Source organism: Chrysemys picta, chromosome 17 (genome assembly GCF_011386835.1).
Source record: "Chrysemys picta bellii isolate R12L10 chromosome 17, ASM1138683v2, whole genome shotgun sequence".
NCBI lineage: Eukaryota > Metazoa > Chordata > Testudines > Emydidae > Chrysemys > Chrysemys picta.
In genome coordinates this window covers 6702020-6771727 of record NC_088807.1, presented here as the reverse complement: position 1 = coordinate 6771727, position 69708 = coordinate 6702020, and the positions used below count along the sequence as shown (strand labels likewise).

Sequence of the window (69708 nt, the reverse complement as noted above, 5' to 3'; positions counted from 1 at the left end):
GGACACAAAGGAAGCAGAAGGTCTGGTACGACCGCTCAGCACATGCCGGCTCCTATGCTACCAGGGACCTGGTGATGCTTCTCATCCTCGTGAGGAAGAACAAGCTGCCTGGGACGGCCCCTTCAAGGTCATCAGACAGGTAAACGAGGTGAACTATATAGTGGAACTGTCCAACCGGGCACACAGCCACCGGGTGTACCGTGTCAACATGATGAAGCCATACTGGGACTGGGAGAAGTTGGTGCTGGCTGTGTGTGGGCAAGGGGAGGAGAAGGGAGAGGATCCCCTGGTGGGACTCCTCCCTGGGGCTGGGGCTGACCCCTCGCTAGAATCAATTCCCCACTCAGACCTGCTAACCCCTGCCCAGGAGGTTGAGATCAGGGAGGTGCTGCATTCATACCGGGGGCAGCAGCTGTTCTCCAGACGGCCTGGGCTCACTAACCTGGCTGTTCACCGGGTGGAGACGGAAGCCAGCCCTCCCATCAGGTGTTCCCCATTCAGGGTCACTGGAAAAACATCCCAGGACCAGGAGAGAGAGGTCAGAGACATGCTGGCTTTAGGAGTGATCCAGCAATCCACCAGTCCCTTGGCCTCTCCCGTGGTGCTGGTCCCCAAGAGGGACGGGTCTATCCAGTTCTGTGTGGACTATCGGAAGCTCATTGGCATCACCATGTCCGATGCCTATGCCATGCCTAGGACTGATGAGATCCTAGACAGGTTTGGGGGCGCCCAGTACCTCACTACCATGGATCTCACCAAAGGCTACTGGCAGGTGCCTTTGGACCCAGAGGCCAGGGCGATGTCTGTCTTCACCCCCTCATAGGGCTCTTTGAGTTCTTGGTTTGGCCTCAAGGGGGCACCTGCTACCTTCTAGCGCCTGGTGAACCAGTTACTAAGGGGGATGGAGGACTTTGGTCTAATGTATATTGGCGATAGCTGTGTCTTTAGCCTCCGGAGCAGCACTATGCGGCCATGGAGAAGGAATGCCTGGCCATGGTGTGGGCCCTTAAAAAGCTGCAGCCGTATCTATTTGGGCAGCGCTTCACGGTGTACACTGACCATTCGTCCCTGACGTGGCTGCACCAAATGAAAGGGGCTAATGCTAAGCTCCTGAGATGCGGCCTGCTCCTCCAGGGTTATGACATGGAGGTGGTCCATGTGAGGGGGAGTGCCAGTGTTATAGCCGATGCTTTATCACGGGGTGGGGGCCCTGAACTTCCCCAAGTCACTGGCTAAGTGACCCCGCTCCGTTCAGACTTGAAGGGGGGAGAAATGTGATGAAGTGGGGGATTTTCTTGGGTTTTTCTATGGTTTGCATGCAGAGAGGGTGGGACGCAGTGTCCCTGGGTGTTACTGATTTAACGAGGTGATGGGAGAGGGAGTTTGTTGTTACAGAGGACCAGCAATGGAACTTGGGACCCCAGCCAATGGCCGGGGGAATGGATACCCCAGCGACTGGTGACCTGGTAAGCGGGAGGCCCAGCTTGGGAGTCACAGCTGGTTCTGGCCAGTGGGAGGACAATGGGCTGTAAAGAGAGGACCCCAGTGACCTTGCCAGCCGGTGCCAGCCAGTGGGGAACAAAGGATGGCTGAGAGGAGAGGAGGCCCAGGCGACCCTGTTTAGCTGGACAGAAGACAAAGGAGAGAGGCGGGGTTTGGGAGCAGGTGATATGGATGCCCAGCTGGAAAGTGCAGGGTCTCTGGACTGGAGAGAGAAGTGCAGCCAGAGCCCACCTGGATGCAGGGGAGACTTAGATGTGCTGTGCTGAGGGAGGCCAGGCCTGAGGCCCTGAGAGTTTCCTGTGCTGTGTTCAGCGCTCAATAAACGCTCCTGTGTTACGCTGGCTGAGAGTCGTTCCGGGTTGCATTATTCCCTCTGGGAGTGGAGGCCCTGGGGGTCCAGAGCGAGGGGACTCCCTGAGGGGGCCCATGGCAAGAGACAGACGTGCTAAGGCTCAGAGAGGTGCGGTTCCATGAGGCAGAGGGGCGTAACCCCGAGAGAGAGTGTCCTCCTGAGAAGGGCTGTCACACTGAAGGGGGCTACCCCCAGGGCCTGTATGGGGCCAAGAGTGGGCACGACCCGTGAGTCTGTGACAGGTCACAAATCACATTAGTACTGAATGCAGGGATAGTGAAATGCTGTTATCAATGTTGTGATTATTGTGGGAATGCAGGGAAGTAGGACTGCGCTTAACTTGTTCCAAAGGGGGCGGGGGGTCACACTTGGCAGGGAGGACCTCAGTGCGCCAGCGGTTCACACACACACACACACACACACAAACACACACACGGAGGGGGGGGTCTCTCTAGACTGGCTTAACCTGTTTTTCCTACTGTTCAAAGAATGGAGCTGAATAGGCTTCATTTGTTGTTTTAATTGCTCAACCAGAGCTGCAACCAGTTGTGGTAGGACTGTTTTTACTATGTCGGCTAAGAACTAAAATCACTGAGAACTAAAATCATTTGAAATGGGGCAGTGTTTCTCCCCAGCCTGCAAAAGAGCCGAAAATCCCTGAAACTGATGTGCAGAGGTCACAGCAGAGAGGCAGAAGTTGATTGACAGTCAGCCGGTGAATGAGTGGCCAGCAGGGCGGCGATGGAGAGGCGTGTTGAGTGGCCAGCAGGGCGGCGGTAGAGAGGCGTGATGAGCGGGTGGCAGTGGTGGGCCGCGACAAAGGAGCATGATGAGAGCAGGTGGCTGGTGAGCGACCAGCGGAGCGAGTAAGATGCCTCTTTTTCCCTCACCCAGGGTGAGAGGTGAACTCTGCAGATACACCTCTGAACTCTGCACTGACCAAGGACAACAAACTGAGTGGGGTGCAGAGAAGGGCCGGGCACGTGAAAGGGACTTTGGGGTTGCTGGAGTTAAGGACCTGAGGGGAAAAGGGCACTGCCCACTGTAGTTGGGGGTGGGTCTTTTACTCCTGGTTTATGTTTATGAACCCAAATTAACTCCAAGTTACTTCCCTCCTTTTATTACTCTGTGCTTGCGAGTGAGGAAGTATTGCCTCTCAGAGGCGCCAGGGGTGGTGTGTAATTTTCCCAGGTTACTGGGTGGGGGCTCAAGCCAGTTCTGTGTTGGATCGATGGAAAGGAACCCCTAGATATTGAACCTGGCCCTGGTTGCTGCTGGCTCCACCTAGCAGAAAGTTACAGTCCAAAGGAGAGCGGGAAAATCCAGACATGTATCAACTACCAAACCCAAAATAGGCACATTGCAGTTGACCTGTACACCATGGCATGAGTACAAGAGGCCTTGGACTCTTTATTAGGGAGCCAGTGGTTCTCAGTGTTGGATCTTTGAAGTGGAGGATAAGGGGAAGACAGACTGTCCGTTAGGTTTCTCTCAGATTGAATGCATGTCCCAAGGGATTTCTGGACTGCCTGCCACGTTTCAACGTCTTCTGGAGGAAGTTGTTGGAGACAAGAACTTACTGCAAGTCTTAGTTTGTTTGGATCACCTGGTATGTTTGGAAGACCCTTGGAGAAAAGTCTTCTAAAAGTGGCCTACAGACTGGAAATAAGGTGTAAATGTTTAACAATGAGAGTAATTAACCACTGGAACAATTTACCAGGAGTTGGGGGTAGATTCTCCATCACTGACAATTTTTCAAACAAGGTTGGATGTTTTTCTAAGGCCATGTCTACACTACCACTTATGACAGCAAAACTTATGTCGCTTGGGGTGTCATAAGTTGGTTGCTTTCCCAAGTTAATGGTTTACTCAAACCCGAGTGACATGAGTTACGCTGGCATAAGTGGTAGTGTGCCCAGCCCACAACCTGGCCTCCATCAGTGGAACCCGTGGGAGCTCCACTTCTTTGGCCCTAAACTAAGGTGACCAGAGAGCAAATGTGAAAAATCGGGACAGGGGGTGGGGGGTAATAGAAGCCTATATAAGAAAAAGACCCCAAAATCGGGACTGTCCCTATAAAATCGGGACATCTGGTCACCCTACCCTAAACCCCACACTAACCCGCTGCTGGAACACTCATGCCACCAATGAGTCCAGCCTGGGGCGATGAGTCTGCCCCACATGTTCCCAGACCTTCTTGAAGAAAGACAGGACTCTGATGACACACCGAGGTTGCCAGACAGTGGGGACATACAGGTGAGAGGTGTCCCTGGTGCCCCAGACCCTCCAGTACTAGACCAGGAGATGCAGGAGTCTATGGCAGTGTCTGAGGGCCCCTCAAGGGAACCCTCACCATCCCTAACCCAAGAAGACATCCCCCCCTGCAATGCCCACTCTCAATAGGCATGGTTAACATATGTAGCTCATGAGCTTGCGACAGCCATAGCCGGCTTCCTGAGACTCCATGGGGAGAACTCGTGAACCTGGGAGTGCAATTTTCTGGGACACATTCTTGGCTGGGAGGAGGATGTAAGCAGGATCTGAATGGGCTCTGCCCTGCCACCTACTGATGAACCAGAGGAACAGACCTCAGGGGTAGACTGGATTTTCATGGAGTCTCAGGAAGCCAGCTTCCAGGGGAGGGTGTAGCTTTAGTGGAACTAGGGTGACCAGATAAACAAGTGTGAAAAATCGGGACAGAGGGTGGGGGGTAATAGGCACCTATGTAAGAGAAAGCCCCAAATATCTGGACTGTCCCTATAAAATCGGGACATCTGGTCACCCTAAGTGGAACCCCCATCATTGGAGGTTTTTAAGAACAGGCTGGACAAACACCTGTTGGATATAATCTAGGTTTACTTGATCCTGTCTCAGCACAAGGGGCTGGATTTCCTGATCTCTTGAGATCCCTTCTAGGCCACCATTTCTCTAGTTGTTAATCTACACCAACACATTGGCGCGCTGTCCCCACCCCCTCATACTTGCATTTGGTTTAGCATCATAAACTCCCCACCCAGCAAATGAGGCTCGTTAGGGTGACCCCCCTCAATTAGGGCACATTCAGCACAGTTTGGCTGCCCTTTAGTCACATAAATTAGATCCCCATTAGATCACATTTCATTAGGGTGACCAGATAGCAAGTATGAAAAATCGGGACAGGTGGTGGGGGGTAATAGGCCTCTATATAAGAAAAAGCCACAAATATCGGGACTGTCCCTATAAAATCGGGACATCTGGTCACCCTACATTCCATTACTTCTGCTCTCAAGACTAAAGTGAATTTGAAATCAAAAGAGCCAGAGTTGATCACTCTGGCAAATCCGGTCTGTCTGCGGATCAGTGGGCTGCATTTGGTAGTAATTAAGCTAAGTAATTAATGATTAATTAGAGACACAAAAGAGCAGGACATCAGGATGATCTGGAGCCAGTACACCTGGTCAGCGGGGCACCCTCCCAGTTTCCCCAAGGCAGCTGCCTCCAAAAAGGGATGCTTGGGAAAGGCTAGACAGGTGACAACTTTGGGAGGGCCAGGAGCTCAGCTCTCATTGCCCAACACCACCCACGCTGGCAGAATGGTGCAAGGGCTTGTAGGGCTAATGGTCATTGTATTCTTATTTTTCATCACGGCAAGTTAGCAACAAGAAGAAGGTCAGGGAAGGTGTGGGCCCCTTACTGAATGGGGGAGGCAACCTAGTGACAGATGAAGTGGAAAAAGCTGAAGTACTCCATGCTTTTTTTTGCCTTGGTCTTCACAGACAAGGTCAGCTCCCAGACTGCTGCACTGGGGAGGAGGTGAGCAGCCCTCAGTGGTGAAAGAACAAGGTAAGGACTATTTAGAAAAGCTGGACATGCACAAGTCCATGGGGCCGGATGCGCTGCATCCGAGGGGGCTGAGGGAGTTGGCTGATGTGATTGCAGGGCCATTGGCCATTTGAAAATTCATGGCGATCGGGGGAGGTCACGCACGATTGGAAAAAGGCAAATATAGAGCCCATCTTTAAAAAAGGGGGAAAAGAGAATCTGGGGAACTATAGACTAGTCAGCCTCACTTCAGTCCCTGGCAAAATCATGGAGCAGGTCCTCAAGGAATCCATTTTGAAGAACCTGGAGGAGAGGAAGGTGATCAGGAACAGTCAGCATGGATTCACCAAGGGCAAGTCATGCCTGACCAACCTGATTGCCTTCTATGATGAGATAACTGGCACTGTGGATATGGGGAAAGTAGTGGTGATATATCTTGACTTTAGCAAAGCTTTTGATATGGTCTCCCACAGTATTCTTGCCGGCAAGTTAAAGAAGCATGGATTGGATAAATGGACCATAAAGTGGATAGAAAGCTGGTTAGAGTATCAGGTTCAACAGGTAGTGATCAATGGCTCGATGTCTAATTGGCAGCCGGTATCAAGCAGAGTGCCCTAGGGGTTGGTCCTGGGGCTGGTTTTGTTCAACATGTTCATTAAGGATCTGGATGATGGGATGGATTGCACCCTCAGCAAGTTCACAGATGACACTAAGCTGGGAGGAGAGGTAGAGACGATGGAGGGTAGGGATAGGGTCCAGAGTGACCTAGACAAATTGGAGAATTGGGCCAAAAGAAATCTGATGAGGTTCAACAGGGACAAGTGCAGAGTCCTGCACTTAGGACGGAAGAATCCCAGACACCGCTATAGGCTGGGGATCAACTGGCTAAGCGGCAGTTCTGCAGAAAAGGACCTGGGGATTACGGTGGAGGAGAAGCTGGATATGAGTCAACAGTCGCTATTGGGCTGCATTAGTAGGAGCATTGTCAGCAGATCGAGGGAAGTGATTATTCCCCTCTATTTGGCACTGGTGAGGCCACATCTGCAGTATTGCATCCAGTTTTGGGCCCCCCACTACAGAAAGGATGTGGACAGATCAGAGAGAGTCCAACGCAGGGCAACAAAAATGATTAGGGGGCTGGAGCCCATGACTTACGAGGAGAGACTGAGGGAACTGGGCTTGTTTTAGTCTGCAGAAGAGAAGAATGAGGGGGGATTTGATAGCAGCCTTCAACTATCTGAAGGAGGGTTCCAAAGAGGATGGAGCTCGGCTGTTCTCAGTGGTGGCAGATGACAGAACAAGGAGCAATGGTCTCAAGTTGCAGTGGGGGAGGTCTAGGTTGGATATTAGGAAACACTATTTCACTAGAAGCACTGGAATGAGTTACTTAGGGAGGTGGTGGAATCTCCATCCTTAGAGGTATTTAAGGCCTGGCTTGACAAAGCCCTGGCTGGGATGATTTAGTTGGGGTTGGTCCTGCTTTGAGCAGGGGGTTGGACTAAATGACCTCCTGAGGTCTCTTCCAACCCTAATCTTCTATGATTCTAAGTTTCTGCTGCTGCAGAGGCTGGCACATAAAAGCTTCAGAGAAATGCACAAAGACTTACTGAGATTGTCAGCTCAGGGACACAGGGACTCTCTCTTTGTTCTGGTCTGTACAGCACCTAGTGCAGCGGGGCCTGTGCCATGACTGGGTTTCTCGATTTTGGCGCTGTGGTAATACAGGTAATACAACATAATAATTGCCCTCTTTCAAAGTGGTTGCCATCGCCTATTGTTCTCAATAGGTCTGAGGCCACAGGCTGCACTTTTAACATGGCCTTCTCAAAATGGCTGTCATAAGAACATAAGACTGGCCATACTGGGTCAGAACAATGGTCCATCTAGCCCAGTATCCTGTCTTCCAACAGTGACTGGTGCCAGATGCGTCAGAGGGAATGAACAGAACAGGGCAATTACGAGTCATCCATCCTCTGTCGTCCAGTCCCAGGTTCTGTAAGTCAGAGGTTTAGGGACACCCAGAGCATGGGGCTGCATCCCTGACCATGTTGGCTAATAGGTCCATCAATGGCTATCTTCCAAGAACTTATCTCATGCTTTTTTGAACCCAGTTATACTTTTGATCATTGCAACATCCCCTGGCAATGAGTTCCACAGGTTGACTGTGGGTTGTGTGAAGAAGTAGTTCCTTATGTTTGTTTTAAACCTTCTGCCTATTAATTTCATCAGGGGACCCCTGGTTCTTGTGTTTGTGATGGGGTAAATCACATTTTCCTGTTGCTCTTCTCTGTATTTCCAATTCTAATCTCTCTCTTTTGAAATAGGGTGACCAGATGACAAAGATTAAATATAGGGATGCTGGGGGGGTGGGGAGGCGGAGAAAAAAAAAAGCTGGAGTGCCCCCCCCCCCCCCCGCCGCCGCCAGGTGGCAGTGGCACAGCCCCGTCTCCACCCACTCTCAGCTCCGACCCCCGATACACCCCCAGCTCCCCCATCCCCTCGCTCCCGGGCCCAGCCTGCGCTCCGAGCTGTGCAGCCGAGCCACGCTCCAGGCCCCTCCTACAGCTCTTGGGCTCCATCGCCTCGACCCCGCAGCAGAGGCAGCCGCCTGGGACACTCGCCCCCTGCAGCCCTGGGCAGCCCCTCTCCGGCCGCGGGGAGCTCGGGGACCCACCCGGGCAGGGGGCGAACCAGGCAGCCGGGCCCGGCCCCTCCTGGCAGGAGCGTGTCCCTCCCACGTGTGTCTCCGCCCTACACCTGGGTCCTGCCTGCTCTGCGCTGCCCCCAGACCCACTGCGCTGCCCCGGGGGCTGCAGGGCTGGAGCAGCCTGCGCACTGCGCTCCTGGCCCCGGCCATGGCCCGTGTGCAAACCTGGAAGGGAGGTGGAATGCCACGTGGTTGGGGAAGAGGCGGGGCCAGGGCGGGGATTTGGGGAGGGATCCAATGGGGCAGTGAGGGGGTGGGGCTGGGGGCAGGGACAGGGACAGGGCGGGGATTTGGGGAGGGATCCCATGGGGGAAGGAGGGCTCCGGGCTCTGCCTGTGAGCCGGAGCGGAGGGCAAAATTGCTTGTTTGTCCAGTGTCCTGACCAAACATCAGTCGGGACGTGGGACAAATAAGCAAATATCGGGACAGTCACGATAAAATGCAGTATTCAAGGTGTGGGTGTACCATGGATTAATAGTATAAGCAGAGTCAGGATGAGCTCTACCCTGACATCTAGTGGTGAATTGTGGCGAGTTGTGGAAAAGAACTCCAGGGGCTGATCTTGTTTGCATAGGCACACCCACCCTGCCTAGCATGAGCCCACTGCAGCCCAAATGGTCACTTTGGCTGCTGTGGGATCCCCAGTTTCTCTGTTATTGGGGCAGGAAGAATAAAGTGTTGTTACCCTGATTATGTGAATCAACAGTGGAACTGTTTTCTGACAGAGGGACTCGCCATCAACTAAGTAGCACTCGCTAGACAAGGGACATGGGTTCCAAAACCCAGTGAATTAAGATAGGTGGGGAACAGGTATTTGTATCTGATAGCATAGGCCCCTTTTGAGGGCCTGAAACATGAACTACACATTCTCCTCTCTCCATTGTGGGATATCTGAGCTCATTTTGATTCCATTAGGAGTCTAGTTACAGGCTGCTGTGCTGAATTCACTTTGGGCCACTGGTGTACCAGTACTGAGGCTCCCCTACTACAAGCTGAAATCACTAAAGAGCTAAAATTACTGAGTGCTGTGGGGGCCTGAAGATATGTTCCTAAGCAGCTGGTGGAGCGGAGCAGTTTGCAGAATGGCTGGAGTGGCTCACAGGACAGCTGGTGGAGCGGAGCAGCTGGCGGAGTGGCTTGTGGTGAAGGCTGCAGCAGAACCCCATGGAGAGGCGGGGCAGTTGGCCTCAGACCATGTAAGGTGTCCCTTAACAGCCCCGTGTCCCCTCCCACCCCCCCAGCTGGGAGGTAAAACTCTGCAAAAACTCTGCAGATAAACTTTTGAACTCTGGGGCTGCACTGACCAGGGACAGAGACTTTTGGGGTGTTGGACTTCTGGGACTTTGGGTGATTTTTTTGGGTTGCTGGACTTAAGACCCTGAGGCAAAAAGGACACTGCCAAACTTACTTGGGGGTGGGTCTTTTGCTCACGGTTTGTGTTATGAATCCTGTTTGTGGTGTTTCCCCAACATAATGCCGCATTGTTTCCCTCCTTTATTAAAAGGATTTTGCTACACTCAGACTCAGTGCTTGTGAAAGGGGAAGTATTGCCTCTTAGAGGCGCCCGGGGGGTGGTATGTAATTGTCCCAGGTCACTGGGTGGGGGGCTCGAGCCGGTTTTGTATTGTGTTATTGAAACAGAACCCCTAGATACTGAACCCGGCCCTTGTTGCTGCCAACTTAGATGGGCAGAGTGGCATTATGTTGGTCCAATAAAAGATATGACCTCACCCACCTTGTCTTTCTATAGTGGTATTATGATATTTGCTGTCTTATCTATCCCTTTCCAAATGGTTCCTAACACTGTTCGCTTTTTTGACTGATCTACGATGATTCCAAGGTCTCTTTCTTGAGTAGTAACAGCTAATTGTGTATTGTAACTGTGTATTATAGTTGGGATTGTGTTTTCCAGTGAGCATTACTTTGCACTTATCAACATTGAATTTCATCTGCCATTTTGTTGCCTAGTCACCCAGTTTAGTGAGGTCCCTTTGTGGCTCTTCGCAGTCTGCCTGGGACTTAGCTATCTTGAGTAGTTTTGTATCATCTGCAGATCCCTAGGGGACCCCGCTATTTACCTCTCTCCACTGTGAGAACTGACCATTTATTCCTACCCTTTGTTTCCTGTCTTTTAATCAGTTACTGATCCATGAGAGGACCTTCCCTCTGACTGCTTACTTGCTTAAAAGCTTTTGGTGAGTGACCATGGCAAAGGCTTTCTGAAAGTCCAAGTACACTATGTCCACATGCTTGTTGACACCCTCAACACCATCCCCCATTGCTCTTAGTGGGACTGAGGCCAAAGGATGCCCACAACAAAGATGGCTGCTGGCTCCATTCATTGCTCCTCCCTCTCTCTTGACAGCATAGGAGGCCCCTGTCTGTCCTGGGGGCAGCTTGGCTTCGCTGCCAGTGGTAACTATGGAAGGAGGAGCCATTGCTGGGTTTCTTAGTTGAAGGTCATGTGTGAATTTTTTAATAATTTAAAGAAAACAAGGAAATTCCTAGACAAAAAACATTAACATGGAGAGAGTGTGAATCAGTAACTTGGGATATAATACCTTGTGCGGATGTTGGAATTATCTCAGAAACCAAGTGCCCCAAACCCAGGGAACTCCGCTACAGTTATAAATGGAAAAGAAATCCAAAGATGGACATACACAGTTAAGGCCTCCAAACCCTCTTAACTCTGCCCTAGAATGGCATCAGGAGGGAAAAAATAGAACGTGTCTTTAAACCTCAGTGTCTAATCTGATATGGGACAAGAGGCAGCAGACATGGATGGACGGTTATTGCAAACTGGTGTGGTTTCTGCTGCGAGTGGGATTTTTCCAATCTGACGTCTACAGGAGCAGTGAATGGGGCCCAGACAGGGTGAGAGGAGGGGGAAAGCTCTGTTTACAGGTCCATGTGACTCACTGGTCATCAATCCTTGGGAAATTAATGCAGCATTTAATCACCCCCAACCACCTTTGAAAGCAAACACCTTTATTTAGTAGAATGAATTTATAACTAGAGCTGGGCAAAATTTCTCAGACAGATCATTTTCACCGACAAATGCAGCCAGGGGTCAACGAAACTGTTTGTAAATTCGGGTTGAATGTGGTGACTAGTTTCAGCCGAAAGAGAAATGAAAATAAAAAGTCAAAACGTGGCGTTAATTTTGAAACAGGATGTTTTGAAACGCTGTTTCATTTAGCCATTTAGCCAGATTTCGTTTTTCAAAAATGCCCTTTTTAAAAAAGGTATAAAGACCACAACCTGGAAAAAACTGAACAAACATTTCAGTTTCCGGTTGACTCGAGGCATTTTCCCCAGATCTTTCACTTGGCTCGTTGCCTAGTTGATGCTTCGCTCAGCTCCCTTTCTAACAGATGCTGAGATTCGGCAGAGAGCTCACCCACCCCGGACTCTTGGAAGTTATCCAGAAAAGAGAAGAGACTGTGTGTGAAGAAGGAAGCCAGAGCGTCTGCCATGGCAGGGGCATACCCGGGGCCGAGCGAGAGACTCCCTCTCTGGAGCTGTGCTTAGAGGGAAAACTTACGGGACTAGCGCAGAGGATGTGCAAAGAGCAACCCAGGCTAGAGAGGGACAGCGGAGCCCTGTCCTTGCCCTAAGAGAGTCTGACTGCGTGGGAAGGATTTGGATTTAATAAATAAAACTAAGTATGGTTTAAACCTCCTTTGTCTTCACCTGCATTGCAGAGCAGAAAAGCAACCAGCAGGTAACACGGCCTGACCATCCAGCGGAAAGGGCTGGATAATGTCTCAGGGCAGGATGTCCCCACGGGCGATGGGAGCAGGTGCTGCCTTGTGGGCTGAGCGATGGGGACGAGCAGGGACCAAATTGCAGTCGAGAGCCTCCTCAAACCCAGGGCCGGCTCCAGCTTTCCTGCTGCCCCAAGCGGCAAAAAAGAAAAAAAAAAAAGAAAGAAGACGAGCGGTGGCACTGCTCTTCGGCGGCAGCTCAAAGAGGAAGAGAGGGAATGAGGGACCCGCCGCCAAATTGCCGCCGAAGACCCGGACGTGCCGCCCCGATACCGGACGGAGTGCCGCCCCTTTGAATTGGCCGCCCCAAGCACCTGCTTCCTACGCTGGTGCCTGGAGCCGGCCCTACTCAAACCAGCATCCCCATCCGAGGTCTGGGGAGTCGGTGCGGTCCCCTGGAGAGCCCCCAGACCAGACTTACCCCGGTGTCGCTCCGCTGGGATGTGCGTGGCCCAGGTGCCCTGGGATCACCGTTTGATGGGTGTCAATGGCTGTCAGGTCAGGGGGATCCCCTCGTCTGAACCCGGAGCTGCGCTGGGCCACATGAAGCCTCCTTTCCCATTGACGGGAGATGCCATTGCAGAGGTTCTGCAGGGAGCCTGGGCTCTGCAGAGGGGAGCTGCTCTCGGCCCATCGCCCCACCTGCTGCTGGGACTGTGGGCTGCCCCTGGAAAAGTGCCCAGAGGGGCCTGATGGGCACCTGCAGTGTCACACAGCCAAACCAGCCCACGCGCTCTGCGGTGGCAGGGCCTTCCTGGCACAGGGTCCAGGCGGTGGCGCTGGGCTCCCAGTAGTACACGGTGTTCAGCCAACGGGCTGAATCCTCGCCGCCCACCACGTAGACCCTTCCCCGCCAGCAGACTGCCCCAGCAGACTCGATGGCTCGGGGAAGTGCCGGGATGGCCACCTCCTGCCTCACTTTGCCATCCTCACCCAGGAAGAAGCACGCCCGGGAGGCCTGGACGTTTCCCAGGCAGGAAGCCCCCTCTCCCTCCTCCCCGAGGGCTTCGTCTCTGCAGCCCCCCATGACACAGATCCCGCCAGCTGTGGCGGCAGCGCCCGCGTGGCAGAGCCCCACGCCCAGCGGCACCTGAGCCCAGCTGTCCGAGCTGACGTGGTAGATGAGCAGCCCCCGGTGGGTGGCCAGGGCCCCCGCCACGTGCTTCTTCCCACCTATCAGGTAGAGCTTGTTGTGGAGCGCGGCCGAGGCGAAGTAGCTGAGAGGAAAGGGCAGGCGGGAGGCGGGAGCCCATTGCTTCTGCTCCAGGTCAAAGGTCTCTGCCGAATCCAGCTTGCCAGCCGCCTCCATGCAGCCCCCCACGGCGTAGAGCCGCCGGCTGCAGACCAGGAAGCCGTGGGGGTCCAGGGGCCAGGACATGGAGGGGAGCTGTGCCCACTGCCCAGAGCAGGCGTCGTATTCGTGCAGGCTGGTTGAAAAGCAGCCGTCCGGGCCGCAGCCCCCGGCCACATACAGCTTGTGGCCCAGGGCGGCGAAACCGGGGAACCGCACCGGAACCGAGCCCAACGGCGCCCCCCACCTCTCCGTGTGGGGGTCAAAACAGTTCAGGGGAGAATCCAAATCCTCGCCCGCGGCATGGCCCCTCCGCGCCCGCCGCCCCACGCACACAATCACCTCCTCGTACATGCCCCGCCGGAGGCCCCCGCTCTCCCGCAGCCTCCCCTCCCCAGCCAGCTCCTTCAACCCCAGCCGAGCAGCCCCGGAGAGCTCTGCGACGTCTGCCTGCACCTCGGCCAGCTCCTCGGGGGTCAGCAGGGCCAGGCGGACGTGCCCCAGCAGCTCCGGGAGCAGCGGCAGGCGCTCGGCGGGGTCAGTCCTCACCCAGCGCCCCACAGCCCAGTAGACGGTCAGTTCGGAAGCCACCGCGAGGTCGTCTGAGGCGATGATGCCGATCAAGGTGCCGGGGTCCAGGCGCAGGAAGGCGTCGTCCTCGCAGAGGGACCTGAAGTGCAGGCTGACGTAGCGCCCGGCCGCGCGGAGCAGAGCCAGGTGCCGGTGGGCGTGAGCCAGCGCATACAGCCTGAGGCAGGTCTCCAGGGAAATGTTCTCTACGAGGAACCTGGCAGGGAGAGCCAAGGGGACACAGGCGCTGACTCCGTGGGCGGTCAAGGGCTGGAGCACCCATGGGGAAAAAAACGAGTGGGTGCTCAGCGCTCACTAGCCACCTGGCTGCCGATCAGATGTTTGGCAGAGGGTGGGAGGTCCTGGGAGGAGGGGGCGGAGCAGGGGCAGGAAGGAGCAGGGCGAGGGCGGGCATTTGGGGAAGGGGAGGGGTGGGGACTGGGCCTCAGGATGGAGCAGGTATGGAGCACCCACCCAGATAGAAGAAAGTCGGTGTCTGGGCAAGGGGAGCCCCGGACAGAGCCCAGCTCTCGCTCGAGTTAGCATTTTCCTTAACCTGGCCAAGCTGCTCAGCAGATCTGCAATGCAGTGAGGGCCCTTCCATCGGCCTGGGCTCTCAGAAGCCCGTACCGGGGTCCATCTCTCGCTCTCTACGCCAGAAACACGGCATGCTCGCAGAACGCTACGGGTGCAAAGTCAAGCACTCCCAAGTTCGGAAATGCCAGAATTCGGGGGGCCCATGAAACCTCAATTCAACCTCCTTCCGCATGAGCGTCAGGAGAGTCACTAATTACTCCCTGGGGCAGGTACAAACTGAGATTTTCAGTCTTAGAACGTGCCCAGATGTGGGCAGATTTTCAAAAGGAGCCCAGGCGAGCTCCCTGTAAAACTGCAAGTCCCTGCTCCAGGCAGGCATTAGAACTTCCCAATGGTTTGAGAGCTTTAAGCAGATCTCATCCCAAGGCAGATGGCTGGCCTGGGACATCTCAGCCCAAAGGGTTAAAGACTGGTGAAGTTATAAAGAGCTGAAAACAAGGGGCTTATAATGGGAAGTGTTGGGAGACCATAACTCCAGGGGGTGCTCCCATCTCTGGCTGTAGAACCAGGGCACTCTGGGGATGCTTGGACAAGACCCAGTGCTGCGAGTCTGTGCTGAGACACGGGGGCTCTTGTTTGACATTCCCTTTTTATTCACAGACCACAAGAGCGGCCAGAATGGGTCAGACCAATCGTCCATCTAGCCCAGTATCCTGTCTCTGACAGTGGCCTGTGCCAGGTGTCCCAGAGGAAATTAACAGAACAGGGCAATTATCGAGTGATCCATCCCGTCGTCCAGTCCCAGGTTCTATCAGTCAGAGGTTTAGGGACACCCAGAGCTTGGGGTTGTGCCCCCGGCCATCTTGGCTAACAGCCATCAATGGCCCTATCCCCCATGAACTTATCTCATGCTTTTTTGAGCCCAGTTATGCTTTTGGCCCTCACAACATCCCCTGGCAGTGAGTTCCACAGGTTGACTGGGCGTTGGCTGCAGAAGGATGTCCTTGTGTTTGTTTTAAACCTGCTGCATCTGCCCCGGCACTGCAAGATACCTCCCCCTCCCTGGCTGCCTGAGCCCACTCCTAGGTGTAACAGCAGGGCGAGTCTCCACGGGGGCAGGCTGTGGGGTGCACACACCTGTCCCATTCAGAGCTGGGATGAGCCCCCCGCCTCTTTCCCCAGCGGCCAGCAAAGCGCTACTGATGAGAGAGCTCCGCCGGGGGAGCTGGAGGTTGATGGCCGGGGTTTCCCAGGTGACGGGCCTGATTCTCAGAGGGCGCGTACCGAGCCAGGCCCCTCTGAGGTGTGTCGAATAGGACCCCAGAATCGCTAGTTGCTTTGGGTCCCGTCGGTCCCATTTCCAGCTCCTCAAGGCCCCCAGCCGTGCGGCCGCAGAGACCCTTCGTACTGATGAGGCAGGCCTGGCTCTGGTGTGTTTCGTAGCAGCCAGGGAATACATCCAGCCCCTCGCCATAGTTCCCCCCACCCCACCCTCTGTCACCGCAGGTCCTGTGTCACCTGCTAACCGTCTCCAGGAGTGGGGGGATCTGGAGCCTGCTGGCCGTGACGAACAGCTCCTGGGCGCGCTCGGCCGTCAGCACCAGCTCCTCCGTGTACAGATAGCGCAGGATGCTCTGGAGGACGGAGGGCGACACATCCTGCAGCTGAACCTCCCCACCCCGGGACTCCGCGGAGGCCATCCGGTCCCGTAAGTAAGGGCTGACCGAGCCCAACACCAGCCTGCAGGGAGAGAGGTGAGGGCTACTCGACCGGCTCCGGGCGTGGCACCATCCACAGCCTCCGTGTGCTGGTCACCGCACATGCCGGCGAGCATGGCGTCCCCCGGAGAGCCTGCAATCCCACCGGGGCAGCCAGGGTGTGGCTGGGGGGCGGGGATAAAGGGCCATCTGGTGCGTAGTGTGATGGGTTCAAATTATCCCACAAAAATACACCAACGTCCCCTTATCTCCCCAGCCACAGTGCCTTGATCAGTGCTGTGATCCCGATGCACTCTGGGCCCTGGCGGCACCAGGAGGGCCCTATGGAGTCATTCTGGGAGTGGCATCCCGTACAGCGGGTCGGGACCAGTCTCAGCTAATGTCACTGTTTGGATGGGAGACGGTCAAAGGAAAGCCCGGGGGCTGTGGAGAGGGGGCGGCATTCCCCTCGCCGTCCGCCGTACCGCAAGGAACCAGGCTCTCTCGGGAGACGTCCAAGGCCCTGACCGGGTGTGGGCTCCACAGGCACCAACTTCGCTCTCTGACCCCAGTGCAGTTTGTGGCATGGGCAGATGAGGGGAAACGCTCCACATTTTCCCTTGTAAATGGGGCAGATCTCACCAGCAAAGAGCCAGAATGCCTAGGGCCCCACAGGGCCAGCATGGCAGGTACCTTTCAGAAGCAAAACTTTGCTTTAAAAGCTGCCTTGCACAGATATCACAGATCCCAGGGGTCAGAGGGAACATTTTAGCCAAAGACACAGAGACAATCTGCTGTGGCAGCGCCGAGTGCTTGGCACCCGCCAGCTGCTGCCCTCCACCCCAGAGGTGGCTGCATTTCAGCTCTGGGTAAAACAATCCCTGCAGAACCCTTGGGCCCCGCCCCCGTGCTGCTCTGGGCTCTCTGCACCAGGGCAGGGGCAGTGTCACCTTCCCAGGCAAAGAGCCCCTGCTGCCCCAGAGCTGCCCCGGGGTGTCTGGCTCTCCTGCCCAGCTCCTTCTAGCAAGGGGGAGCGCGGAGCAGAAACCCACCTGTGAGAGGGGAAGCGCCGTCCTGCAGCCACCAAGGCAACATCGCAGAGCTGCTGGGCCTGGTACAGCTCCTGGAAACCTGCAGGGATGGGGGGGGAACAGAGCCCAGGCTCCTGTTAGACCTGGTGGGGCAGCAGGGAGACAGCGCCATCAAGAGGAGTTTAATGGGGTGGGGGCGTTGTCTCAGGGAGAGGGATGGATGGTGCCATCACCGCCCCAGAGGAGCCAGGGGTGGTCGTTCCCGTCCAAAGGGCCCTGTGTGTGTGTGTGACGAGTTTGGAAGGCCAGGTCAGGAGAGGGTCACGTGGCTCATGCCGGTCCTCTCCTGTCTGTAGCAGAGCCCTCCAGACTCCAGGGCCACCAGCCTGGCTCCGGCACTGGGTCCAGGGGGGAAACAACCCCTGGAAATGCTGTTCCCCTCCCATCCGCTCCCAGTGCGCTGGCCGCAGCTCCAGCCTCTCCCCTGCCACAAAGGAGCCCACCGGGTACGGCTGCAACGCTCCAGAGCAGGGACCCATCCCCATTCCCATTGCCCTGGACAGCAGCCGACCTACCCTGCCGCATGCAGCGCCCCAGGGACACAGGCGTCGCTCTGGGGTCGGCCTCGGGCCCAGCCATCGGGAATCCAGGATCCCAGCCACGGAACCAGGCTCCAGAGTTTCCAGGAACAAGATCTGCCTCGGGGGGATCCGCTGAATCGGAGCCAGTCCTGCAGGAGAGTCCAGTCACCCTGCCTGGCCCCAAGACAGACAGCTCCTTCGACACCCCCTGAAGGCAGGTGAACACGGCAGCAGTGCCCTCAATACCCCGCTTCCTTCCTCGGTCCCATCAACTTGCTCCCTGCGCCCACCCATGGGCTCAGCCCCCGCCTCTTCCTGGGGATCCCGCACAGTAACGGGCAGCTCCTTGGATTCAGGACCGGACGTCAACTCACATAGCAACCGGCCTGGGCCTGGGCCTTGCTCAGGTCAATCCCCGGCTCCACAACACTGTCGCCCAGTAGCCACCCAGACCCCTTCGGGCGCAGACCCCGCACCCTCACTCGGGTGTTGGTGAGGGGCGGTGCCTGAGCAGAGTCAGGCGCTCTGGGTTTGCCCATGGGGCACTGGCGTCTGTGCCCACATTGCCCCTCGGGGCCACTCGAGTGATTGATTCTGGAGGTTGGGGGGAATTTGCCGGGCACCCGCCGCCTGGTCCCTTTGCACCCACACTTGCGCCGTCCCTGCTCGCTGGCACGAGGGCGTTGGGAGCCAGGACTGAATTCGCTCTGTGACGCTCCACCCCCATCCTGGGGCAGGCGGGCGGCGTGGGCCCATGTGCGGCCCTGGCGGAAGGCCCAGCGACCCAGCCGGTGGCAGGGATATTCCCAAAGCGGGTGCCCCTGCACCCCGTCTGGGCCCCTGGGTGAGGGGTGCTAGTCCTGACCCCAGCCCTCGCCCCCTTACCCAGCCCCTGCAGTTCCCTGTCTCTGCTGGGCCCCCCGCACCACCTCCCTCTAGCGCAGGAGGGGACGTAACTGCCCATCGCAGGCAGGTTCCAACTGCCCCCAATGGAGCCCCCAGCCTCACGCTGCCTGGGCAGCTCTTAAAGCACCAGGACCTCCCCCCTGACCCCCCACTAAATTCACCAGGCACTGCCCCACCAGGCACCTGCCCTACACAGCCTGGACAGACACGGCAGAGAGAAGGGGGGAGCATGGTCACCCCCTTTCCTCAGAGCCCTCAGTGAAAGGGCTTGGGGGCCCTGAGGAGGGGATGCTGTAGGGTGGGGTGGCCCCAGGGCCTTGCAACTCTACACACTTGCTGCTCCCCCCAGGGGTGCTTTTAATTCATGTTATCCCCCAGACATGGGTCCATAGCCACACGCCAGCCACTGGGTCGGAGCAGTCGGGGGCGGGGGAACGGAGGTGTCTCCAGCCCAGCAGATGCCCTGCCCCTGAGAAGGAGAAGAGCAAGAAGGGTGTGGCAGAGGGCGAAAGAGGGGGGAGATGCCTCCCCTACCATGCCCAGTGCAGGGGAGTGAGGGGAGATGACCAACACCTATAGCAGGCCCAGACGGGGTGGGGGAGGGGTAGTGAGGGGAGCTGACCCCCACCCATAACAGGCCTAAATGATATCAAGTTAGTTTGACAGGCTCTATTTTCCATATCCCCTACTGATTGGCACTGATTATCTCACCCTCCTTTAGTTCTTCATTAACCAAGTCCTGCATCAGCTGCTCCATTATCTTGCTCGGGATCAATGTCAGGCTGACAGGCCTATAATTACCCAGGTCACCCCATTTGCCCTTTCTAAATATTGGCACAAGATTCACTTTCTTCCAATCTCCTGGAACTTCCCCCGTGCTCCAAGACTCACTGCAAATCCCCATTACTGGTCCAGGGAGATCCTCAGCCAGCTCTTTTAAAACTCTTGGATGAAAGTTATCTGGACTTTTTGATTTAAAAATGCCTAATTCTAGTAGCTGCTGCTTTAACACCCTCCAGAGCTACGAGTGAAATGATGAGACGGTATCATCTGTTTTCCCCGCAATACAGAACAGAAACATTGATTGAACATGGGGTCTGCCTCTTCTGCATTCTTATTGATATTTCTACCAATATTCCCCACCTCTCGCCCGTCTCACCATCTCACCACTCCCTGCTCTCCTACCCCCAAGTGGCTCAGTCCAGGGGTCGCAGCCACTTGGGCTAAAAACTCACTTGGTTTTACTAAACAAGGGCAGAGAATCCCAATCCCAAGTAGGTACCACATAATTACAAAGCTGTTTGCTTCGTCAATATCTAGGTACAAAACTTCAAAGTGCAGTTCTGATTTTAGACGTTTATTGGCAGGAGACACATGTTGCACCATCTGTGTGGGAATTAAATATTATAAATAAAATCCTGCCTTCTAGGTTGGTTTTTTTTTAGGTCCACAGCATCACCAGAACCTTGAACAGCACTGCATGATAATTATAGAACAAATATGGTTTAAACTCCACCGTTAATAGCATGTTTTCATGAGAAGGTTAAGAGGCGACTTAAGTACGTGGGGAGAGAAATTCTGACAGTCGAAGACGGTTTAATCTGCAAGACAAAGATATAAGGAGATCCAATGGCTGGAAGCAAAAGCAAAACGAATTCTGATTAGGAATAAAGCCCTTTTTTAAAGCCAAGGTAATTAACCACCAGAACAACTTCCCAAGGGGCGTAATTGATTCTCCATCACTTGCAATGTTAAAGTCAGTGTTGGGCTCCACTTCAACCCGAAGTGAAGGACTTGGTACAGGAATAAAGGAATACAGACTGCCTTGCAGTAGGTCAGATTAGATGGCCATATGCTCCCTTCCGGTGTTTGAATCTATGAAAAATACTATGAAGATCAGCTGTCGCGAGACTCACAGAACCACTGAGGGTGGCAGCGTGACACCCCCAGCAGTCATGGGGAGGGCTGGGTTGGGATTGGCCCCCTGCCCCAGAGGCAGGTCGCCCCAAGAGAGCTGTGAAGCCAGGCACCAGCATTTTTAGCAACCAGAGGTTACCATTGGAGACCTCTGGATCAGACAGGCCCTGTTCGACTGATCTCGGCCCCAGACCCCAGCTTTGAGTTCCACGTTTTGAGGCAGTAACAGTTCATGAGGAGGCCTGGATTTGCTACCTTAACACCAGAGCTGCTGCAGCCACAGCTCTGCAGGGACAGGCCTCTCCCGGACAAGGGACAGTCTCACCCAGTCGAGTTTGTAACAAGGGTTGTTCGCACACGTCCCATTAACGCCAGTGTCACAACTGCCCCCCCCGGCCAAGGGCTCAGCCTGGGAGCGGAGTCAGCCCTGTAGCAGCTGTGGAGGCCCCTGCTGGGGCTATAATCAGGATTTACCTGGGATTACTCTAACAAAAACTCCCTCCAGCCAGCTCCTGCCAACCTGACCCTCCTTTGGAGTCAGCCCAGCAGGGAGGGCTTGATCCTGCCACAGCAGGGGAGGGGCCTTATATAGCAGTGTGAAGAGGTGGCGTTGGGAGGAAAGGGGAGGAGTCACCGGAGGGGGCGGAGCTATAGCAGGTTCATGATGGGACCTGGCTGTGGGGAGCTTGGACCCCAGATACAGCAGTGGGCGGAGGCCAGGTGTCAGGCTTTGCAGACTCATCATGTCACTCGCACTCAGGCCCCATGTAATAAGGTCTCTCTGCAGCCCCGAGAGCGAGGAGCCTCTTTTCTTGTAACTGGAACAGAGATGCTGGAGCGTCTGAGCATGGGAGGCAGGGCACCGCGCAGGGCAGATCTGGCCCCAGGCCACGTGTCCCATCCCCGCCGGAGGGCCGCTGTCACAGTGGCTGCCTCACCAGCCCAACCCGAACTGTGCCAGGAACATCCCTGCCCCTTCACAGACACACATGGCCCCCTGCTCACCCAACTGCACCCCTCTGAGCTCCCCCAGCAAGATCCTCTCCCTTGGGTGACTCCACCCATTTCTTTCCAGCTCCACCTCTTCACTCTCCTTTATAAGTGCAGAGTGGGCCCCTTCCTCCCCTACTAGGGGAGTCTGTCTGTCTGTCCTGGTTGGGAAGCTGCAAGGGCAGAGCCTGTATCCAAAGGAGAACAGCTCACAAGTAGGAGTTGGCCCAGGGTGCACCAGAGATTTCCCCCAGCCCTGCCAAAATGGCCTCTCTGCCGGATGGTCTGTCTACATTATGTGATGGGTGTATTTGCATCGAGACATCAACTGCAGCTTCTGGTCAACACAATCTGGCCCCAAGCTGTGTGGTGGGGGGCAGGGTAGTACTGGTCTCTCCCCTTGCCGCCGCCTGCTCTGACTGTCGTGGTCAGGGAACCAGGGAGATGGGAGCCAGGAAGGGGACCTGCTCAGCAGCTGCCCCCCTAGCTAACAGAATGCGAGGAAGGAACCAGTAGGAAAGGGATAGAGAAGACCGTAAATATCATAATGCCAGGGCTGGCAGGTTTGTATAATTTTGGGGGGTGCCCAGAATGGGTTCAAGTCCTGCCTCCCCCACACCTGCCTAAGGCTCTGGGAGGGAGTTTGGGGGAGGGAGGGGTGCGGGCTCTGGGAGGGAGTTTGGGGGAGGGAGGGGTGCGGGCTCTGGGAGGGAGTTTGGGGGAGGGAGGGATGCGGGCTCTGGGAGGGAGTTTGGGGGAGGGAGGGGTGCGGGCTCTGGGAGGGAGTTTGGGGGAGGGAGGGGTGCGGGCTCTGGGAGGGAGTTTGGGGGAGGGAGGGGTGCGGGCTCTGGGAGGGAGTTCGGGTGCTGGGTGTCTTTGCATAGAGACATAAACTGCAGCCTGATATGACACTGTTTTAATGTCATTTACATGGAATATGCGGTTGTGACTTCCTGCTTCGTAGCTAATCGCTGCTGCTCTTGAAATCTGGCTGCAGACAAAGGCCTTAGGCTTAAGGCCTTACAATATGGCTAAAGGGAAAGGCCTTATCCTAAGCTTTCTATTGACTTTCTTACATGATACCTTTTAGATACAGGTTATGACATTAAGTTGGGGTACACTGAACGGGTCAGGCCAGTTGAAACTCACTAGCCAATAGCGGTGAGCCTCTTGCATTAGGATGCGGCTAGGGTCACAGGAGGACGCCATTTTGTTTGTGCATTCAGGGGCCGGACAGAATTGTCCTGTGGGCATGACCAGTCCTGGAGCGTGCAATGCATGCCTTGCATACGACAGCATCCCTGTTGTAGTTGCGGGCTCCTACACAGCTGGGGACACTGACAGGTTTGGGTGTGTGGCAGCGTGCAGAACCCAAAAGCACATCCTCCTCCCCTCTCCAAAGGCCACCTGTAGCTATTGCGGCTCCCGACGTGGCAGAGAGCTCGCCGCGCTCCAGCGACACTCGCAGCCAGCACTGAGACGTCGTTCTAGAGACAGTCCCTTCCTGTAGAGAATATCTGCCCTTCCTACCATGGGTCTGTTCCCTAGGCGCCAGAGGCCGCATTTGAAATGGAGATACAGCCCATCGCATCCGCCAAGGCTAAACCTATCCCTGTTTGATAGTGGCTTTATCGCCTCTAGACCCTTTAATTAAAGGATCCAGGTTTGGTCTCCCGCTTCCAACCTCCCTGTCTGTTTCCATTCTCCCTCCCCCTGTTTGAAAGGACAAGAGTTACTGCATCAAATCCTCTCTGGTGTAACTGCTGTGAATCCCCAGAGGTGAACTTGGCCCAGTATTCCCTGGGGGATAGCTTTGCTCCCCCATATCAGTGTAATTCTCTCTCTTGAAATGATTCCCGATAGAATCCGCCGGCTGCTCCCTGCTGGACTTTGTAGCTATTGGCCCAAGGCAATGTCTGCTCCCAAGTGCTGGTGAGGATTCTGCTGCCCTGAGATACTAACGTCCTTCCTCGTAATGGTCAGAAATAAGGGTCTGGCAGGACCTGCTGCTGCTGCAAGGATGAAGCTGAATAAAGAACATTATCAAACAAATCTAATGGCGGTGTCTTTATTTAAATCACAGCATTTCGGTAACAGGAGTTGGAGCCCTGAAGGACCTGCTTCCTCTGTGTGCATGAATCACAAGCGCTGAGGTACAACCGCATCTGCTCCAACCCCTCAGACAGAGACCAACACCTACAAGATCTTCACCAAGCATTCTCAAAACTATGATACCCACACAAGGAAATAAGGAAACAAATCAACAGAGCCAGACGTGTACCCAGAAGCCTCCTGCTACAAAACAGGCCCAAAAAAGAAACCAACAGAACTCCACTGGCCATCACCTACAGTCCTCAGCTTAAACCTCTCCAACGCATCATCAGTGATCTACAACCCATCCTGGACAATGATCCCTCACTTTCACAGACCTTGGGAGGCAGGCCAGTCCTCGCCCACAGACAATCTGCCAACCTTAAGCATATTCTCACCAGCAACCACGCACAGATTCAGACTAACACGGCTACCCCTCTGATAAAGGACTGAACTGGTCATAGAGGCCAAAACCGCTTTCCTGGACAATGATCCCTCACTTTCACAGACCTTGGGAGGCAGGCCAGTCCTCGCTCACAGACAACCCGCCAACCTTAAGCACATTCTTACCAGCAACCACGCACCGCACCATAACAACTCTAACTCAGGAACCAACCCATGCAACAAACCTCGATGCCAACTCTGCCCACATATCTACACCAGCAACACCATCACAGGACCTAACCAGATCAGCTACAACATCACCGGCTCATTCACCTGCACGTCCACCAATGTTATATATGCCATCATGTGCCAGCAATGCCCCTCTACTATGTACATTGGCCAAACTGGACAGTCACTACGCAAGAGGATAAATGGACACAAGTCAGAGATCAGGAATGGCAATATACAAAAACCTGTAGGAGAACACTTCAACCTCCCTGGCCACACAATAGCAGATGTAAAGGTAGCCATCTTACAGCAAAAAAACTTCAGGGCCAGACTCCAAAGAGAAACTGCTGAGCTCCAGTTCATTTGCAAATTTGACACCATCAGATCAGGATTAAACAAAGACTGTGAATGGCTATCCAACTACAGAAGCAGTTTCTCCTCCCTTGGTGTTCACACCTCAACTACTAGCAGAACACCTCACCCTCCCTGATTGAACTAACCTCGTTATCTCCATACTGATTTATACCTGCCTCTGGAAATTTCCATTACTTGCATCTGAAGAAGTGGGCATTCACCTACAAAAGCTTATGCTCCCAATACTTCTGTTAATCTTAAAGGTGCCACAGGACCCTCTGTTGCTTTTTACAGATTCAGACTAACACGGCTACCCCTCTGATAAAGGACTGAACTGGTCATAGAGGCCAAAACCTCTTTCCTGGCCTCTCCTGCATGCCCTGCGGGCTGGCTCCGTGGGAATACGGGGTCCACCAAGCAACAGCACACCCCACAGCGCCTCGGAAGTGGGCCACACCAACAGAGGCCCTGGGAAGAGACATGGCCCGTGCTGCCTACTCAGGGCTGGCCAGCAACTTCATGGAGCACAAGGTCGGGGGGGGGGTAGGAGAGTTGGGTGCATGGGGGAAGTTGGGGTGTATAGGAGAGCTGGGGCTGGGTGCAGGGTACTGGACCTGGCAAAGGTGTAGAGGGGAGAGCTGGGGAGGGTGTGTGTGGTCTTGGGGCTGTTGGAGCTTTTGGGGATGCTGTGGGGGAGGGGCAATGTGGTGGGGGCGTTTCTGGGGTGCTGTGGGGGAGGGGCAATGCAGGAGGAGGGACTGGGGGTTTGTCGGGTGCAAGGGGGAGGGGCAGGGGGCCCCTTGTCCCGCCGAAGCCCCCCGAGCCTGGCGGACCCACTCCGCTGCGGAGAGTGCGTCTGGCCCTTTAAGAGCCGGCGCAGAGGCCGGGCTAAGCCCCGCCCCGGCTGAGCCTGACTGGCAGCCGGTCGCTCCAATCGAGAGCTGGGATCCGAGCAACGCGTGGCAATTGGGGCCCAGGCGGGGAGGCCCCTCTGCCCCCCAGCATGGAGCCGGCCGCCCGCGCGGGCCCTCGCGCAGGTGAGAGAGCGGCCGGGGGCTGCGGTGCGCGGCAGCGTGACGTCACGCACAGCGATGGAGTGACGTGGGGAGGGGCGGGGCAGGGAGAGGGGCCGGGGGAGGGACAGGGAGGGTAGAGACAAGGTAGCGGCCCAGGAGCAGGTGTGGATGGGGCGGGCAGGCAGGGGCACGTGGGGATAGGGGCTGGCAGGGGTGGGATTAGGGGCACGTGGGGATAGGGGCAGGCAGGGGCTATGGGGTAGGAGTAGGTGGGGATAGGGGCAGGCAGGGGTGGGATTAGGGGCACGTGGGGATAGGGGTTGGCAGGGGCTATGGGGTAGGAGTAGGTGGGGATAGGGGCAGGCAGGGGTGGGATTAGGGGCACGTGGGGATAGGGGCTGGCAGGGGCTATGGGGTAGGAGTAGGTGGGGATAGGGGCAGGCAGGGGGTGGGATTAGGGGCACTAGGGGATAGGGGCTGGCAGGGGCTATGGGGTAGGAGTAGGTGGGGATAGGGGCAGGCAGGGGTGGGATTAGGGGCACGTGGGGATAGGGGCAGGCAGGGGCTATGGGGTAGGAGTAGGTGGGGATAAGGGCAGGCAGGAGATGAGGTTAGGGGCAGAGGCAGGTGGGGATAGGGGCTGGCAGGGGTGGGATTAGGGGCACGTGGGGATAGGGTATAGGGGCTGGCAGGGGCTATGGGGTAGGAGCAGGTATGGATAGGGGCAGGCAGGAGATGGGGTTAGGGGCAGGTGGTGGCATGTGGGGATAGGGGTTGACAGGGACTCAAGGGTAGAAGCAGGTGGGGATAGGGCCAGGCATGGGGTAGGGGCAGAAGGGATAGGGGCTGGAAGGGGCCCAGCCCAGGTGTAGGGGTGGGGGGTAGGCAGGGGCCCAGGGGTAGGCAGGCATGGGACAGGGCCCAGGGGGATACTGGTGGTCTCTGCAGTGGCTGTGCAGTGACCGAGGGGCGGCGCAGGGCTCCCTGCCCGCGACCCCATGGGTGGTGCTGGTCCCTGGGCTGAGTCTGCGCCTCTTGGAACATCCGCTCAGCACCGGCCTCTGTGTGTAGCCCTCTCTCAGTGAGCTCGGAATCTCTTGGACAGCAGCATCTGTAGGGGTTGCACATGCACTGTGCACTTCTGAGATCATAAAGGGTAAAGTGGCTGCAATTGTTCCTCAGTTCCCCCTTCCCATCTGTGGCAGCGAGAAAGAGCTATTGAGTTCGCCTGCTACCCTGTAACAGTTTTTCTCTGAGCTCTCTTCGGATCAAGACCTATCCTGTATTTTGTCTTATGGTAACGATTTGAATTTTGTTTTACTCTTTCTTTCTGATTATTTTAAAAACAAAACGAAAAAATCCCTTTTTGTTTTGCGTCCTGTCCACGTGTAACGGCAGACTTGCAGGCTTTGGGATACAAGGCCTGTCCATCCTGTGAGGGACTCATCCTGTTAGCTGACAGCCACAGCCTGTCTTTTTTGCCTCAGGGAAATACATATCCCTGGGCGGTGCTCAGTCTGAATACAAAAATCCCATGGCACCTGCTTCAAGTTTTACTTGCTGGAGAAATCCATGTGGATCATCTCAGTTCCAGAAGAGAGAGGATCTTCCTCTGGATCGGACCAGGCTCCCATGAAGTCATCCTCTGCGAGTGCTCATATTATCTGGCACACCACTGCTAAAACCAGTGTGGACAAGAAGTTGATACCAGAGAAAGACTCAGCACTAGTGACCTCTGCATTTGTGACCCTGGTTTCAAATCCAGCACCAAGAGATGAGGGAAGTTGGAACACCGAGGCAGACACGGGTCCAGGAACCACTCAGCGTCCTTCCATAAGGAGAGGTGGAGACAAGGATCAGCCCTCCAGGGAGAAGACTACTAGACTCTCTACAGTTGCAAAGGCTGGTGAACCTCTCTCAATCATAAGCTTGGCTCTGGAGAAACATGTCCCAGTCCTGATCTTAACACCATCCATAGGACTGGTACTGATGTCAGCAACGCAGTTGTGAATGGAACCTGCGGACTCCTTATTAGAGGAACCAGTACTGACAATGTCCCAGGTACCACTGCCTCGATTGGCACCAGTGCATGCTCCCATCACAGCACGAAATCGCCGTACAAGTTGGCACCAATCATTGAGGACATTTCTTCATCATCCCTATCTCCAGGGCACTCGTTCATGCTGATCCCTAGCAGAGAACCCTTCCCTCTGAAAACAAGGGAAGACTATAGAATGGTCTAGAAGCTTGTCCCTCCAACCTCTCTATGGGTGGCACTGGACTGGCCAGCCACAAGCAAGCCAGCCATTTCTGTATAACATGCCACCATGGACATGCTGGGCACCCCCATCCCGTGCCTCTGGGAGCGGTTCTTCCCGTCCTAGAAAGAGGAGATTAAGGTTCACCTGTGCACTGATAGTTGGATTGTCATCATCTGTCTTGGGAGAACAGAAGCAGGGAGTTGAGGTGAGCGCATCTGAATGGGGGCACCCTCTCTTCATGTCCAGATGAAGCTGTCATCTCTGCCAACATCAGCTCTGGACAACTTCAGGGCTTTCCAGGGCCTGCTTTCCAGAATTGCAGAGACCCTGGATACGGAAACCTCTGTGGTAGAGGAAAAGGCACGCATGCTGTTTGGCAACCTGTGTTCAGCCACACCAGCCAGCGTCACTCTTCCGATTAACGATAGTCACGAAGTCACTGCGACCAACACCCGCCCAGAGCCAAACAAGCGGAAAGGCACCACGAGGTGCCACAAAACAGTACTTTATGCACACAATGCAGTGACCTGGGCCTCAGCTAGTCTATGCCTACTGTGAGGTGAGCAGAGACAAACCAACATGCTGGAGGTTACCTTAAATTTTAAACTGTCCAACTGAAAAATCCCAGAAAGTTGGCAGGAACGGTAATAGAATATAATATAAATAATGTAAAGTAGCATCAAATACTGGCTCAGGAAAATAATAAACTTTAAATTACCATCACAGTAAAAGAAGGTTTTTTTCACAACACGCTGTGTCACCCCAAGAGGGAATTGCCGACTCCTCTCCCTGGCTGCAAAGTCCAGCTTCACCCCAGCTGTCCCATCTTTTCCTCTCTCTGGCTTTTGATGCTCCATTACTTCGATGCTACGATGACTGCATCACTTTCCAACAGATGCACCTGCTTCTCAGCTGGAGGGCCATACCCCTTCCCAGGCACCCAAACTTTATCCCTCTGTCAGTGTCTCAATGGTCACCTCACTGGCCATACGCTCTGTGCCCCTCGTGGCCAGGTTCCTTGTACACTGCCTTTCATGGTCCAACTTCCTTTCCCCAGCTTCCTCAGGAAATCTCCGGTTTGCCTCAGTGCGATCTCTTTTTATCTCCTTCTTGAACTGCCTTCCCACTGCCTATTCTACGGCAGATTCCGAGCCCCCTCTCCGGCTTGAGCTGCCCTCTCGTCGACTGTCTCCCCCCCAAGGACAGCACTCTATGCTGCTGTGTTACATATGCAGGCCTTAACATTACCCCGTTGGTCAAAACTGAAGCAGGTGCTAGTGCCAAGGCCAGGATTATTACATCCAGCACTAGGCTCACTGGTTGTATCGGCTATGCGCGAAAAATCAAAACAAACAAAAAGTACCCCCCAAGATGAGGATCCAAAACAGCTAGACCGTTTTGGGAGGAAGGAGCATAGCTCTGCCTCACTCCATCTTCATATTTCAAACTGCCACGCTGTCAGGGGTTCCCCCCCACACTCTGAACTCTGGGGTACAGATGTGGGGACCCGCATGAAAGACCCCCTAAGATTATATTCTACCAGTTTAGGTTAAAACTTCCCCAAGGCACAAATTCTTTTCCTTGTCCTTGGACGGTATTGCTGCCACCACCAAGTGATTTGCACAAAAATTCAGGGAAGGGTCACATGGAATCCCTATCCCCCCAAAATATCCCTGCAAGCCCCTTCACCCCCCTTTCCTGGGGAGGCTTGAGAATAATGAGAGCACAGACCAGATCCTTTGTCTTCAGGACACTGAAAACCAATCAGGTTCTTAAAAGAAGAACTTTATTATAAAGAAAAAAGTAAAAGAATCATACCTGAAAAATCAGGATGGAAGGTAACTTTACAGGGTGATAAAAAGATTTAAAACACAGAGGATTCCTCTCTAGCTCAGCTTCACAGTTACAAAAACAGGAATAAAACTACCTCTGTAGCATAGGAAAAATTTAGAAGCTAAAACAAAAGATAACCTAATGCATTTCCTTGCCCTACTTACAATTTCTGTGATTTTTAGATGGATTATTCTACGTATATTTTCAGGAGATGTTGTACCTGTTTGGCTTCTCTCTCTGTCCGAAGACGGAACAAAACAAAGAGAACAACAAACAAATTCTTCCCCCCCAGATTTGAAAGTATCTTCTTTCCTTATTGGTCCTTCTGGTCAGGTGCTAACTAGGTTATTTGAACTGTTTAATCCCTTACAGGTAAGGCAATTCAGTACAGCTGCCAAGGAGGGATTTTATGCTACTCTTTCCTCTATATTTATGACACAAGCCTTCTTGGCAAAGTACAACTACCTAAGCTGGGAAAGGGTCACCCCATTTATCTTGAATTTCTCAGGAGTTCAAGGATATTATTATTATGGTAGGTCAGCTCAGGCCAGATTGTCCCTCCAGGCCACTATAGACACATCAGACACAGCAGCTAGGTCCACGGTCACTGCTGGGACCATCAGGAGAGCCTTGTGGTTGCAAGCTGTGGGCCTCCCTAAAGAGGTACTGCAGACAATTGAAGATCTGCTGTTTGAGGCCATGAATTATTGAGTGAGCGTGCAGATGATGCTCTTCACTCCCTCAAGGACTAGAGGGCCACATTGCACTCACTACAAATTTACACACCAGTCTCAAACTTTAAACCTTATAAATACTTGGGATAGCCTTGGCAGAGGGCATCCTACTCAGAGAATAGACCCTCCAAATATCCACCACAAAAGTGACCGGGATACTCCAGGAGGACACCCTCATTGGCCACTCCACACTTGGTACCAGGCAACAGGTTTGAAATGAGAGTTGAGTGCCACATTCACACCAGTGGAGAGTTGACCCTTCCTTTGGATGTCACTTTTCCCCATTCCATTGAGTTTGGGCTGTCATAGCAACAGACAGATGGATGCCAGACGTAGTTGCCTGTGGCTACCCTGTCCAATTCCAACCTCTGCCCCTTTCCCTGTCCTTCAGGGACCCATCTCATAAAAATACTGGGGAAAAAAAACAAGTTGCCTCCTGGTTTATCTAGAAGCCATAGAGGAAGTACCTCAGGAGTACAGGGGGAAAAGCTGTTATTCCTGGTATTTTCTTATCCTGAAGAAGAAAGGGGAGGTCTTCGTCCTATCCTAGACCAGAGAAGATTCGGGATGGTGTAACACTTGCCTTCATCAGCCCATCCTTTGAGGCTCAAGATTGGTTCGTGGCTCTATCACAGTGTAGTCTTGGTCCATGACTACAGCATCTAGGTGCTACCATCAAACAAATTATAATAATACTTACAGGAGGCGTACTTCATGCTTCCTGCTCACAGGAGGTACCTAGTACATGTGAAAGGGGCTAATTTTATGGCTTTGCCGAGGTGGCAGGTAGAAATCTAACCAATTAGATTTGCCAATTTGATAAATATTATAGCCAATATTTTAATGGAATTTAATCATGATAACCCCTTTTCATTGAGTCTGGGGTTTACTAATTTTTAGCATCAGGTTTTTCTCAGGTCTATAGTTACCTTGTACAGTACTTTTCAAATCAGGACACTTAGTTGTTCTTAACCAATCAACAAGTTCATTAATTCACCAAGTACCACGTAGATATGCAATCAGTAGTTTTATAGATTAAGTTCAGCTATCTGAGGTTCTAGGCATGTACTGAATAAAACGGACTCTCCTGCAAATTATATAAACAGCATTGAAGCCAAGCAGTTATAGTAGAGAACAATACAAATCACTAAGATTTCCTATTGCATTTATTTATCAGCAATCAGTTCTTTAGTATCTCTAATATGTTTATCGCACTTTAAGTAGTTCTCCAAGGAGTAAGGATGCACTTGTCTTAGGGCACTTTTATAAGTGAGGCCCTTGCTATTTTTGGTTTGCAAGGGACTAGTATAAAACATCAAAAGCAATTACTTAAAGTTCTTGTTTGTGGCTTTTGGGCCAATGTACTTGGTCTTACAGAGAAGAAACATGTATCGCATTACTTAATTAAAATCCAACGTATGGTTCCTTAGGGTCTTACTTGAAAGAGAACATATGGCAGCCTGCATAGATGTGATGCTGCTTGGCAGTCTTCACTTGAGGCCATTGCAGGCCTGGCTGAGATCTGTCTATTCTCCTACTAAACACAGCATGAGCAAAAGTTGTTCCCCCACATGTCCTGAATTGCTGGTTAGACCCCAGAATTGTTTGAAGAAGGCCATTCTCCTACACATACACCCTCTGACAGTAATGCTAGTCATGGATGCCTCAGGAACTGGTTGGGGAGCCTGACTGAATCCCCTGTAGATGTAAGGGACCTGCTCCGGAAAGGACATGGCTCTTAGCTTGCATGGCATTCCAGCCTGTTCTGTGCCATACCACAGTGCTGATACTAACAGACCACACATCTACAATGTACTTTATCTCCCAGCAGTCAGCAACAATCTGGCAGATTTCCAAAGCAGACGATTCATTCCCAACCACGAGTGGTCAGTGACGGAGGTCCATCACAGAGCCGATATTGCAGTGGTGGTGGATTCCCATAATAAACCTGTTCATCATCAAGGATAACACGGCATGTCTGGCCTTTTGCAACAGTGGGGGCATGAGCTTGGACTTGTTACAAAATACCTTCTTCTTCCCAGGGAATCAAGGCCTCGCTTTCCCACTGATTCTGCTGATCCCCAGGGGATATTGCAGATCAGAGAGGACAAAGCCACGCTGATTCTAATGTCTCCTTAACAGACAAGGCTATTCTGGCTAGCGGACCTGCTCCAGATGTGTGTTTAGTCTCCCACTTCCAGGTTGTCTGGACATATTGTTGCAGGGTCATGGTCAGACATTGCCTCTAGATCTGAAATCATTGCATCTGCCAGTCTGGATGTTGGTTGGTTGAGTGGAATGGACACAGACTGCTCCCTACTGGTGCAAGAGTTGTGAAAAGCAAGGAAAACGTCCATGAGAATGTATTCCTCAAAATGGCAGTTCAAAAAGTTAAAAAAAAAAAAATTCTTTGGGGAAAAAATGTGTTTTGGAAAAATTCAGAATTTCATTTTGGAATTTTAAAATTTTATTTCTAATTTTGTTTTTTCATTTTTATATTTTGATTATTTTGACGTGATTTCATGACCTATCAACAGTAATGTGGTGCTATTGCTACTGACCTAGATTAATAGATGGGAAGGCCAGAAGGGACCATTGTTGTCATTTATCCTGATCTCCTGTATAACATGGCCCAGAGAACTTCCTAGAGCAGCTGTTTTAGAACAACATCCAATCTTGATTATAAAATTTCCAGTGATGAAGAATCCACCATGATCTATGGTGAATTGTTCCAGTGGCTAACTACCCTCACTGTTTTTAAAAAAAAAAAAAAGATAAAAAAGATAAAAAATTATACCTTATTTCCAGTCTGAATTTGTCGAGCTTCAACTTCCACCCCTTGAATTGTGTTATAGATAGGGCCCTACCAAATTCACGGCCATGAAAAACGCATCACAGACTGTGAAATCTGGTCTTTTGTGTGCTTTTACCCTATAGCACACAGATTTTCAAAGGGGAGACAGTTTCTCAAACTGGGGGTGCTGACCCAAAATGGGGTTGTGGGGGGGTTGCAGGGTTGTTTTAGGAGGTGTCACGATATTGCCAGCAGCAGTGCAGAAGTAAGGGTGGCAGTACCATACCAGGTGACCCTTACTTCTGCGCTGCTGTCTGCAGAGCTGGGTGGCCGGAGAGTGGTGGCTACTGATCGAGGGCCCAGCTCTGAAGGCAGCAGCGCAGAAGGGTGGCAATACCATACCAGGCCATCCTTACTTCTGCGCTGCTGCTGGCAGGAGTTCTGCCTTCAGAGCTGGGCTCCCAGCCAGCAGCCGCCGCTCTCTGGCTGCCCAGCTCTGAAGGGTAGCAGTAGTAAGGGTAGAAGTAAGGGTAGCAGTACTGCAACCCCCCTCTAATAACCTTGTGATGCCCCCGCAGCTCCTTTTTGGGTCAGGACCCCTATAATTACACCACCGTGAAATTTCAGATTTAAATGTCTGAAATCATGAGATTTGTGATTTTTTTTAAATCCCATGTCTGTGAAATTGACCGAAATGGACGTGAATTTGGAAAGGCCCTAGTTATAGAATCAGGATTAGAAGGTACTGCAAGGGTCATCAAGTCTAACCCCCTGCCAAGATGTAGGATTTCTTATGTCTAAACCATCCAAGACAGGTGGCTATCCAGCCTCTTTTTGAAAACCTCCAGTGAAGGAGCTTCCACGACTTTCCTAGGCAGTCAGTTCTGTTGTCCTACTGTTCTTACCATAGGCGCCGACTCCGTGGGTGCTCTGGGGCTGGAGCCCGCTTGGGGAAAAATTGGTGGGTGCTCCACACCCACCGGCAGCTAGACTCCCCGCCCCCGTCCCAGCTCACCTCCACCTCCTCCCCTGAGTGCGCCGTCCACGCTTCTCCTCCCAGTGCTTGCCGCCACGAAACAGCTGTTTCATGGCGTAACAAGCTGTGGGAGGGAGGGGGAAAGAGCGGGAATGCAGTGCGCTCGGGAAGAGGCGGGGCTGGGGCGGGGATTTGGGGAAGGAGTCCAATAGGGGCAAGGAGGGGGTGGGGACTTTGGGAGAAGGGGTTGGAATGGGGGCGGGGCGCGAGCACCCACCGGCGCCAGGAGACGTTAGCTCCTGTGGTTCTTATAGTTAGGAAGTTTCACAGCTGGAGCCGTGAAATTGACAAGAATGACAGCCAACAGCCCATATAAGTAACGCAGTGTCTACACGGACACTGCATCGCCCAAACTACACCGATATAAGCCTTACGCCTCTCGTGGGGGTGAAGTTATGATGTCAGTGGAGGAGGGCACTTACATCAGCAGGAGAAGGCTGTAGTCTGGGCACTGACATAATTAGGTCAATGTAAACTGCCTTACGTCAACCTAACTGTAGTGTAGACCTAGCCTAAGTCTAAAATTGCTGGGCTGTAGTTTGAACCCATTGCCTCGTCCTGCCCTCTAGCAAGAGAGAAGAATTTTTCTGCATCTTTTTTATTGCAGCCTTTCAAATACTTGAAGACCGCTCTCATGTCCCCTCTCAATCTCCTCTTTTCAAGACTAAACACACCCAGTTCCTTCAGTCTTTGCTCATATGCCTTGCATTCCATCCCTCTGATCATCTTTGTTTCTCTGCATCCTTTCTATACATTGGTGACCAAAATTGGATACAGTACTGCAGCTGAGGCCTAACCAGCGTCTAGTAGAGAGATACTATCCCCTCCCGTGACTTGCAGGCTATGCCTCTGTTAATGCAACCCAAAATTGCATTTGCTTTTTTTGCAACAGCATCGCGTTGCTGACTCACATTGAGGTTGGGATCCACCACAACTCCCAGATCCTTCTCAGCCGTGCTGCTGTCAAACCAGTTATCCCCTATTCTGTATTTGTGCATTTGGTTTTTCTTCCCTAAGCGTAGCACCTTACAATTGTCTTTGTTGAATTTCGTTATGTTGTCTATACCCCAGTTTTCCAATTTATCAAGATCCCTTTGAATTTTAGCTCTATCCTCCAAAGTGTTTGCAACTCCCCTTAGCTTTGTGTCATCTGCAGATTTGATCAATATGCTTTTTAGTCCTACATCCAGGTCATTAAAAAAGATGTTAAACAACATCAGGCCCAGAACAGATCCCTGTGGAACCCTGCTTGAGACCTCATAGAATATCAGGGTTGGAAGGGATCTCAGCAGGTCATCTAGTCCAACCCTCTGCTCAAAGCAGGACCAATCCCCAGACAGATTTTTGCCCCAGATCCCTAAATGGCCCCCTTCAGGATTGAACTCACAACCCTGGGTTTAGCAGGCTAATGCTCGAACCACTGGGCTATCCCTTCCCCCTATGTCTGATATTATTCCAGTAATAGTTATTCTTTGTTTGTGATTGTTTAACCAATTATGTGTTAACTTAATTATAGTTCTACTGAGCCTGCATTTCTCCAGCTTACTTATCAGAATGTCGTGTGGGACTGCATCAAAAGCCTTGCTAAAGTCCAGGTATATTATATCCACTGCATTCTCCATGTCCACCAAACCAGTTACCCTGTCAAAGAAGGAAATTAAGCTGGTTTGACATGATTTGTTCTTAGTAAATCCATGCTGGCTGCTAGTCATCACCCTTCCAGCCTCCAGGTATTTGCAAATGGAATGTTTTATCCATTGCTCTAGTAGTTTCCCAGGTATTGCGGTCAGGCTGGCTGGTCTGTAGTTCCCCGGCTCCTCCTTTCCCCCCTTTTTAAAGATAGGAACCACCTTAGCCCTTCTCCTGTTTTCAGGACCTCGCCTGTCATCCATGAGTTCCCATATATACTTCCTTGGTGACATGCCCCTCCATTTCCTGTAAGCATCCCTTTGGGATTTTAGATGGCTAAAAAGTTCCTTGTGCAGCCACATTGGTTTCCTGTGCCTCTTCTTATCTTTCCTTTGCATTGGAATAGCTTGCTGTTGAGCCTTCAGTATTACATCTTTTAGGAACTGCCAGCCCCCCCTTTGACTCCTTTTTTCCTAACTGATCTTTCCTATGTCTCTGAGTTGGTTGAAATCTGCCTTTCTGAAGTCCAGTATCCCTGTTTCCATGGCTTCCTTTCCTTAGGATCCTGAATTCTATCAGATCATGATCCCTTCCTCCCAAGTTCCCGACCACCTTCGCGTTCACAACTAATTCATCCCTGTTGGTCAAAACCAGATCCAAAATGGATGACTCCCTAGTTGTTTCCTCAACTTTCTGAATCAGAAAGTTGTTCCCTATCTTTCTCTGCCAGATTGAAGAGCCCATTATCAAATACTTGTTCCCTATTAGTTCGCTCATACTTTTGTTCCAGGGACACAGTGGTTTTTATTGCTCAGTATGAGGTCAACATAGATTAGTTATGTTGCTGTCATATTATGACATCATATAATTGAAATATTCTTCTTCTTTTAATTTTATTTTTTAAATTGTTAAGGGCGACTCCTCCTTATTACTGCTTGAAACGTTGTATCTTTTTAAAATCAAAAGGCCTCCTGGTTGTGTTGTAACGAAATAGTTTTACGCTTAGACACAAACCCAACACAATTGCAATAGATCTTGTACAAAGTATGCCTTGTAAGGTATCAATGGGAATGTTATAGTCTGCTAAGTATTATTACCCTGTTTATATGAGTGTAATATCATTGTATATGATGTTATGAATCTTTGCTATGTGTTTGTATCTCAAACATGTTGTGTTCCGGGGTAACACCCACAAGACAGATTTACTTCAAGACCAGCCAGCCCTGGTTGGCGAGCCATCAAGGAGAATCCACTCTTCCAATGGGCCCCTCCTGAGGAGGTCTCAGAGAGCACATGGATGATGAAGGCCAGTGTCTCAGCAGGGCACATAGGACATGTGATCCATGACTCCATGTTGGAGACAGTAACTTTCCATGCGCATGCGCTGAAGGTATAAATGAAAACTTTTTTCTGTGCCACATCTCTGGACTATGCTTTCTAACAAAGGGAAGCTTTGAACAATGGCCTGAGAATCCCCAATCTTTTGGGTGATCAGGAGAGACTTACTGCAAGCTAGCAGATTTAACATCACTGCTATGATCCTGATCTACCAACTCTGAAATCAACTGTAATGTATATGATTCATTCGAACCTTTTAATAACTCTCTTCTTTTATTATATTAATAAACATTTAGTTTTTAATTTACTAAAGGATTGGCTATTAGCGTGGTTTTTGGGTAAGATCTGAAATATATTTTGACCGGGGGTGAGTGTCTGGCTTTTTGGAACTGGAAGAATCTAATACCTGTGATTTCTGGTTTTAATCATAATTTATCACAGAAGTCTGGTTTGTCTGGGTAGTGCATGAGGGCTAGAGGGGACTATCTGTGGCTCCATAATAACTAGTAGAGTATTTGGAAGCAGCCATTTGTTACTGGCTTGGTGAAATCTTATGATAGAGTATCCACCAGTGTGGGGTCTATGCCCCGTATTCCAGCAGTCTGACCTGAGATAGGCGCTCTTAGCTGTGTCCCATGCCACATTGGATTTGTGTCAAAGAGTAAAACTATTAAATTCCAACACAAAGAGGAGACATTTTGATTATGCACTACTTCTGTATGTGGATGTGAAATAATGTAAAAATGAAAAAAAAAAAATCCCAAAACAAATGTTCAGAAATGGAAAAAAAAAAAAATTGAAATTCTTTCCCATGGGACACTGAATTGAAATTGACATGTTTTAGCATAAATAAAATTGTTGAAGTCACTTTTTCTGGCAAAAAAACTGACAAATGTCTAGCCAGATCTTGTCTTCTGTGCCATACGTGCGAACAGTCCAGACTAATAAACAGCTGTGTCACTCCGGCCCAGTAATGTTGTGTGTCTCACATTGCTTTGCTGAAGTAGCCCCCACCTGGGCTGCCCCCAAACAGCCTTCCAGCATGCAAGCCACACCCTGGTTCTTGCCAGCCTTGGTTATACTGCAAGGTGACCCCCCAATACACACCCCCAGTCGTAAATTTCCCCCCAGAAATGTATGTCCTGTACCGCCCTGCCTTCTCCTGGACAATACCAATTATATTAAGTCTGCCATTTCTTTAATAGAAATAATATGCGCATAACTTGCCACCCCAAATGCAGATTCCCAGACACTTCAATTTAAACACACTGGAATAGATAAAATGATAAAACAAGTTTATTAACTACAAAGAATATAAGTAATGAGGCATAAAAGTCAGAAATGGTTATAAGAGAAATAAAGAGAACTGTTTACTAATATCCAATTTAACCAACGATCAGATTCAAGCCGTTTCTCACCATACGCTGTCAGCAATCTTACCGACCAAATTCTGCAGGTTAGAACCCCTCCCCCAGACTCCAACGAAGGCTTCCTTTGTTGTTCCAGGTGCATTGAGTATGATGGGAAGGGAGAGAGAAAGGGGGGGGGGGGCTTGGGTATTTGCCCCTCCTTTTTTATAGTTTCAGCCCCTCTCTTGAGAGTCATTTCCAGCTGGGCACCAGGAGCAGTGTTCCCTGTAAGCTGCGCAGCTGCCCAAGAATCAATCAAGTGCCTCACACTGATTAGCAGAGCCGCACACACCTGGCACGTGTGTTCGGGTGCCCTTCCCCCCGCTGCTCTGCATCTGCGCTGCTCCTGCCCTCTGCCTGGAGCCCTGGCCAGCTGATCCCCAGGACCCTCTTGCTGGCTGTGCAGAGCGGGGGGGGAGGGAGGGAGGCGCTGATGTCAGGGTGTTCCCCTCCCTCTGCCTATGTACCCCATCTCCGCAGAGCGGGGGAGGAGGGACAGGACTCAGGAGCAGGACGGAGCTGCTGTGGTCTGAACTAGCCTTCTGGTGAGTGTCTCTGTGCTTAAAGACACAGTGCACAGTCTCTCATAGACTTCCCAGCAGCCAGCACACACAGACACACACACACACTGTCTCTCTCTCTCTCACACACACACACACACACACACACACACACACACACTCACACACACTGTCTCTCTCTCTCTCTCACACACACACACACACACACTCACACACACTGTCTCTCTCTCTCTCTCACACACACACACACACACACTCACACACACTGTCTCTCTCTCTCTCTCACACACACACACACACACACTCACACACACTGTCTCTCTCTCTCTCTCACACACACACACACACTCACACACACTGTCTCTCTCTCACACACACACACACTGTCTCTCTCTCACACACACACTCACACACACTGAGTCTGTGTCTCACACACACTGTCTGACACACACTGTCACACACACACACTTTCTGTCACACACACACACTGTCTCTGTCACACACACACACTGTCTCTCTCACACACACACACACACACTGAGTCTGTGTCACACACACTTTCTGTCACACACACACACACACTGTCTGTCTCACACACACACTCTCTCACATACAGTCTGACCCACACACTGTCTCTCACTCACACAATCTCTGTCTGTCTCACTCACACACAAACTCTGTCTCTCTCACACACACATTCTCTGTCTCTGACATAAGAACAAGAACATAAGGATGGCCGTACTGGGTCAGACCAAAGGTCCATCGAGCCCAGTATCCTGTCTACCGACAGTGGCCAATGCCAGGTGCCCCACTCTCTCTCTCTCACACACACACACACACACACACACACACACACATGCTCTCTCTTTCACACTCACCTCCCAACACATACTTGTGTTGTTGTTACTTCTTGGTACTTCCTTCAATGCACATATATTCTGTGTAATTTGATTCTTTCAAGGTGCTGTTTTTTAGTTTTTTGATTGGTCTGTGCATTTCATAATTTTATTTCTCTCTAATGCTTAAATCTAATTCTTTGAGTAGTGAGTTCTAAAATGCCTAACCTGGCCTGGCTGGAGTAATTATCCCTATTGGTAACTTTTTCAAAAATATATATTATATCAAGGTTTTCTGTTTCTACTGGTGGCGCACATCCGCACATAGACCAGGAGTGAAAGAATCTATGTGGAAGGATGTTCCCTGCTGCATTTTTCTCCTATTTGAGCTTTCTTTGTTTCCCTTCCTGCTTGATGACTCTGTTTACTGCTTAAATGCAAATTAAGCAGAGCACCTGTTCCTTTGTTTGAGACAGACCAGTTTGCCAATCTCAGTTTGGGCAGGGCTGTGGGTTTGGAACATGTGTTGTTAACACCACACAGTGGAATCTTATAACGTCACCTACAATGTTCCCACACACTTTTTATCAAGATGATACTGACCAGAAAATTACAAGTTTTCAAATGATACCTTACAAGGCATACTTTGTGCGAAGTTTATTACAATAGTATGTAGGGTATGAATACAGGGGTACGTTCTGTCACACCTTTACATTGGCTAGAAGCATCGGTGAACTTCACGCTCTCATGGCTTACCCTCCTCACGCAGCCTGTCACAAGGATCAGGTGAAGCCAAGACCTCATCTGAAGTTTATCCCCGATGTAGTCTCAACATTTCATCTGAATGAGTCTGGCGGCTCCTGTGTGTCCTTTCCCAAACCCACTCTCTAGACACTTCAGGGGCACTACACTGACAGAACAAAACCATCCATCTCCTTGTCTCTTCATAGCCATCTCTGGTGCTTGGAGAGGGCAGGCTCCAGAGGATATCCCCATGGATCATGCAGTGCATCTCGATGTATTGCCGGATGGCTGATGGGCCTCTCCCTCCGGCCACTGAGGCTTACTCCACCGCAGCACAAGCCACATCACCTGCTTGTATCTGAAATCTGCAAAGCAGTGACACGGGGTAACCACCTGAGCTTCGTTAAGCGCTGTGCTCTTGACCTAGCTGTGGGTCAGATGCCAAAGGACCGGAGAACAGTGCTACAATCTCTGTTGGGCTAGATCAGCTGCCTTCCAGATGGAACACTGCTTGCCAGCCACCTACAGCGGGATCCACACTGATGTGTATTTGAAGCAGTGAGAACGTCACTTACCCTACGGTAACTGGTTCTCTGGGATGTTATCAGTGTGGATCACATGACCCACCCTCCATCCCTGCTTGTTTGGAGCCCTCCGCCTGTAGGATTCTGAATTAGGGAACTAAGGGACGGTTGCCGCCTTGCCACGCTTTATGGAGCTCTCAGATTGGAGCGCGAGGAAGTGCATGGTGCGTGCATGGCCCTGACGGACACGGCTGCTCAAGTCTCATCTCCTGCACACCTACACTCGAACCCACATTGACAACAACATCTCAAAGAGCCGCAGTTACGGCAAGGTAAGGAATGGTCCTTTGCGTGGAGGGGGCCATTAGTGCCACGATTTGAGAATTATTTTTTTTAAAAGCCTTCAAATGAAGAGGCAGAGAGTAGGAGCCCCGACAGCTACTCCCCAGGCCCCTTCCTAGTGTTAAGTTGCTTTCTGTCTTTGTACTATCCCCTCCCTGTACGCTCTTCCATCCAAGGAAGGATTGAGAGATTCACCGCTTCGGTTTAAACTCTCATGATTAGTGATTTATTGGTTGCAAACCTTTCCCAAATGTGTCTGTCTCCAAAGCCCAGGGAATGACTTGTGTCTGGATTCTGTTTTTCTTGCAGATGAGAATGGGATGGGAACTGACAATGAGGAGGCCGGGCTAGCTCAGAACGCTCCTAAGACGGTGGAATCTCTCATGGCATTAACGGACAGGTTCAGAGAGCGTGATTCCCAGGGTCCTGGCAAAGAGGATTCCTCTGGGAGTCCGAGCAGGACACAGTGGCAGCAGGGAGACACTGTAGGGAAGAGACAGAGTAAATCTGACTGGGGCCAGCCAAAGAGCCAACCAAGAGAGAAGCCCCATCAGTGTCCTCAATGTGGGAAAAGTTTTGGGCACAGCTCACACCTTATTACGCACTGGAGAGTCCATACAGGAGAGACGCCCCATCAATGCGCCGAATGTGGGAAGAGGTTCAAGCACAGGTCCTCCCTCAATACGCACCAGAGAGTGCACACAGGAGAGAGGCCCCACCAGTGTCTTGAGTGCGGGAAGAGCTTCCGGCACAGCTCCCACCTGATCACGCACCGGAGAGTCCACACAGGAGAGAAGCCCCATCAGTGCGCTGAGTGCGGGAGGAGATTCCGGCACAGCTCTTCCCTTAACACGCACCGGAGAGTGCACATGGGAGAGAAACCCCATCAGTGCGCTGAGTGTGGGAGGAGATTCCGGCAGAGCTCACACCTGATCACCCACCAGCGGGTTCACACTGGAGAGAGACCCTACCAGTGCACTGAATGCGGGAAAACCTTTGCTGGCCACTCCGCGTTCGCCACCCACCAGTGGATCCACACTGGAGAGAAGTCCCACGCGTGCGCCGAGTGTGGGAAGCGGTTCCGGCACAGCTCCTCCCTCCATGCCCATCGCAGAGTGCACACTGGAGAGAAACCCCATCAATGCGCTGAGTGCGGGAGGCGCTTCCGGCAGAACTCGCACCTAATCGCGCACCGGAGGGTCCACATGGGGGAGAGCTCCTTCCGCTGCCCGGGGTGTGGGAAAGGATTCAGCCACGGCACAGACCTCATTCGACACTGCAGGAAGGTGAGTCCCCCGGCTGCCGGGGCAGGGGCAGGATACAGGGACACTCTGTGACATTACCCAGGGTATAATCAGGACTGATGAACAGCTGTGTCACTTTAGTTCTCCAATCTGGGGTGCCTTTTACACTGTTTGAGAGCTAGCACTCCTGGTCTGCTCACCCACAGCCTGCAGCATGTACGTTCCTCCCAGTTATAGTGTCTGAGTGCTGCAGCTAGCCGCTTTTGATCTACACTGCTGAACAACACCAGCAAACTCCCAGTCCTGGACTGTCCCCAGAAATGTCTGTCTTGGACTGCCCAGCCCTCTCCTGGACAATACAAGCTCATACAAAGCCCGTCATTTTATTAATAGAAAATGATATGCACAAATCCTGCTATCCCACATGGAGTTTCCCAAACACCTCAGTTGGAACACACTGTCTTAGATAAAACAATAAACAAGTTTGTTAACTGCAAAAAGATTTTCAGTGAATATAAGTAATGAGGCATAAAAGTCAGAATTGGTTACAAGAAAAGAAAAGCACAACTACACCTCTACCCCGATATAACACGACCCGATATAATGCGGGTTCGCATATAACACGGTAAAGCTATGACACGCCGCTCTGAGCAGCGTGTTAAGGGTGCCGGACCAGGCCGGGGCCGAGGGGTTTCATAAGGGGCAAAGGGTCTTGGGGGCGGTCAGGGACTTTCCTTCCCCCCCCCCCAGAGTCTGGGGAGCAGGAGCTTTGGGAGGGCCCGGGGGATTAGCGGGGGGCCGGGAGCAGCCCGCTCTGCTTCCCTGTCCCTGACCCCAGCCATGTCGCTCGGGGGAGGGAGCTTGGGGGAAGGGATCCCTCCTGCACTCGCCAGCAGTGGCGGAAGTGGAGCAGCCCGGCCCCAGCCCGCTCCACTCCGCCAGCTCCCAGCCGCAGCGCTCTGCTTCCCGCCACCGGTGAGTGCGGGGGGCGTCCTTTCCCCAACCTCCCCGCACTCACTGACGGCGGGAAGCGGAGCATCGTGGCTGGGAGCTGGCAGAGTGGAGCGGGTTGGGGCCGCCTCGCTCCGCTTCCCGCCGCCGGTGAGTGCCTGTCAGGGAGCGGAGGGTGTGTGTGTGGATAGTGGATAGGGGGCGGAGCAGTCAGGGGACAGGGGGGTTGGGTAGGGGGTGAGGTCCTGGGGGTGATTAGGGAGGGGGGGTCTCTGGAGGGGGTGGTCAGGGAACAAGGAACGGGGTGGGGGGGCAAAGCAAGTTTGATATAACACGGTCTCATCTATAACACAGTGAGATTTTTTGTCTCCCGAGGACCGCGTTATATCGGGGTAGCGGTGTAATGCCTAATTAAACAAGTGAATTTAAAGCAGTCTCTCTCAGCAGGTTACAGCAGTCGTACTCGCTGCATTTCTTCCCGTCAGGATCCCTCCTCCAGTCCAAAGCTGTTTCCATTGTTCTCCAGATGTTGTGGATGCCATGGGTAGAGAGAAAGGGAGGAATAATTTGGGGCATCTACTCTCCCTTATAGTTCATTCTCTTCTTTGAGAATCATCTCCAGCTGAGGTTCAGAACAGAAAGTCAGTGTGGATGGGAACCCCCAGCTGTTTCTTTATCAAGATGTAGATTTTTCCCCCACACCCTCTTTCCTGCCAAAGAATGGCGACTTTACCAGGTGATGCTCTATTTGATTTTGTTGACACCTGGCTGAACTGTCGGCTAGCCTTTTCTCTCCGGGGAACTGGTTTGTGACTGTTCCCCAGACTTCGAACATGTCTTAGTAACATCATATAGTAGAATCTTATAACTTTATAGACACACATATTTTACCAGGACAATAATTGTCAGCAAATTATGAGTTTTCAAATGATACCTCACAAGGCATACTTTGTACAGAATTTGTCATAGTCCTGTAAAAGGGGTGAACGTAGTGGTACAGACTGTCACACACTCTCCTCCCCCAAGTGGTACAATCCGTTCCTGGGCCTTAGAGCTTGTCTACACATAAATGTTAGTCCAGAATACAGTAGGGTGTGAATTTAAATGGATTAACTATCTCAGATTCACTTGACATGTGGATGCTCTTATTCTGGAATAAATGTGCTTTATTCCGAATTAGCTTCATCCAAAAGTGAATTAAACTAATTTGGAATAAGGCATGCTTATTCTGGAATAAGAGCCGGAATAGTCTAAGCTCTTAGGAAGGCAACTTTCTCTGTTGCGGTAGAACCGTTTCTCTGCCTGTCTTGTCCACTTACAATAATAAATATTTAAACCCAAACCAGGGTTTGGACAGGGCCAGAATCCTCCTGGCTCAGGGCATGAACTGCCCTCTAACTACTGGGGGAGAAGGCTCCCATAGCTGCCTCCTGTAGGGTTTGGGGACACCTTCTTCCAAGCTGCTGTCAGAGATTGGATACCAGGCACCAGGCTAGCAGGAGCCCCCGGCACCTTGACTCCAAGGCCAGAGCCTCAAAGGCATCACTGCCTCTTGCCTTTTCCCTCTCAACAGAAAGCAAAGGTGCACAGAACACGCAGTGCAAGGCCCTGCTGCTCCGTGCGTGGATGAGCAGCGGGGCAGGCACTGAGAAGGGGGTGTTTGTTGTTCCAGGTGCCAGTGACGTTTGCGGATGTGGCGGTGCACTTCACAGCGGCAGAGTGGGCCCTTCTGGGCGAGAGGCAGCGGGAGCTCTACCGGGACACGATGATGGAGAACTATGGGAACGTGGCCTCTCTGGGTAAGGGATTTGCTTCTCCCCATGTATTAGAAGCTGGGAGGACTGGGAGTCTAGGCCGTGGCTCAATTTTTCTCGTCATCCCTTAGACTCCCTAGGGCTCAGCTTCTGTAGTCCCCAGAATCTGTGTGAGAAGCTGTCGCCCCCGCTCCCAGAGCCACGCCAGCAGGAGATGGGACAGGCCAGCTTTCCTGGGATCGTAGCGTTTAAGGGCAGATGGGTTCATTAGCTCGTCCAGTCTGACTTCCTGTGTGTCACAGGCCCTGACATGTCACCCCAATACCCCGATTTTGAACCCTGTGACTTCAGTTAAACCAAAGCCCTTGAGCCACTCCACTATTGTGAATCAAAGGCAGAGAACAGGAGAGATCCAGGCGTCACCAGCACCTGAGGCCCCTGCAATGGCAGGGAATTGGTTAGGGGGGATCCGAGCAGGCGACCCTCGTCCCATGCTGCAGCGGAAGGTGAAACCCTCCCCACGGTCCCTGCCAATCTGACCAAGGGGAAGATTCCTTCCCAACCCCACATCCAGCATGACCCCAAGTGTGTGAGTGAGGGACCAGCCGGGCATGTAGAGAAAGGATTCTCTGCACCACCTCAAACCACCAGCCCACCCCAACCAAGATCCTGTCTCTCGCTGTGGCCAAAACTCGGATGCTTCAGAGGAAGATGGAAAAATTCCCTAGATTATAATTGAGCATCAGTGGGGGGAAAATCCTTCCTGACCCCTTCAGGTGCCTGGCTGAAGCCGTGCAGCTTGAGGGTGGATTACAGTCATTAGGATCTCCAGTACGTGTCCTACAGCGTTGTGCTCGGAAGAGGAGGCTTCTGGGTGTCTTGCCTACTGCCCGTATTCAGAAAGTCTCTAGCTGTGTTTTGGGGTGGGGCGGGGTGGGGAGCTAGGGGAGAAACACTTGCTCTGTGCCAGAGTCATAAAGCCTCTCAGGATGGGGTGGGGATACCCTGGCCCTCGGACAGGGGCCAGTCACAAAGGAAAGTGACCGGGGTTTCTGAACATCTCAGTGGGCAGTGGCTGCCATGGAAACCCAAGGAGAATGTTTAGGGTTGCGGGGTAAAGCTGTGAGTCGGGAGGGGAAGCGCTCACTCTGGGATGGATGGATGGATGGATGGATGGATGGATGGATGAATGGATGGATGGATGGATGTGGGAATTCTGGTTAATTCCTGCAGGGAACAGCCCTGAGCACCTGGGGCCTGTTTAACTCTGAGATCCCCTTTTCTCTGGTCTGACTTACCTCTGTCTCAGCCTCCAGTCTAGTGTTGGGGGGTCCCTGCACTCCTGGCCTGTGTCTCTTTATACCGCGTGAATGAGTGTCCCTGCTACAGGGAGGCAGTGTACACACTGTGGCGCTAACAGAGCTGATCGCTCTGGGTTAACCCTGTCGTGCAGCCAGGTTGGCTCTCGATTCCAGGGGCCCCCCAGAGGTGATGCATGGGGGGGCAAGGGGAGGTCAAGTGCCCCCCCAGATTGGCCAGCCAGGGGTGAGGAGGGAGAGGAGCTCTACCTTCCCCTCCCTGCGTCTCCCCCCCCCCCCCAACTTTGGCTAAATTGGCTGCGCTCCCTGGCAGCTGGGCAGGGAGCAAGACAGAGCCGTATCTGCCTGAGGGAGCCTGGCTTGGAGGCAGGGCGGCCCGCTCCCTGCCTGGGCTCGGCTGCGGGGGTGAGGGAGGGGACTCTGGTTCATTCACCCCTGTCCCTGGCAACTGGGGTGACAGGGGGCCGCCCTCCCTCCGGGCCCTGCTGCAGGGACAGAGGCCAAGCGAGCCGGAGCCCTGCTCCCTCCCCCCGGCCGCCAAGCCCAGGCTGCCTCCCAGCCAGGCTCCCTCAGGCAGACGTGGCTCTGTCCTGCTCCCTGCCCAGCTGCCAGGGAGAGTGGGTTGGACTTGCCTGGGGGAAGGGGGAGGCACAGGCAGAGAAGGACAGAACCCCCAGGGCCCCTCCCCGCAGGTAACGTGGGGCGGGGAGAACACGGCGGCCCCAGACTGTGCAGGGGGAGGGTCACTTGGCAGGGGAGACTCGTGGGGCGGTCACATGTCCTCCCCTTTAGCTTGTGGGCCCCCCATCGTAACTTGCCCCCAGAGGGGGAAGGACAGTAGTGCCAGTGCAGGGCTTGGATTTACCTCTGAGTTGGCGATAGGGGGTCCACTGGCATTTAGCAGAGGCACTGGTGTCTTAACAGGGGCACATCAACTCCCCTCGCAGACACTTTGCCTCCCCAGAAGGCTTCCGTGGTATTTCCCCAGCTGTGCGGATCCTACAGCCTTGTGGGCACGGGAAGGGTGGCTGGGGTTAAAATAATGGAACGATGACTGCTGAGCCATTTGGCAGGCTGGGACCTTACCTGTGGACTTTCCCCATGAGCAGGGATTCCCGTTCACAAGCCTGACATCATCTCCTGCCTGGAGCGAGGAGAGGAGCCCTTTGTCCCAGCTTCCCGGGGCCTTGAGGAACCAGAGATCCTGAGAGGCATCTACACAGGTGAGGGATGAGATAAAGCATTTAGAATATTAGGGTTGGAAGAGACCTCAGGAGGTCACCTAGTCCACCCCCCTGCTCCAAGCAGGACCAATCCCCAGACAGACTTTTGCCCCAAATGGCTCCTTCAAGGATTGAACTCACAACCCTGGGTTTAGCAGGCTAATGCTCAAACCACTGAGTGATTTCCCTCCCCCCTGGCCGAGGGAAATGAAATGTTGGGACCCTGGGAAAGCGGCGTGAGTGCCCCTCCATCTCTGCCTCCTCTTGTGAGCTCTGCCGAGGCAGGTCTCGGCCGGAGACGTGCAGTGTTTGCCTTGGCTCTGAGCAGCCCCTTTCTGCCCCGGGGGATTCACCACCTGAGTACTGAGTTCTGGAACCGTAAAACAAAACATAAATGTAGAGTCCTGAGGCCAGAAGGGAACATTACGCCCCTCCAGTCTGGTCTCCTCAATCACCCGGGCCAGAAAACCTCCCCTGGAGAATCCTGCATCTGGCCCTGTGGCTAGTGACTGAGCCAGAAAGGATCTTAGGGGTCGAAAGAGAGAGAGACACCCTTGCAGCCCCCCCACTCTGTCGCCTTCCCTTCACTGTTCCCTTTCCTAGCTGTCCTTGTCCATCTCCTCCCCTCGGCAGATGCATGTTGTGCATTCAGCTCTGGGGTTCGTGCTCTGGGAGCAGTGGTTGTCGGTGACACACCTGTGTGCGGTTCCTATTCCCGAGGTTCCCTGTCTCCCACCCCCAGGGGACGGCTCGTGCCCAGACGGCCTCTTTATCCCAGATGATGACAGGATTGTGTCTCCAACTCGAGAGTCCTCACCTGGGAATCCCGACTGGAGAGCGAGCGAAACAATGGGCCCCCTCTGGAGCTGCACGGAGAGAAACCCCCTCCGTGCACTGACTGTGGGGGGCGTCACAGCTGGTGTTGCATCAGAGACACCCCGCCGGATAGAAACCAGCAGTGACGCGTGCCCTGGGCCCAGGGGACCCTGTCCCACCAGACACGTTCTGCATCACACGCCATTCGAGGCATGTGGGGTCAGCCGTGAGTTGTGGGCTCGGGGAAAGGGAGCACATTCCTGGGGTGATTAATTGCTTGGGAATCATGTAATGGGGGGGGGGGGGGCATTGGGGTGGAAACCAGAGGAGAAAGATTCCTGGCTGACCTTGGGCAAGTCACTGCCCTGCTCTCTGCCTCAGTTTCCCTATCAGTAAAATGGGGATAATATTACTGACCTTTGTCAAACACTTTGAGGTCTAGTGATGAAAAGCACTAGACAAGAGCTAGGTCTTATTATTATTTTATTTTATTATTAAGGAGAAGCATCTTGGGCTTATTGATCATTGCTTAGGTGCCAGTGATCATTACTTGATTACATTTGTCAGGTGCAAACAGAATAATGTCCAAACCAGTATAATTATTTCTACACTTGTACTTTAAATTGGCCTGTTTCACAAAGCTGAAAACAGTGACGAGTCAATGAGCTGGGAGAAAGCATTTAATCAGAAAATTGTGAATGCTCTTTTGGAGTTGTATAAGAACATTGTACTAGATGCCCCAAAAGCCCAAATTTCCCAAGCAAGAAAGAAGGCTATACCAATGGGGAAAAAAACAACAACCTGGCTTAGAGGAGAAACGAAAGCAGATATAAAAAAATACAGTACATAACATATGGGAGGAAATATAAATTAGACGCTAGGAATTGTAGAAAATTGCTAAGGGAAGCAAAAGGACACAAGGAGATTATCTATGGCCAGCCGAGTTAAGGACAATAAAACACATTTTAAGAATATTCAGAACAAAAGGAAACCTAAAAATGGTATTTGTCCATTACTAGGTGGAAATGGTAGAGCTGACAATAATAATGTAGAAAAGGCAAACGTGTTCAATAAATTCTTCTGTTTTCCGTTTGGGAAAATGCCAGATAATGTATTCGTGTTATATGATGGTGAGAAATACTTTCTATTCCAACAGTGACTAAGGAGAATGTTAACAGCAGCTTCTTTTAAAGCAGCAGATGCGGATAACTTGCACCTAGGAGTTTTAAAAGAGCTGGCCGAGGACCTTGCTAGCCCATTAATGCTGATTTTTGAAAAGACTTAATACACTGGGGAAGTTCCAAAGGCCTGGAAGAAAGCTAATGTTGTGCCAGTATTTTAAAACGGTAAAGAGTTCACCCTGGGTAATTGTAGGCCTGTGAGACTGGCATTGATCCCAGGCAAAATAGTAGAATGGTAGATATCCAACTCAATCACTAATAGAATTAATGCCAATAGCATGGGTTATAGAAAATAGATCCACTCAAACTAACTTGAGATCTTTTTTTTAGGTGATTAGAAGTTTGGTTGGTAAAGGTAATAGCGTTGATGTAGTATACTTAGAATTTTGTGAGGCATTTGACTTGTGAACACAACGTTTTGATGAAGAAACTAGAACAGTACGAAATTAACATGGTGGCACCCGTTAAATGGATTAAAAACTGGCTGGCTGACAAGTCTCAAAAGATAACTGTAAACAGGGAATCCTCATTGATGTGTATGTTTCCAGTGGGGTCCCACAGGGATCAGAGCTTGGCCCTGCGCTGTTTAACATTTTTATCGATGACTTGGAAGAAGGCAAAAAATCGTCACTGATAAAGTTTGCAGACAATACAAATATTGGAGGAATGGTAAATAATGAAGAGGCCAGGTCACTGATACAGAGCGGTCTGGATCACTTAGTAAAGGGGGCGCAAGCAAACAATGTGTGTTTTAATAGGGCCAAATGTAAATGTACATTGAGAAACAAAGAATGCAGGCCACACTTACTGGATGCAGGTCACACTTATTGCCCTTATCTAAATCGATGGTACGCCCCATCTTGCATACTGTGTACAGATGTGGTCTCATCTCAAAAAAGATATACTGGCACTAGAAAAGGTTCAGAGAAGGGCAACTAAAATGATTAGGGGTTTGGAACGGGTCCCATATGAGGAGAGATTAAAGAGGCTAGGACTTTTCAGCTTGGAAAAGAGGAGACTAAGGGGGGGATACGATAGAGGTCTATAAAATCATGAGCGATGTGGAGAAAGTAGATAAGGAAAAGTTATTTACTTATTCCCATAATACAAGAACTAGGGGCCACCAAATGAAATTAATGGGCAGCAGGTTTAAAACAAAAAGGAAGTTCTTCTTCACACAGCGCACAGTCAACTTGTGGAACTCCTTGCCTGAGGAGGTTGCGAAGGCTAGGACTATAACAGCGTTTAAAAGAGAACTGGATAAATTCATGCAGGTTAAGTCCATTAATGACTATTAGCCAGGATGGGTAAGGAATGGTGTCCCTAGCCTCTGTTTGTCAGAGGGTGGAGATGGATGGCAGGAGAGAGATCACTTGATCATTACCTGTTAGGTTCACTCCCTCTGGGGCACCTGGCATTGGCCACTGTCGGTAGACAGGATACTGGGCTAGATGGACCTTTGGTCTGACCCAGTTCGGCCGTTCTTATGTTCTTATGTTATGGGGGACTCTATCCTGGGAAGCAGCGACTTGGAAAAAGACTTGGAGATCATCTTGGACAATCAGCTGAACGTGAACTGCCAATGTGCCAAAAGGGCTAATGTGATCTTTGGATGTATAAACAGGGGAACCTTGAGTAGGAGCAGAGAGGTTATTTCACCACTGTGTTTGGCACTGGTGTGGCTGGAATCCCGTGTCCAGTTCTGGTGCCCACAGTTCAAGAGGATGTAGAAACATTGGAGAGATTCAGAGAAGAGCTGCTAGAATGACGAAAGGATTGGAAAACCTGCCTTACCGTGAGACTTAAGAGCTCTGTCTATTTACCTTAGCAAAGAGAAGGTGAAGGGGTGACTTGAGCATAGTTTCTATGTACCTGCTTGGAAGCAGATATTTAATAATGGGTTCTTCAGTCTAGCAGGCAAAGATCTAGCAAGATCCAATCTTTGGAATTTGGAGCCAGACAAATTCAGACTGGAAATAAGGCACAAATTTTTAACAGCCAACGATTGTGGCAGATTCCTCAAAACTGGCAATTTTTAAACCAAGCCACTCTCTGAACTGTTTTGTAATGTATTGGGGGAGAACGTGTCTGTCCTCGGCCCGTGTGTGGAAGTGTTTTTAGCCCACCAAGTCAGTAAACAGGAGCCGTGTGGGGAGCTTGCCCGACCCTTGAGCCCCCGGACGCAGGGAGGCCAGACCAGTCCAGAAATGGGTTGCCAGTGCCCTATGGAAGCTGGCTGCCCCAGAGTGCTGCAAGTCGGTGGCTGGTCAGTTTGGTGGTGACAAGCCAACCGTCGGTGTTGTGGTGATGGAAAGTTGGGAGGTGATTAGTCCTGTGGTTTGTCCCCGGTGGTGGCAATTATTACGGCCCCCGAAATAGTGGCTGGCTTTGAGCCGATGGCTTTCCCGAGTCATGTAGGGCCGGCGTAGTCAATTAGTTTTTATCAAGGTCCAAATTTCTTGGTAAAGGTATAGTCAAGGGCCACACTCGAGAGAAAATTTCAAACAATAACAACAATAATAATGATAATAAGTAAGTAGAAAGATTTCAGGGTCCATTCAAAAGCGTCTGGCGGTCTGGATTTGGCCCGCGGTCCACCTGTTGACTAACCCTGGTATGGGAGCCTTTGCTGGCACTCCTGTTCCCAAGACTCTAGTACACATTCACAGGGCCAGTCTCTCTGGTGGGGGGAGACCGGTGCCGATCTCTCTGGTGGGAGGGGAGGAGGGAGACATCCCGGCCGGTTCTGGTCTCTCTGGTGGGAGGGAAGGGGGAGATGTCCCGGCTGGTTCTGGTCTCTCTGGTGGGAGGGAAGGGGGAGATGTCCCGGCCGGTTCTGGTCTCTCTGGTGGGAGGGAAGGGGGAGATGTCCCGGCCGGTTCTGGTCTCTCTGGTGAGAGGGAAGGGGGAGATGTCCCGGCCGGTTCTGGTCTCTCTGGTGAGAGGGAAGGGGGAGATGTCCCTCCCAGCCGGTTCTGGTCTCTCTGGGTGCACCCCGGCCTCATTCTGCATCAGGCGCTTTGAACGTTCCTAGGCACATGTGCTGCCCGCGACAGCCCGGAGCTCGGGGGGCGCCGTGCCCTCGAGCTGAACTTCCCCGGCCCGGGACTCCTCGGAGGGGCTGGCGAATGCACCCTGGAAGTGGGGGCTGCTGGAAGCCAATGGCCCCCTGCACGGAAGGGGGCGCTGGTGTTACCAGATTGCTCTACAGGGGCTGAGCCCAGGGAGGTCTCAGCACTACTCAAGGATGGGGGGTGATTCTCTCTTTGGGGGGGTGACTCAGCAGGGGCTGCCCTTACCCAGGAGCCGGCATGGTGCTGGGGGAGCTGTTCCCCTGGGGGTGCCACCTTTGGGATGAAACGCTGAGCGCCTGGGCCTGGTAGTCAGGGCCGGCTCCTGGGTTTTGGCCGCCCCAAGCAGCCAAAAAAAAAAAAAAAAAGCCGCAAGCGCGATCTGCCGCGGCAATTCGGGGGGAGGTCCTTCGCTCCGAGCAGGAGTGAGGGACCATCCGCCGAATTGCCACCGAATAGCTGGACCTGCCGCCCCTCTCCGGAGCGGCCGCCCCAAGCACCTGCTTGCCAGGCTGGTGCCTGGAGCCGGCCCTGCTGGTAGCTCACGGGGCACGATGCAGGATCCAGAAGCGTCAGCACTACCCAGGGGCAGGGGTGGGGCGGGTTCTGCGCCTGGTGGAGATAAAGTAGGGCAGGGGGTCACTTTTTTGGTGGCCTCGGAGTGAAACCACCCACTCTTGCTGGTGGCTGCACCAACAGTTTTTCCTAAAAATACTTAATTCACATTTGCAGATTCAATCATACAAAGAATGCACAGCTGTCTCTAGTCTTTCCTGGACCTACACAAAATAGGAACACAAATAAGGTGCTTTGCACGTTCTTCTCTTTTTTGGTTGCCTTTTTTTTAGACTTGCTGGCTAGTGAATCTGTTGTGAAAAGTGATATTAACATCCTAGCATCACCTTTCAGAGCAGCAGACTGACTTAGCCCCGGCAAGCCCGGGGCCACATTAAGCCCTGGATGGGGAGGTGGGTAGGGAGAGAGCGGGGTCCAGGAGAAATAGGAGGGCCGGAGGCTGGGGGACGCCACGTGCCCCTGCCATCTCAAAAGCTCCAACCCCACCTGTGCTAACCGCCTGTCCTTGGCAGCCTCTCTGCCCGGAGCTGGGCCCCCCAGGGCAGGCTGGTGAGGGGCACTGGCAGAGGTTGAGGCATGAGAAGTCTGCAATCAATTCCACCCCCTGGCAGTGCGTCCATCCATGGGGCTGGTCCAGTCAAGCACCCCTCTCCATGCTGTCCCAGGTCTTTTGAGCCTGCAGCGTCTGACCGGAGCTCAGACACTGCTGTCCCTGGGCACACGCTCGGGGCGCATAGCCTCTATTCAGCACCCCATCCTGAGAGCTTTGACCATGCAGCCCCCCTGCCCAGCCCCTAGAACTGTGGTCCCATAAGCGCTGGTTCCATGGATGCTTTGGGGCTGGAGCACCCATGGGAAAAAATTAAGGGATGACCAGTTATTGGCAGCCAGGAATCAGCTTCTTGGTGGGCAGGCTCAGATCAGCTGTTTCCCATCCTTCTGCTCCAGCAGGGGCTGAGTGAGTCTCACACACGCCTTAGGGGGCGGGGCTCTCAGCAGCAGTGCTCACCTGGGGCTGCCCCACACCTGTGGGCTGGAGGCCATGGCGTCCACCTGTAGGGTTTCTCCCTGCCAGCCAAGCTCTAGGCACCAGCAAACCAAGCACGCGCTTGGGGTGGCACAACTGCAGAGGCGGCATTCCAGGGGCAGCTCTCGGAGGTTTGGGGGGTTTTTTTTTGCTTTGGCAGTTTGCTGCCGGAGGGTTTTTTTTTTTTTTCGCTTGGGGCGGCAAAAAAACCAGAACTGGCCCTGACAGCAGGCGACCCAAGGGAGCCCAGCTAGGCTAGGGCTGGTGCGTGAAGTGGCAGATCAGGAGGCCGGGAGACGAAAAGCCCTGACCCCGGCAGGAGTGGCGCTGGGCGGGTGGAGGAGTCATCCCGGATCTGGGCAGGAACCGCGCTGGGTGGGGGCAGGGGGGAGGAGCTACAGTATTCCCCCCGTCCCCGTGTTCATGCCTCCCCCCACCCCAGAGCTAGGGCCAAGGCTCCTGGAGGAGGGGGGGAAATGGACAAAGACAGATAGGTGTAGGGGCCTGAAGCTGGGGTTGCAGCTGGCGGTGGGTCTGGGTCCGGAGCTACAGCCAGGGGCTGAGGCTGGGGACAGGGTCAGGTGTGGGGCTGGGAGCTGGGGCCATGGCTGGGGGTAGGGCTGGAGCAGAGCTGGGGGTGGGGCACGCCAGGGCTGGGTGGCTCTGCCTGGCCCACTGCCCGGAGCAGCTCTATGTTTTTTGCCATCCCAAGCACGGCAGGCAGGAGGCTTTCGGCAGCGTGCCTGTGGGCAGTCCGCTGGTCACGCGGATTCAGCGGCTTACCTGCGGGAGGTCCGCTGGTGCTGCACCATCGGCGTCCCCACTGCCCAATTGCTGCTGAAGCCACAGGACTGGCGGACTTCCTGCAGGCGTGACTGCCGCCCCCCGTGGCTTCCCGCCCCAGGCACGCGCTTGCTGCGCTGGTGTCTGGAGCCGCCCCTGGCTGGTGGGCTGGGCCTGCTGGTTCTCAGGGCATAGGGGCAGGAGCTGGTTTGGGGGAAACCAGGAAGGGATTGAACCCCAAAACTGAGGCCACGCTGTGCCCTCTGCAGGGCCCCCCACCAGCACTGAGCTCGTCACGCTAGGGGGCAGCACGAATGACTGTACAGCCGGGGGCTGGTTGGTGGGGTGGCCCCGTGCCATGGGTGGTGTTTAAAATATACTCTTAGGGTGTGAAACCAGGGAACCCACACCTGTGCCAATACAACCTAGCAACCCAAACAGGAGTCCCCAACAGCCTCCACCTTTCCCCCCACGACAGAGCAACTACCTCCTCCCATCGCCCAGCTCCCCTCGTCACATCACCCACCCGCAGGGCCCCTGGCACGGTGTCACGGGTGTGCTCCTTTTGGGGGTCTCTGAGCTGCTCCCCCATCGTGCACCGGCAGGGCTGGGGCATCAGCCAGGCGAGGAGACACTCACGCCAGGGCAGAGAGGAGACGGGGTTTATTGTGGGTTTAGTATCTGTGCATGGGTTATACACGAGCTCTCTGCAGCCTCAGAACCGGGGAGGCCAGGCCGGGCGTCGCAGCCCTGCGGAACTCACCGGCTCAGGAGTTGAGCAGACGTGGCCCAGGAACGCGCTGCCCAGAGCATCTCGCTACGGGCGGCTCCTGCTCCCATCCAGGGGGACCTGGGTCCTATCGGGGGGGAGGGGGCTGGCTCCTGGGCTCCCATCGCTGGAAAGGGGACCCCATCTACCCACTATCCGCTCCTGGCTCTGGGGCACCTGGCCTGAAGCTCCCTTTGCCAGAAGTTCAGGTCCTCAATTCCCCATCCAGCCGCCTTCAGCCCCTGCCTACCCCTGACGTCAACCTGGGAGCCCCTGGCCGCCCTGGCAGACCCCCCTGGAAGAGCAGCCTCTTAAGAGCGAGTCCCCTCCCCCCACTGCCCTAGAGGCATCGCTCCTTGCCCCTTTCATGTGGGGTTACCAGCCCCCCAGCCTGGGTGCTGCACGTGGGTTCGTTCACTGGGTGCTGGAGCTGGTCCCAGCTCCAGTCTGCTTTGGGGGCTGCATCCTGGACCCCCACCTGGGGGCAGGACCGGTTCCTTCACCCCGGGTCTTGGCCTCGGCTCCCTCTGGGACAGGGGCTGGCACCTGTGGAGGGAACACACACAACGGCCTCACGCAGCAGAACCGGACTGGAGGGGCGAGGGGAGGGCGGAGTGACTAGGACAGAGCCTCCCTGGGGTCCATCGCCCACCCCTGCGCTGTGCCCAACCCCCATTGGAGAAACAGCGCCCCTCTCTGCGGATCTGCGCACCCCGATTCCCGAGCTGGCTGGGACTCACCCGGAGAGCCCCAGAGCACAGGGCCCAGGGAGAGCGGCTGGGTGCCTCGGCTGGTGTCCCCCTGCGCAGGCCAGGCACCATGGGAGGGAGAGTGGGCGAGGCCCATGGGGGCTGGAGCCCAACCCCCCTGGGACCACAGCAGTCTCTGCCCCTCCCCACAACTCCCAGCAGCCGCTGCATTCCAAGGGGCCCACACCATTGCCCCCCACACCAGCCCCTCTGTCCCCCATGCCCTGGTGTGTACATACAGGGGGGTGGGGAGGGGCACAGGACCCGGCTCCCGAGGTCTCCTCCTGGATCCTCTCTTGCTGTCTCTGGAAGAGGTGGGGGGGGGGTTACTCTCTGCATGCCAGGCCCCCTGCCCTGCTCCAAGGGCTCCCTTCCCTCACCCCGCATCCTGCAGCTCTGCCGTGCCCCACCCCCCAGGTTTGGGGCACCAGCCCAGGGAACTCTGGGCCCAGAGGGGGGATGGCACCCTGCACCCCACACCTACAGATCACAGCACCCATTTGGCACCAGCCAAAGCCCTGAGGTCCCAGACCTGCGCCAGAGCCCCTGGCCATGCTAAAGCGGGGGGTGGGGGGAGGGGGATCTCTTCCCGCCCCCCCCTCACCTTCTGACTTGTGCTCACCGTGTCTGTCCATCTCTCCCCTCCCCCCACTGTGACTAGGCGTCTTTCCCAATACTTCAAATTTTCTAGGGAACCTTCCCATCACCAGAGAACCCAGTCCCCCTGCTTCCCTCCCCAGCCCCGCAAGGAACCACCCCCGCTTCCCTATGCAGCCCCCAATGAACGCCGTGCACCACAGGGAGCCCCCCATTTCCCTCTCCAGCCCCCACAAGGAACCCCCTGCGCCCCCAGGGAGCCCCCCCCCCCGGCCCCCAGGCTCTCCCACCCCAGGCCAGCACCTACCTCTCGCTTTTCAATCGTTTCCTCCGAGGCCTGAAAGCAGAGACACGCTGGTAAGGGGGCTGGGGGGGGGGCAGAGCTCAGCCAGGGACGTGTCTCGCTGTGGGGGGGGGGGGGTGCGCAGGGTATGGAACCCCCACCCCGGGGTCCTGGGGCTGGGACCCCGACTGAGCTGTGGGGGGGCTCAGGGCCAGTCTGGGAACCAACAGCGAGTCCCTGGCCGGGCTGAATGAACAGCGCAGCTTCCCTCTACACCCACAGGCCAGCGTCCCCCGCACTGGCCACAACCCGCCCCCAGCACATGTACCGCCCCCCCCCGGCCACACTATCCCCTCCCCCAGACATAGAAGATCAGGGTTGGAAGAGACCTCAGGGGGTCACATAGTCCAACCCCCTGCTCCAAGCACGCACCAGCCACGTGCCCCTACCCCTCACAAGCTGCACCCCCCGCCATCCACCTATGTTCCACCTATGCTTGTACCCGGCCACAGGCTCCCCCGCCCTCACCTGCACGGGCCGGCCGTACCCCCCCCCCTCACCTGCATGCGCCGGCCGTACCCCCCCCCCACACACACACACCTGCATGCACCGGCCGTGCCCCCTCACCTGCATGGGCCGGCCGTAACCCCCCCCCCACCTGCACGGGCCGGCTGTAACCCCACCTCACCTGCATGCGCCGGCCGTACCCCCCCACACACACACACACCTGCATGCACCGGCCGTGCCCCCTCACCTGCAGGCGCAGCGGCTGTGCTCAGTGAACCGCATCTCCTCCTGCTGACTCTTCCCCTGGATCGGGCTGAGGCGGACGACCTGGCGGGAGGATGCAGCTCATTGGTACCCAGCCCCCTCCCCCCCCCACCCCACCCCCCATGCCACCCCCCCGGGCCGCCGCGCCACTGGCCAAGCTCGGTTCTCCCGGGCAACAGCAAGGCCAAGCACTGACCCGGCGGGGGAGGGGGGGGGCACCAGCTGGCCAAGTGGGAGGGAAGCCGGTGCCCAGGGCAGGAGCCGGGGGCTGGTGGGGAAAGTGCTGTCCCGCCCCATGGGACGCAGCCTGCCCGCGGCCCCACGATCGTACATCCCGGACCCCGCTAGGGCACCGGCCGCCTGTAGGACTCACCGCCACAAGGTCTCAGAGCTGCCCCGACGTGTCTCCGGCCCAGGGAACAGCCGCTTCCACTCCCCGGGGTCAGAGGACGAGCCGCCCCCGTCCCCTCCCTCCAGCCCCGGCCAGAGTTAACCATCGGGGGGTTGGACCCTCCCCTAAGGCAGCTGGGACCAGCCACCTCAGGAGGCGGGATGCCGGGCTAGATGGGCGGCCTGGCAGAGCCAAGGTCTCCCGTCAGCACTGGGGGCCGGCGCTCCCCCTGGGGCCGGGGCAGAAACAGGGGGCGGTTTGCCAGCCACAGCCCCACGCGGGGGTCGGAGTGCCCCCCTGTGACGTTATTGACATAAACTGGGACCATATAGATCATTGTTGCAACCAAGGTCCTGTAGTGGCACCCAAATCTTGTATAAAGGGGGTCAAATGGGGTGTCTAGGACAAGGTTATGGTTTACTGGTTATGATTATGCTGTCTATATGTATGTATCAGTTTTGTAGTCGAAGTTATGAATATTGGCTCTATACTGTCTGTATGGCAAACTTATGCTATGCTTCTGGGTGACATCCCAGACAAGCTGAGATTAGCTCTGCCTAGCCTGCTTGATGGCCCATTAAGGACCATCAGCTATACAATGGACCCATTGAGAGAAGGCAGATACGCCTTGTACCTCAGCAAAGTATGCAGGGACTGGCCCACGTGACTCCAGACTCCATTTTTGCTGTAAATTTCCACAGTAAGAACAAAGAGGTGTTCTTACACCTGGAAAAGACTATATAAGGCTGATGCCTGATCTCCATCTTGTCTTCAATCCTGCTTCTTACCTCTGGAGGGACTTTGCTACAAACTGAAGCTCTGAACAAAGGACTGAGGACCCATCCCAGCGGGGGATGTATTCCAGAGACTTGATTTGAACCTGCAGTTTATTCCATCGCTGCTGCAAGCCTGAACCAAGAACTTTGCCATTGCTGTACGTAATTGATTCCATTTAACCAATTCTAACTCTCATCTCTATCTTTTTCCTTTTATGAATAAACCTTTAGATTTTAGATTCTAAAGGATTGGCAGTAGCGTGATTTGTGGGTAAGGTCTGACTTGTACATTGACCTGGGTCTGGGGCTTGGTCCTTTGGGATCGGGAGAACCGTTTTCTTTTACTGGGGTATTGGTTTTTATAACCATTTGTCCCCATAACGTGTGGCACTGGTGGTAATACTGGGTAACTGGAGTGTCTAAGGAGATTGCTTGTGAGACTTGCGGTTAGCCAGTGGGGTGAGACCGAAGTCTTAGTCTGGCTGGTTTGGTTTGCCTTAGAGGTGGAAAAACCCCAGCCTTGGGCTGTAACTGCCCTATTTGAGCAATTTGTCCTGAGTTGGCACTCTCAGTTGGGGTCCGCCAGAACCGCATTGTCACACCCCCACCCCCGGGCCCACCTGCATGGCCACGGGGCGGGTCTCCACCGGGACACACTCCAGGTCCTCGTCCCCGCAGCAGCCAGCGCAGCGCCGCAGCGGGACACAGGACGGCTTGAACACGTGCTCAGCCTCGTGGGGGAACTCGCCCAGCACGTCCACCAGGGTCTCCAGGGCGCGGCAGTAACTGCGGCTCCACACCTCCTCGAAGGGGACCACTGCGGGGAGGGGGGGGGATTACCAGCACTGGGCTGCAACTCGGCCTTCCCCCGCCGAGCCACAGGGCCCCTCTCCCACCTCCCGCTTGCCCTCAGCCCCTCCCCACCCCCCCACTGCCCTGTCCTCCCCCTGCCCCTCCTCAAAACCCCAGTATTGCCCTGTCCTCCCCCAGCCCCTTCTCAAAAACCCCCACCACTGCCCTGTCCTCTCCCAGACCGTCCTCAAAACCCCAGCACTGCCCTATCCTCCCCCACCCCAACCCGTCCTCAACCCCCACCACCACTGCCCCATCCTCCTCCACCCCTCATCCCCAGCCCCACCTCAACCCCCCCCTGCCCTGCCCTCCCTCTGCCCCTCCTCAAAACCTCAGCACTGCCCTGTCCTCCACCACCCCCAGCCCATCCTCAAAACCCCCCACCACTGTCCTGTCCTCTCCCAGACCGTCCTCAAAACCCCACACCGCTGCCCTCTCCTCCTCCAGCCCCCCACCCCCTGCCCCGTCTCAACCCCCTCACCCTGGACCCCAAGTCCCCTGCCCCTCCCCAAACCCTCTCACGGGTCTTTCTCCTCCATCCCCTCTGCTCCCCCAGTCTTGCTGCCCCTTCCCAGGGCACTCTGAGTGCGGGGGGCAGCAGACCTGGGACCAGGTGGGAGCCAACAGCTACAGCCGAGGGGCCGGGACACTCACCTGCTGCTGTCCGGCCTAGCGGGGGCGCCACCTGAAACACAACAGACCCGTTAGAAACCAGCCTCCCCCAGCTCCGGCCCCCCTAGTCCCTGTCCCCATCGCCCCAGCCCTGGCTCCCCACCACCACCACAGCCACCCCCAGCTCCGGCCCCCCAGTCCCTGCCCCCGCCCCTAGTTCCCCCCTCATCACAGCCAAGTCTCACGAACCCCCTCCTAAAAATGAATATTTCCAGGGATTGTCTCCTGTACCTGACAAATGATAAAAGCCGTGATCTTGGAAATATAACATTTGGTTTTATGACATGTTTATTACACGCTATTATGAATGATTATGTATCATGACAGTATATTTATTACATGATGAAAACGGCGACACTCTTCCAAGCTCTCACTTTCCTAGCTCGTATCAGCGGAATAAGCCTGGTCTAAGACAAGGCTCCTAGGTTTCCTCAAGGAGCATCGGATGTGAAACAGGAGATAGGGAGTTAAGAAGCCAACTCAGAAGTCCTCCTACACACGCATTCGGGTCTTGGCAGTCCAGGCAAACAACGCACAAAACTTGTTCTTGGTAATAATTGTAAAAACAATCCTAGCTGCCTATTTCATTTTAAAAACAGCAAAAAATATCCACCTCCCTTTCCATGTCTTATAAGGAGACTTGAAGTTTCAGTCTCCTCAGTGTGATAGCGATGCTTGCTTTGATCTGCTCAGCTCTTGGAAGTCCAGGGGCTCCGGGCTGCCCGGGGTCCCTAGGGACAGCTCTGTCCGCCATTAGGGTTTTTTTCCCCCGAGAACCCCCTGTAACGTTTTGCAAACGCCCAAGGGTTCACAACCCCCAGTTTGGGAACCACTGCTCTAGCCCCTGCCCCTCCCTCACCTTCACCCCCTAGTTATCCCACTTTCCAGCTCTGGAGGGGGCAAGCAGAGGGCTGCCCCCCTCCATCGCTAGATGGTGCCCCAGGGGTCAGAGTTAAGGCGGCTGGTCCCTTAGCTCCCTGTGCCCTGGCTCCTGGCATGGGATGTGGGGGGCGGGGCGTGTATGGCTTCTACCCCTCCCGGCTGCAGCCCCAGGCTCTGCCACCAGCAGAGAAACCCTGGGCGAGGGAGAGGCCAAGGGGCAGCACCCAGAGGGGTCATGGTGAAAACTCGGGGGCCTGCTGTTCCCAGTCAGCCACCAGAGGGCGCCCCAGCTCCATGAGAGCAGGTGGGTGCCCAGCCTGGGGCCTTGGGGGTCACTCAGAGCAGCGGGCAGACGCGGAAGCGCCTGACTTGGGGTCCTGGGTTCTAACCCCAGACCAGGCGGCCCCAGTGGCCTCTTCCCAGAGGGCCCGATTGCTACAAACAGGACTCCCCGGCCTATCCCGCTGCACCGAAGAGCAGCCACCTCTGGGGTGGGGGGTGGCAGCAACAGATCAGGACAAGAAGCGAGGAAGACTCGGGGCGCGGGGGTTAGCAGAGTGGGAATGGGGCAGAAGACTGGGGCTACCCGCCACCCCCCCACACAAACATCACCCACTCCCTCTCCCCTCACACCACAACACCCTCCCCCTCACAAACACCCCAACCCATCCCTCACCCCATCCTCCCCCTCACAAACACCCCCCACTCACACCACACCACCCACTGACCCTCCCCTCACAAACACCCCACCCTCCCACACATAAAACCTCCCTCTGCCCCCAATACCACCCCCTCCCCCACACTCACCCCTCCCCCTCACAAACACCCCACTCCCTCCCTCACCCCCCACACACCACTCACACCACACCACCCTCCCACACACACCACCCACTGACCCTCTCCTCACGAACACCCCACCCACCCTCCCACACATACGACCTCCTCCCCCTCCTCCCCAATACCACCCCTCCCCCATACTCACCTCTCCCCATCCCACCAACCATTCCCCTCTCCCCCCCCCCCCTCCCTCACCGCTAACGGGCCAAGGAAGCTTTAATGATCTCAATGTACCAAGCTCGTCCCGCCTAGCTGGGGCGGGGGGACTGGCGGCGTTATAACCCAGACTGGGGGGGGGGGGGTCTGCGTCTCCGAAGCATCCCGAGGGGGCAGGGACGCGGGTTTAAAGGCAGCCGGGCTGCGGTCAGGGGAGGGGGGCATCTGAGCATGTGCCCCAGAGCCAGGACTCAGGGTGGGAGGGGGAGCCGCTCACCTGAACCCGCGGGACATCGGGCTTCGGGGGGAGGGGGTCACACACGCCCCGCACCTCCGGGAGTGGGGGCTCTGGGCCAGCGCCGGGAGCGCAGGGAAGGGAGGACACGGGGGCGCCGGCGGGGCCGGTGTAGCTGGAGCGGGAAGCCCCGGATGAGTCCCATGGGCCCCGCACCCGGGGGAGGGACGCGCCACATGCCGGCGGCGGGAGCAGGCTGCGAGGAGGGGGCTGGACCCGGGGGGGCTGGAGCAGGCTGCGGGGGGGGGGCTGGATCCGGGGGGCTGGAGCAGGCTGCGGGGGGGTGGCTGGATCCGGGGGGCTGGAGCAGGTTGTGGGGGGGGGAGTGGATCCGGGGGGCTGGAGCAGGTTGCGGGGAGGGGGCTGGATCCGGGGGGCTGGAGCAGGTTGCGGGGGGGGGGGAGTGGATCCGGGGGGCTGGAGCAGGTTGCGGGGAGGGGAGTGGATCCGGGGGGCTGGAGCAGGTTGCGGGGAGGGGGCTGGATCCGGGGGGGGGGCTGGAGCAGGCTGAGGGGAGGGGGCTGGATCCGGGGGGGCTGGAGCAGGTTGTGGGGAGGGGGCTGGATCGGGGGGGGGGGCTGGAGCAGGCTGAGGGGAGGGGGCTGGATCCGGGGGGCTGAAGCAGACTGCGGGGGGGGCTCTGCCGCCTGCGGGACCGTGTCCCTCGGAGCCGGGCCGGGCGCGGCCCCCGAGCAGGGCCTGGCTCAGCGGCGCGGCCGGACAGTAGCATCGGGGGCGCCCCCCGGCGGAGGGGCCTTAGCCCCATGTACCCGGGGAACCGCGGCCTCTTCAAAGCGGGCCCGCCCCGTCTGCCGCGGGCTCAGAGCGAGCCGGGACCTGGGGGGCCGCGGGGCAGCAGGTGCCCGGTGAGCCGAGCAGTTGGCCAGGCTGGGAAAGGCCGGGGCAGGCCGCTCCCCCCGACCCAGCAGCTGGCAGGACGCAGGGGGGAGCCGGCCACAAACCGGCCCGGGGCAGGGCGCTGCCCCCCGCTCCGCTCCGCTCCCCAGCCCGGCCGGGGGCGCTGGGCACAGGGCTCCGCAGCTCCCGGCGGGCGCCCCGTCCACGCAGGGCAGCGGGCGGGCCGGGCCGGGCCGGGCCGGGCCCTTACCTGGCAGCGGGCTCCCCAGCACAGCAGGGCGGCCCCCAGCAGCCACCGGCTTCCCGGCCCCATCCCCGGGGCGCGGCGGGGCGGCTGCGGGGGAGCACGGGCAGGACGCTGCGGCCCGGCCTGGCGTTTCTGCCCCCGGGGGCGCGGGCCCGCGGCGAGCTCTGCCTGCAGCCCGGACCGGAGCCCGGCTGCGTCTGACGCTGGGGCTGGGCTGAGCCGCGGGCTCCGGGCTGGGGGGGCGGGGGGCAGAGACAGGACGTTCCAGAGGGAGGATCCAGTCCCAGAACCGGACCTGCGCTCCCGCCCCAGCCGCCAGCAAGGGGGAACCGGGGAGGGGTTATTTCCAATATACCCCCCTCATTCACCCCCTGCACCAACCCAGCCCCCCTGTACCCCTCAGCGCCCCCTCCCCCTGCACCCCCCAGCCCCCCATGCATCACCCCAGCGCCCCTCTCTCTGCACCACCCCAGCCCCCCATATACTCCCCAGCGCCCCCTCCCCCTGCACCACCGCAGCCCCCATGTACCCCCCAGCGCCCCTTCCCCCCAGCCGCCCATGTACCCTCTAGCGCCCCACCCCCTGCACCACCCCAGTCCCCCATGAATCAATCCCAGCGTCCCCTCCCCTGGAACACCCCAGCCCCCCATATATACATCTCAGAGCCCCCTTCACTACGAAGCCCCCTTCCGGAGACCCTGGACTACATCCCCAGCTCGTTCTCCCTCCCTCCCCGTGCTCCTCCCGCCCGCAGGCCCCTCCGGGCCCCCGGCACAGCCCCGGACCCGCCACCTCCTGATTCCCGGAGAACCTCGTAAAGGGGCATCTAGTGGGGGAGAGAAAGAGCGAAGTTAGTGGCGAGCGAGCGCTGGAAAGTGGGTCCCACAGGCTGCCCGCGCCGCGCCCTGAGCTAGGGGGTCGCTGCTGGGGACAGCAGGCCAAGGACGCTCCCGACCTCTTAAGGTGGCATCTGCTCCCAAGGTGAAGGCAGGGGGTGGGGTGGGGAGCGGCGTAGGGTTTGCCCCCCCCCCCCGGTGACTCAGTCAGGGGCTGGCAGGGGGCGCTTCAGCGCAGCAGGGCAGGGAGCAGGGTGGGGGCTCAGCAGGGGGCGCTGGGCTGCAGGGAGCTGGGTGGGGGCTCAGCGGGGGGCGCTGCAGGCAGGGAGGGGGGCTCAGCAGGGGGCAGTGGTCTAACCCCTGGGGGTCAGTAGGGATCCAGTGGCGCTGAGCGCGGTGGTGACCCACCTCCAGCCAAACCCCAAAGGGGATGACAGGCCGCCACGTCCGTCAGTTTCAGTTGGATCGGGGCCGGCCCTTTGCTCCCTTTCCCACCCTGCCGCCGGGCTGTGTGGTGTCACCCAGCCATTGTGTTCCACCTCAGAGGTGGCTGCATTTCCGTGGCAAACGACTGGCTCCCGAGCGCTTCGGTATCCCGGCTCTGCGGTGGTGACTCAGGGCTTGTCTGCACTGGCCGTTCACAGCACTGCACCTTTCCCCCTCAGGGGTGTGAAAAAACACCCCCGGAACGCGCCAGTGTAGACAGTGCCCTGCTGCCTGGCGCCCCTTCGTTCTTGCTGCGCGGTTATTTGATCCCGCTGCTGCGTTTCTGCCCTGCCTGGGGGCCTTCGGGTCGGGGTGTCTAGCCCCCCACCCCACCCCCAAAGGTTGAGAGCGGGAGGCTGCCTCTAGCCCAACCCCTGGCAGCGAACGGCGCTTGCTGGGCTCCTTCTCACGGCTTGTGTCGGCCGGGCACAAGAGCAAATAAACACGTCGGGACCCCAGGAGAAGCGTGCGGGGGGGGGGGGGGCGCCTCTATGGTGATTAGTTTATAGCCTCACTCGGGGCCCGTCTACACACCAGAGCCCGGCTCAGCCCTTCGGGACTCAAACTCTTAAGGATCGCGGCTGGGAGTTCACTGCCCTCTCCTTTTCCCAGGGGAGGCAGAGTCAGGTCTCGAACCCAGATTTACGGCGTGCCAGCCCCATCACCGAACTACCCTTTCCCTCCGTGACTGGCGTGAGACGCTTTCCGCCGCGTCTTGCCGCGCCTCGCCTCTCTTGGAAGGTGCGGCTGGTTCCAGGGGTGATGACTCCCGGCCCTGGGGCTGGGGTGTTGGGACGAGGGGAGGGGTTGCACCTGTAGGGATGAGCTATGGGGCTGGAGAGTGAATGGTTGCCCGGGGGCGGGTGGTGGAGAGGGACTGAACGGTTGGGATGGAGGAAGAGTCTGGCTGGGGAGGTAGGATGGGGATGGGGGCTGCAGTGGGATATGGGACTGGCAGGTTGCCAGAGGGGGGAGCTGATTGGGTGGCACCAGAGGAGGTGGGGCACTGGGATGGGGCTGTGGTGGGCTATGGGGCTGGCAGTGGATGGTTGTCAGAGGGGGAGCTGATGGGGAGAGGAGGTGGGGTAGTAGGGTGCTGGGGTGGGGGCTGCGGCGGGCTATGGGGCTGGGAGTGGATGGTTGTCAGAGGGGGAGCTGATGGGGAGAGGAGGTGGGGTAGTGGGGTGCTGGGGTGGGGGCTGCGGTGGGCTATGGGGCTGGCAGTGGATGGTTGCTGGAGGGGGAGGGGCAGCTGATGGGGTGAGGGGAGAGAAGGGGGGCAGTTTGGTGCTGGGATGGGTGGTTAGGCTGGGGTGGGGGCTGCGGCGGGCTATGGGGCTGGCAGTGGATGGTTGTCAGAGGGGGAGCTGATGGGGAGAGGAGGTGGGGTAGTAGGGTGCTGGGGTGGGGGCTGCGGCGGGCTATGGGGCTGGCAGTGGATGGTTGTCAGAGGGGGAGCTGATGGGGAGAAGAGGTGGGCTAGTGGGGTGCTGTGGTGGGGGATGCGGCGGGCTATGGGGCTGGGAGTGGATGGTTGTCAGAGGGAGAGCTGATGGGGAGAGGAGGTGGGGTAGTGGGGTGCTGGGGTGGGGGCTGCGGTGGGCTATGGGGCTGGGAGTGGATGGTTGTCAGAGGGGGAGCTGATGGGGAGAAGAGGTGGGCTAGTGGGGTGCTGTGGTGGGGGATGCGGCGGGCTATGGGGCTGGGAGTGGATGGTTGTCAGAGGGGGAGCTGATGGGGAGAGGAGGTGGGGTAGTGGGGTGCTGGGGTGGGGGCTGCGGCGGGCTATGGGGCTGGCAGTGGATGGTTGTCAGAGGGGGAGCTGATGGGGAGAGGAGGTGGGGTAGTGGGGTGCTGGGGTGGGGGCTGCGGTGGGCTATGGGGCTGGCAGTGGATGGTTGTCAGAGGGGGAGCTGATGGGGATAGGAGGTGGGGTAGTGGGGTGCTGGGGTGGGGGCTGCGGCGGGCTATGGGGCTGGCAGTGGATGGTTGTCAGAGGGGGAGCTGATGGGGAGAGGAGGTGGGGTAGTGGGGTGCTGGGGTGGGGGCTGCGGCGGGCTATGGGGCTGGGAGTGGATGGTTGTCAGAGGGGGAGCTGATGGGGAGAAGAGGTGGGCTAGTGCGGTGCTGTGGTGGGGGATGCGGCGGGCTATGGGGCTGGGAGTGGATGGTTGTCAGAGGGGGAGCTGATGCGGAGAAGAGGTGGGCTAGTGGGGTGCTGTGGTGGGGGATGCGGCGGGCTATGGGGCTGGGAGTGGATGGTTGTCAGAGGGGGAGCTGATGGGGAAAGGAGGTGGGGTAGTAGGGTGCTGGGGTGGGGGCTGCGGCGGGCTATGGGGCTGGCAGTGGATGGTTGTCAGAGGGGGAGCTGATGGGGAGAGGAGGTGGGGTAGTGGGGTGCTGGGGTGGGGGCTGCGGCGGGCTATGGGGCTGGGAGTGGATGGTTGTCAGAGGGGGAGCTGATGGGGAGAGGAGGTGGGGTAGTGGGGTGCTGGGGTGGGGGCTGCGGTGGGCTATGGGGCTGGCAGTGGATGGTTGCTGGAGGGGGAGGGGCAGCTGATGGGGTGAGGGGAGAGAAGGGGGGCAGTTTGGTGCTGGGATGGGTGGTTAGGCTGGGGTGGGGGCTGCGGCGGGCTATGGGGCTGGCAGTGGATGGTTGTCAGAGGGGGAGCTGATGGGGAGAGGAGGTGGGGTAGTAGGGTGCTGGGGTGGGGGCTGCGGCGAGCTATGGGGCTGGCAGTGGATGGTTGTCAGAGGGGGAGCTGATGGGGAGAAGAGGTGGGCTAGTGGGGTGCTGTGGTGGGGGCTGCGGCGGGCTATGGGGCTGGGAGTGGATGGTTGTCAGAGGGGGAGCTGATGGGGAGAGGAGGTGGGGTAGTGGGGTGCTGGGGTGGGGGCTGCGGCGGGCTATGGGGCTGGGAGTGGATGGTTGTCAGAGGGGGAGCTGATGGGGAGAAGAGGTGGGCTAGTGGGGTGCTGGGGTGGGGGATGCGGCGGGCTATGGGGCTGGCAGTGGATGGTTGTCAGAGGGGGAGCTGATGGGGAGAGGAGGTGGGGTAGTGGGGTGCTGGGGTGGGGGCTGCGGCGGGCTATGGGGCTGGCAGTGGATGGTTGTCAGAGGGGGAGCTGATGGGGAGAGGAGGTGGGGTAGTGGGGTGCTGGGGTGGGGGCTGCGGTGGGCTATGGGGCTGGCAGTGGATGGTTGTCAGAGGGGGAGCTGATGGGGATAGGAGGTGGGGTAGTGGGGTGCTGGGGTGGGGGCTGCGGCGGGCTATGGGGCTGGCAGTGGATGGTTGTCAGAGGGGGAGCTGATGGGGAGAGGAGGTGGGGTAGTGGGGTGCTGGGGTGGGGGCTGCGGCGGGCTATGGGGCTGGGAGTGGATGGTTGTCAGAGGGGGAGCTGATGGGGAGAAGAGGTGGGCTAGTGCGGTGCTGTGGTGGGGGACGCGGCGGGCTATGGGGCTGGGAGTGGATGGTTGTCAGAGGGGGAGCTGATGCAGAGAAGAGGTGGGGTAGTGGGGTGCTGTGGTGGGGGATGCGGCGGGCTATGGGGCTGGGAGTGGATGGTTGTCAGAGGGGGAGC

General features: G+C 55.3%; 2 protein-coding genes across 4 annotated transcripts; one reads left to right on the top strand and one right to left on the bottom strand.

The window, feature by feature from the left end:
• Window positions 1-25588: 25588 nt before the first annotated feature.
• LOC101940354 (zinc finger protein 3-like) lies at window positions 25589-50136 on the top strand. Of its 3 annotated transcripts, none has more exons than XM_005313509.4 (5): window positions 25589-25744; window positions 42034-43010; window positions 45592-45718; window positions 48102-48215; window positions 48958-50136. In XM_005313509.4, exons 1-5 carry the CDS (start codon window positions 25711-25713, stop codon window positions 49302-49304), a joined length of 1599 nt encoding a protein of 532 aa, XP_005313566.1. In that variant the 5' UTR covers window positions 25589-25710; the 3' UTR covers window positions 49305-50136. The 3 variants fall into 3 exon arrangements, with proteins under 3 accessions (XP_005313566.1, XP_065426774.1, XP_008175405.1); XM_065570702.1 differs by lacking the exon at window positions 25589-25744 and adding an exon at window positions 26604-27020; XM_008177183.4 differs by lacking the exon at window positions 25589-25744 and adding an exon at window positions 39883-41714.
• Window positions 50137-56315: 6179 nt separating this feature from the next.
• On the bottom strand, window positions 56316-65069 carry LOC101941746 (snake venom vascular endothelial growth factor toxin ICPP-like). The gene is made up of 7 exons (XM_065570726.1): window positions 64808-65069; window positions 61512-61542; window positions 60626-60822; window positions 58822-58901; window positions 58092-58121; window positions 57427-57492; window positions 56316-56984 (listed from the first exon to the last, which is right to left on the bottom strand). Exons 1-7 carry the CDS (start codon window positions 64868-64870, stop codon window positions 56804-56806), a joined length of 648 nt encoding a protein of 215 aa, XP_065426798.1. The 5' UTR covers window positions 64871-65069; the 3' UTR covers window positions 56316-56803.
• Between the last annotated feature and the right edge of the window lie 4639 nt (window positions 65070-69708).

What these genes read in the sequence shown, in the direction of transcription:
- LOC101941746 (XM_065570726.1), bottom strand. Translation starts at nt 64,870, where the DNA reads ATGGGGCCGGGAAGCCGGTGGCTGCTGGGGGCCGCCCTGCTGTGCTGG. An exon ending in GCTGGGGAGCCCGCTGCCAG is followed by an intron (nt 61,543 to 64,807) that starts GTAAGGGCCCGG and finishes GTTGTGTTTCAG; the next exon opens with GTGGCGCCCCCGCTAGGCCG. An exon ending in GTGCCCCTCCCCACCCCCCT is followed by an intron (nt 56,985 to 57,426) that starts GTATGTACACAC and finishes TTCCCTCCACAG; the next exon opens with GTGCCAGCCCCTGTCCCAGA.
- LOC101940354 (XM_005313509.4), top strand. Translation starts at nt 25,711, where the DNA reads ATGGAGCCGGCCGCCCGCGCGGGCCCTCGCGCAG. An exon ending in CCGCGCGGGCCCTCGCGCAG is followed by an intron (nt 25,745 to 42,033) that starts GTGAGAGAGCGG and finishes TTTTTCTTGCAG; the next exon opens with ATGAGAATGGGATGGGAACT. An exon ending in TGGGAACGTGGCCTCTCTGG is followed by an intron (nt 45,719 to 48,101) that starts GTAAGGGATTTG and finishes CCCCATGAGCAG; the next exon opens with GGATTCCCGTTCACAAGCCT.